The 72,089-nt window shown below is 37.1% G+C and overlaps 1 long non-coding RNA gene across 3 annotated transcripts; it reads right to left on the reverse strand.

Moving 5' to 3' along the window:
* Positions 1–25,849: 25,849 nt before the first annotated feature.
* LOC140632384 (uncharacterized) lies at positions 25,850–49,035 on the reverse strand. Of its 3 annotated transcripts, XR_012029941.1 has the most exons (4): positions 48,722–49,031; positions 29,832–29,911; positions 28,030–28,148; positions 25,850–25,961 (listed from the first exon to the last, which is right to left on the reverse strand). It is a non-coding gene; the product is annotated as an uncharacterized lncRNA (long non-coding RNA). The 3 variants fall into 3 exon arrangements; XR_012029942.1 differs by lacking the exon at positions 25,850–25,961 and having other exon boundaries at positions 27,463–28,148; positions 48,722–49,024; XR_012029940.1 differs by lacking the exons at positions 25,850–25,961; positions 28,030–28,148; positions 29,832–29,911 and adding an exon at positions 38,051–38,812 and having other exon boundaries at positions 48,722–49,035.
* Positions 49,036–72,089: the final 23,054 nt, after the last annotated feature.

Genomic DNA, 72,089 nt, shown 5'->3' on the forward strand with positions numbered 1-72,089 from the left:
AGGCACTACATCTTTCCTTATCATTTCTACAACATCATTTATAACAAAAATGAATGAGAAACCATGTCCACGACCATGGTGTTTTCTTCGCAGAACTGTGCCTTATGTCGTTGCCTGTGCCAGTCAGTCAGTGGTGGTTCCAAATTTCCTGTAAAGGAGGGGCCTAGAGGACAAAGACAAATGCTGTGAGATTTGTCTTAAGACTGGATTTGCTTAGCAAGTTTGTTGTTTTTACTTAGAATCATGTTTATTTGAGATGGCTCCTGGTAGAGAGACTGCTGATGAATATCACAGGGAGATAAAAACCCTGTGAGTCCCTTCTTTGTGCACTGTCCCCAGCCCGTGGCTATTGCAGGGAATCAAATAAATGTGTGCTGCTCTGCCTCTTCAGACCAGAAGACATAAACTAGTAGAATTCTGGGGTGGCCATCCATTCTGGTTGGCCTGGGACTGGGTGATTTTTCAAGATGAAAAACAAGAACAGTGCCAGGCAAACTAAGACAGCTGATACCCAGCATATAGCCCTCAGACATATTCTATTTTGTCACTTGGTGTTTTAATTCCTTTTAAAATTTGAGTTAGAATCTTTAAAACTCGGGTTTCCTAAAGACAACCAGGTACATACTTCTTTTAACAATTCAGAAGATCTGGGCATTGGAACTATGTTGCTGCAGGGTGGCAAATAATCAGGGCCAAGTGGTGGCAGCTCTCTCCGGAATACAGACACGTGCCTTCCATGTCTTCACAGTTGCCACTCAGCTATTTTCATTCATTTATACTACCTACCTGGCCATGAGGCTGCACATTAGAAATATCTGAGTGGCCTATACAATCCCAACATTTAGTTGCACCTCATACCAATTACATAAGAATTTCTGAGGGCAAGACCCTGTCATCTATATACATACATCTTAATATATGTACATCTTACATAATTGTGCATCTTAAATGTACAATTCAGTGACATTACACACATTCACACTGTTGTGCAATCATCATCAGCCTCTATATGCAGAACTTTTTCATCATTATAAACATAAACTACTATACCCATTAAATAATAACTCCTCATTCTTCCTCCCTACCCGGCCTTTGGTAACCACCATCCTAGTTTCTTTCTTTCTCTAAATTTGTCTATTCTAGGTAGCTCATATTAAGTGAAATCATAAAATAATTGTCCTTTTGTGTTTGGCTCATTTCACTTCACTGAATGTTTTTCATAATCATCCATGGTGTAACATATACCAGAATTTCCTTTCTTTTTAAGACTGAATATTATTTCATTGTATGTATATACCATATTTTATTTATCCATTCATCCATGGGTAGACATTTGGATTGTTTACATATTTGGACTATTGTGAATAATGCCACTCTGGACATTGCTATGTGAGTGTCTGTTTGAGTCCCTGCGTTCAATTATTTTGGATATGTACCAAGGAGTAGAATTGTTGGATCATATGATAATTCTACTCTTAATAGTATCTGTATTTTTAAGTCCTATAGGTGATTCCAGTGTAAAGACAAGGTTGTAAACTTCTGCATTAGAGCTTGTAACCTCTCAAGAATCCTTACCCTCTCATTCCAATATGGGGATGGGGGTGGCAGGCAAGGATCAAGTGGGCAGCTTAGTTGATTTAGCCACAAGACAATTAAAACTAAAAACAGCTTTGAGTACACAGAACCTTTCTGTCTTCTCAAAACTCAAGCCTCTGAAAACAATTCTCTGCAGCCCTTTATTGGACATTTCTATCAGCCTTAGAGGAGAGCTATCTTCAAAGAATATTTTAAATTTCATTATATATACAGCTTTAAAATATTAATTCAATCTGTAGAATTTTATAAAAATGTACTGGATTGGAAAATGACACAAAAATAATATCCACTGGTTTTCTTTTATAATATCATCCAACTAAAGTGACACATTTTGGAGCAGCATAGTTATTAAAATGCAGCCTTATGCTGGTATGAATGTCACTTATTTTTAAAAGGAAAGTAATTTTACATGATTTTCTCTCTTATTTTTTGTCCTGATGATACTGAGAGATCTGTGATTCAGGGACTCCATCAAATGGTCTTGTTCTTTCTACCATGCTACTTTAAATGAAGACTGAAAGCTTTTAGAATCTTTCTTCCCAGGGGAATTTATGAAATGTCAAAACGGTCACATCAGCCACTTGGACTAGCCTGGGAATGAAGATTTAATTTGGTCATGGGAATAGCAGATAAATATTTCCTTGAAGTTCTTTCACCCTCCTGGTCTTTCTCCTCTGAAAACATTCCATCATGCTGTATCATTGTCCAAAATGGAACACTCACTGAACTGAACTCAATTTATCAGGGATATCATTTAGGGCTCTTAGTGTCCCAAGTGGAAGAAAACCAAACTTAAGAGACTTAACACGGAAGAGAGGTATGAGTTTGTATTATCTAAAAGAAATTGGATGGGCTTCAGATGAAGCTTGATCCAGAAGTTCAGACAATGCTATCAAGTTTTCAATTCCCCTTTGTCTCTCTGTACTATATCCAGTGTTAGTTTCATCCTCAGGTGGCCATCCAGGTCTGGAGTCTCCAGTTATGCTATCAAAAGACCTGTACAGTTCTGTATTTCTCATGTTTATACCACATTGTCTGGAGTGAGCCATGAGGCTCCAGTAAAGCTAATAAGGGCCCATTTGTAAAGTTAGTAGAGGTACCAATCCCACTCAAATCATATGGCTGAGAATGGGAAAGAGCTATTTTCCTATAGAAAATTCAGCATTCTGTTTCTGGGACAAGGGAGTGAATCCATTATGAGCAGCAAAAAAACACGTGTCGATTATTCCAGGTGTCTTCTGATCAATGCAGAGCAACTATGCCTCTTACCTCCCTTGTTCTAGAACAGTGCTATCTAACAGAACTTTCTGCAATGATGGAAATGTTCTATATCAATGTTTATACAGTAGCCACCTAACCACACATGACTATTGAATACCTGAAATGTGGTTAATGTGACTGAGACATTGAGTTTCTTATATTATTTAAATTAAACTTAATTTAATTTAAATAGCCATGCCTGGCTAGGGGCTGCTCTATTGTGCAGTGCAATTCTAGAGACTTTTATTTCCATTAAAGTAACTGAAGATCACATTTGTATTTTTGGCAGGCACATAGTATTATTTATAGTACATAATGGAGCTTATTATCAACAAAATTCCATAGCTTTTTTTCTATTTATGAGTCCACTGAGTCATGTCTTTGTCATTCTGTACATTTGCAATTAATAATTTAGACATAAATGAAAGATTTTATATTTATGCCAGATTGAATTATGGATGGGCATCCCCACCCTTAAATGTTTTATCTCGATTTTTTTTCCATGATATTATTTGGTCTACTAACCTCATGATGATCTCTGTCATAAAGGGAATCTACCCTATGGTAGGGCTTTTTTTATTTTTTAATCTGAGGATTATAAATGGCTTTCAAGAGTCTGCGACACTTCTGAAATTACATGTAGATTTTTGTGTGCTGCCACTGTTGCTTCTGCTGCTGCTGCTTCTTTTTCTTTTTTGTTATTTAAAGAAAGAGTTTAATGCATTCTTTAAAGTTTCAAAGTTTAAAATCAATAATCAAGAATTTGCATGTTTACACAAATTATTAAACCAAGGCAATTATTTGTGGCCTACTGTTAAAAATGGCTTTTCAGATTAATACCAGTGTTTTCCCCAGACTCTGTCTCTAGTTCCTTAGGTCAGAAAAATAGTGAGGGTTGTTTTGGGTGGGGGGGGCGGGGGGGTGGCTAGCTTTAGTTGCCCTGCTCTGTGCCAAAGCTGCTGCCTGCTATAAGGCAAAACCAAAAACTCAGAAACTTTAAGTTTTAACTCCAAAACTGACTTCCAAAATCTGCCAATTATTGTTCACTCTTCATAGAACTTAGGTGGGTGATTTTGTATTTTGTCCATAGTTTATAGTGATTTATGTTAGAGGGTATTTCTTATAAATCATTATATATTATTCATTATCTTATTATGTCATTCTCAATACATGGTATATAATTAACCAGACCTATATATACATTTAGAATTTTACCAGTTTTTTTTTGGCAGTGCAATCATCGCTATAGTGAACATCCTTATTTGTGCCTGAGAACATATTCAAGTAGATAATTAGAAGTAGAGTTTAGGTTATAGAGTAGGTACATTTAGATTGTAATACATGGTGGCTGGAAGTCCGGAAACATAAATAATATTTTATTATAAATAATATCATCATATCAATAAAACATTTGACATATATTAATATGCATAGTAAACATCCAAAATGTATCACATGCATCCAAAGTACCTAAATGTTTCCAGACAATGGTGGCCACCCAGTAGATACTACCAAAATGCTTTTTAAAATGTCTATGAGTGCTAAATACAGTGCCCTGGTATAAAGTAACTAAGGAAACCCTGACTTTTCTTTCTAGAAGATTCAAAGAAAGGCATTTCTATCTGTAGTATGTTAAAGATGGCCATCAAAAGCCATGATGCCAAAGCAACTGGAAACACATGGATAATGTCAGGCACTTGGCTTCTTTGGTGCTACAGCTCTCATCTTAAAATGGGCTCAGAAAGTTAGGGTTGGCATCTCAGTTTTGCCTTGTCTCATGCTGTGAAGACTTTGGGGAAACATTGTATTTGCACAACCCTGGAGCAAGGAAGTTTGCATAAATGAACAGTACACGAGCAAGGTGATGAAAAGGAGTCTGATCTCAGCTCTCCACCCCCTAATGTATGCCAGCTCTGCTCTCAACAAATAGCAGACTTCCCAAAGAGCAAACGTTAAGGATTATTAAACCTTCATTTCTTAATTTCCATTTTGATTCAAAAATCACAGGAGGCTATGATCTTACTTTATGATTCCTTTTTTCCCATGCAGCTGGAATGGGGAATCTGACATTTATTAGCTGGTAAAAGTAGGGTTTTTCTTTATGGCATTAAATATTCTTTTTCATGATGGTGTTTTACTTTACAAATGGCAAATAGATTATGATGTGACCTGCGTAGAAATGTTTTCAAAGCAGGTTTGAGAATTCTGAAAAATTCTCCTTATTATGTAATGAGTTGAAATCCCACTATCTTATTTGACACACTCTGCTGGCATCACCCATCATATTGGCAAGAGAAAGTTAACTGAACGTGGGAAAAAACTTGGTGATTCTACTTCATATTTAGCAAAGTTGTTTTTCTAATGAATTCTAAGAACATACCAAAGATCCATGGCTATAAAACTTTTCCATATTTCTTTGCAATCAGGTGTTCATTTATGAAATACCTACTAAACATCCATGTCGTACTAATCATCAGTCCAAACTCTATGAGGAATACTAAAACATGAAATATCCTTAGACCAGGTGACAGCAGGGTCCTAACTTAGTTTCTTGCCCAGTATGTGTTCAGATATCAGGCTTTTTGTGTAGGTCCAACTGATGGTATTAGCATATATTTTTTAAAAAATACAGTTTCTACACTCACAGAGTTTACAGTCTAGGAGAGAAGGTAAATGTTAAATAAAAAATTACAAGTGTGTAAATTCACAGTGAAGTAAAAGTTCTAACCTTGCTTTATAACTTAAAACCAGTTGGGGATCCCTGGGTGGCGCAGCGGTTTGGCGCCTGCCTTTGGCCCAGGGCGCGATCCTGGAGACCCGGGATCGAATCCCACATCGGGCTCCCGGTGCATGGAGCCTGCTTCTCCCTCTGCCTGTGTCTCTGCCTCTCTCTCTCTCTCTCTATGTGACTATCATAAATAAATAAAATTAAAAAAAAAAAAAAAACCAGTTGAACTCTTGTCCCCCTCCCCGCCATCAGACAGCCAGCATCTAGTTAGAATGAGTTCTTTGCTTTTCATTTCCCCCCTCTTTGTTTCATTCTTTCTCCTACTTATCTCAACGTCCTTTACATGTACTATTTATTTCCTATGCATCCAGCATTTTGTTACAGCAGGAAATGTCAATGGAAGCAAGATACAAAGTGAGAGAACTATGTCCACTGGTGCCCCCAACACTCCCCCCAAAGCACCTGATGGTCCAAGGGCAAGCTTTCCCTTCAGAGCTCCTGCATGGTGAGTATGCCTTTTCCTTCTCCGACTGATCAGATTCCTAAGAATGCCCAGGCTCATAAATCAGAGGGTTGTCCCATGGCAAACAATTTACTGGGACTTAGGGATAGCTGGACAGTATTTCCCAGGAATGAAGGTTGGCTAAATGGCCAGAGTTTATTAAGGCTCTCTGTACGCTGCTTAAGACAGAATTCAGTCAACTGCCTCGGGTGGCTTTCACTCAATCTTAACTTCCAAGAACCACAGAGATGAAGTAAATGAGCCACAGGAATAGGGATTTCTTCCAGGCTGGAGATATTACAATCCTTCTCTGAATATAAGAGTTCGCTTAAAAGGGCAGCATTCACTATTGAGGGGATAACTCCGAAGAGGTCCTGTGGTTATAATGGTTTTATGATTATTTTGGATCTCTGCAAAGACTCCTGTGTTTGGGTAACTGATTCCATGTTGGAGAGATCACACAAACATTCCTTAACATTAGTCTGTGGCTTTGTTAGACAGAATTAAAAGAGCTCTGTGTCCATTCTAGTCCCCAGTCATACCCCAAAGCTGTCATTCAGATGACTGTGGATTCTTTCAGAATTAAACTCTGGGTCTTCTGTATTTTTTTAAACTCATTTATGTAAAAAGTTTGAGGGGAGTCTACACTATATTGGAAAAAGAAGGCATTTAAATCAGATTGCTATCCTCCAAAACCCTCTATATAAAGAAGTGATATTTGTTAGTTAAAATGCACACACACACATATATAAATACATACAATCATACACATATACAAACAAACAAAGAAATAAATTGGAAAAATACCCACCCCTTTTTTACTACTGTCAATTGATCAGGAAATATTGCCCAAGCATCCATCCTTTATAGGTGAAGTCTATCTTGTATGTTGAAAATAAAAGCTTTTTAAGTCAGGTCACAGTCTTCTAAAAGCCTTTGGATGAAGAGAGGAGATCTGTTAATTAAAATACCTAATACAGGGATCCCTGGGTGGTGCAGCGGTTTAGCGCCTGCCTTTGACCCAGGGCGCGATCCTGGAGACCCGGGATCGAATCCCACGTCAGGCTCCCGGTGCATGGAGCCTGCTTCTCCCTCTGCCTGTGTTTCTGCCTCTCTCTCTCTCTCTCTGTGACTATCATAAATAAAATAAAAATATATATATAAAAAATAAAATAAAATAAAATACCTAATACATACATATGTACATACACATAACATACAAACAGGTTAGAAAAATATCAAGGATGATAAAAAGGAAAATATTCAACAAATATTTATGAAATAATAGGAGTACTAGTGCCAATATAGAGCTTTTTTGTAGTGAGGTAGACAGATAATAAGCAAGGAAATATATAATTTCAGGTAATAGAAAATTCTATAAAGAAAAAATAAAGCAGGATAGGTAAGGTAAAATTACGGAAGTAGTGTCATATATATGATGAATGTTGTCAGGAAAAAGGTGATATTTGATATTAGACCATGTGAAAATAAGTACAGGAAGTAGCCATGAATCCAGATCATTCAGTGACCTGCAGATGACAGAAAAGACAGATTTTCATTCTAAGTGGGATAGAGGAGACATTTGGAGAGCCTTGGCCCTAGGACTGACATGATCTAAGATAAGAACAAACTGCAAAGGGGTTAAGGGCTGAATCAGGAAACAAGATAGAAGGCTAATGGTGGTAAGCATGGCATGAATGATGGCTTGGACTTGAGGTGGCAATGGAGATGATAAGAAGTGAACAAATGATAAAGTCATTTTGAAGCCAGAATTAATAGAAATTGTCAAAAGATCAGAAGTGAGGTGTGAGATAAGGAAAGAGGTTAAGGGTGACACTAGGGTTTCTGGGCTGAGCAATTAGAAGAATCACTAGATGAAATAATTACAGAAAGTTTAGCTTGTTAAGAGGATGTTTTAATCTTAATGCAAAACCATATTTTTCCACTAGAATGGATAAAATTCAAGACTGACAACATCAAATATTTGGGAGGGTGTAAAGCAATTAGATTATTATGCATTGCTGATGGGAGTGTAGAATGGTATAATCACTTTGGAAATCACTCTAGTACTTTCTTATAAAGTTAAACTTACACCTACTCTGACCCAGAAATTTATTCATAGGTATATAACCAGAAGAAACAAAAACTTAAGCTTCAAAAAGATGCATATAAGAATGTTCATAGCAGCTTTCCCTATAATAGTCTTAGAATAGAAACAACCCAAATTTCCATTAATAGGAGAATAGAAACAGTATGTTATAATTATAAAATGTAGTATCATTCAGCAATTTAAAGGAATGAACCACTGCTACACATAGCAACATGGATAAATCTCCAAAACATTTTTCTGAGCAAAAGAATTTAAATACAAAATAATATATATTGGTTGGTTCCATTTAAATTAAGGTCTAGAGCAGGAAAAGCTAATTTATGATGATAACTAAAAAGAACATGTGCTTCTGGGCTTGTGAGATGGCAGGAGGTTTTTCTGAAATACAGCTTTCTGGAATGATAGAAATATTCTATATCCTGATAGGGATATGGTTTATATCAGTGAATGTATTTGTTAAAACTGGTCAAACAGTACAACTAGGTATACACTTCATTTCACTAAATGATTGTTATACCTCAACTAAAAAATGTTTACATAAAAAGAAAAAAACTTTAAATAAATAATAAAATATTAAAAAATATATACCCAATAATATATGCTACTTATGTATAAAAAAACGTAAAACTTCATATATTTCTATCAATACAAATATGTATATGTATACAATTAAAAGTAGCATTTTTACATTAAAAAGAATCTGACTTAGTAGCTTTTCCTGATAATAAGCAACAATTGCATTATCTTGTTAAAATTTTATGACAGCCTTATGAAGTGATTTGCTTTATTTTCCCCACTTTGCACATAAAGCAACTATTAGAAAGTAACATGAGTTGGCCCACAGATATATTGACCAGTTGAGTTGGAACTTGAAGCCATGTTCATAATTTCTCCAGTTTGTACCTTCAAATACTGAATTACATTTTCCTCCACAGCTAGGGCACAGGTACTCTCTAAGGAATCCTTGGTTTTCTCTAGAACCTCAAACAATCTCTCCACTTACTCCATCCTTGTTCTGTTCTGGGGCATCCAGTTTCCATCCTATCACCTTATACCTGGCTTCAACCTTCCTTCCCAGCTCCTACAGGTGGATGTTTCATTTACAATGTCTACTTGCTCTTTGATTTTATGTTTAGATATTGTCTTTTGGCTCTCATTTGGACAAACACTCTGAGGCCTTCAGGTTATTCCTGCTCCTTCAGTGCAAAATACCACGCTCCCAGAACCCTCATCTAAATCCAGATTTTCCAGTCTGGGTCTTTGGATAATTCTTCTAACCTTGTAACTAAAACCTACTCCCATCCAATGTGGAAATGTTGAACAAGACTTCTTGCTGAATTTGTTTGATGAGCCTGGACATCTACCTCCTTTCCACCAAGAAACTCTAAATTATTTTTTTGATCCATAGAATGGAGATAATTTTACTATTCACAAATAGAAAATTCAAATGTATTGGATATGAGGACAATCTTTATCTACCAGTGTTTTAAAAGTCTGACTCAAAGATTCTGAAAATTCAACTACTTTATGTCTTCCAAAATTCAAAAATGATTTCAAAAGTTAAGGCTAGATCAGGCAAGACAGCAAGAGAAATAAGTAATAGGTTAGAAAGTAAAACAAACAACCTTTCAGCAAACTATGCCTTTTAACCCAGGGAAATCCTCTGACGCCTCAGAGAACACAGGTCAATGTATCGGTCTTCCATTTTATTAAATTATTAGTATTAAAAAATAATTCTGAGCAAGCAACAAAACGTAGCACAGTGCTTTCTACAAATAAAACTTAATTTGCTATCTCAAGAGCTTCTGGCTTTTATCACCAAAGGTTGGAGTGTGATGTGTTCAGAAAGAAACTTTTTTTTATCTAGAGGAAACATGGCCAACATTAGTTCCAAATATTTTATTTCAAACATAAAGCATAAAACCAATACTAATAAACAACAGGCTCTTATGCCAACATTGGTGCATGTTTTTGTTATTGCATTATATTCTATGAGAGTTATTTTGCATAATTAAATAGAAAAAAAAAACCTTGAACTTGGAATTATAAAACCGTCACCACAAACCAACAATTCCACTTGATGTGTATTAAGTCATTAAATTTATTGTAAAAAAAAAAAATAGAAAAAACAGAGAAAAAATCTTTTCCTTGTAAATCATTAAAAATTCATGAGGGTTGAAAGCAGAGCAAACAGCCCATACATTTGCTTAGGGAACTACTGCAGAAGAAGGCACTGCAATTCAGAACTGAAAATGAGCTTTTCTTGAAATCAAAATGGCCTGTTATCAAAATGACTACCACGTGGGCTATCAGGAAGAAAGGACTTATAAATTCTGAGAATGTAAATGTTGGTCCCGCTATCCAGATAAAGAATGCTTGGGATGGGGATGGAGGATGGGCCGATCATTGTCTAAGGAGTCTCACAGTTGAACAGTTCAAAAGAATGAACTATCATGGGATTTGTGAAGGAAGGAGATCCAGAAAATACAGGCTGAGTTAGGACCTGGCTTCTGGACAAGAGTCAATCCAGTCTGCATCACATTCTCCAATAGCTGAGACAATGGTTTTGCAGCCAGTTATTTAGACATCAGAAATGATATCAGTTTATTCATTTGGAGGGTTACCACAACTCTTGTTACAATCTAGTCTGTCCAGCATTATGAATTTGCTCTAAAAAGCTTTTTCTTAAAGTGTTGTAACTGGGAGGCATTCATGAAATGGGCAGAAGTAGAGAGAAAGGGATCCAAGTTGCCAGGAACAGATACCCATTCAAACTGGCTCAGATAAAAGTATATCTCTACTGAAGGGAAAGTCAAAGTTACCCAAAGATTGGAAACTGAGTTCAGTTAGACCACTTGGGATCTATATTAGAAAGTGGAGCATAGTAGCTCCTCACTCTGCCTCTCATGGAGTCACATTGAACCTTTTGGGAGAAGAAGCTAGAAGTACCTTTCTATTTACTTACCTGTTTTCTCTGGTGCTCACCGGATATCTGGTCTGTTTTTCTTAATCTGTGCCAACTTTCCAGTTAACTGATGGCTTTCTTCCCCCTTACTAATTTGTTTGTGGTGTTAGATGCCATGGCCTAATGGTGGCCCCAACTTTACATGACCTCCCATCTCACTGACTGCCTCTTTCACTTTTGATTCTTTTTTTTTTTTTTTTTTTTTTTAAGGGAAGTTACTGATCTAGTTCAGGTTGCATATTTATTCCTGGTCTTATCAGTAATGGTCAGAGAAATTGGTCAGCTTCCCAACCATCAGGGTGGGAACAGATTCTCTGAAAAAGGGATGAGGACACAGCAAGCAAATTGACTAGAGCATCCACAATCATACAAGCTATAAGATTAGCCCTTAAATAGGTAGGAATTGAACCTACAGAACAGGGTTGTGGATATCACTTAAATAATTGCCATAGTTCTCCAATTCTAAAATGAATATATTTTTCACATTTTAACTTTTTTTTTCAAATTGAGATGTAGATTGCAATCAATCTGTACATTTAATGCAGTATAATAGCTGCTATTAAATTGATGATGTATCATAAGTTCAAGTTTCTTCAAGAATTGAGGAAACATAGAAAGCATGATTCTACTGGCTCTTATTTTTTTCAAAAGCTAAAAATCAAATCTTTTCATATAAAATTACTATTAAGCACTGTCTCCCTAATTGTTCTGTATTTGTCTCATTTTCACTTGAAAGATGACAATCTCATCATTTCAACAGGTAATTCTCCAAGCCCATCATGTTATCCTGTCCTCTGATATTATGCCTAAATCATCTCTCTTTGGATTAACTCATTATTTCAATTAAAGTCCTTGATATACATCAAAGACGTGCCCTTATTTGTGACAGAGCCATAAAAAATGTGTTGCTTTAATTCCTTCTATAAATCATTTTCTCTACTCCATTCCCTTAATTATGTGCTGTTTTTCTCTGGAATTTTTCCAATGTCCAGGATCTTTTTTTTTAACCTAGAAGTGTTTCCAAAATTTAAGTAAGGAATGCCAATATAGTCTAACAAGACTCCCCTTCCTCTTTTGTGATGTTGCCTTACAAGCAGTTCCTTTCCCCCTGCCAGATGATTCAATGTAGAAATAATTACTCTCTAGATTCATCCAGCATGCTTACTTGTAGGGCATTTGCCCACCAGTAAAGACTAGTCATTTTGGGTTATTTTTACACAGAAAACTAATCTCTTACTTTCTTTTCCAATGGAATCCACCCCCCTTTTTTTTAAACACTTGAGTTATTTAGCCTGGGAGTTAGCAACAGTTGCTGCAAACTGGTGTCATCAGGTAGTGGAATGATATGACACAAACACCACTCCCCTCTAATGTAAGTTTTAGTTCAGGTTGTGACATGGACAATAACCCATGGCTTTAGAAAAGGAGCTAATATCACTGGTCTAGTAAATGGTTTAAAAGACCAGCGGGGGGTCAGCCCAGGTGGCTCAGCGGCTTAACACTGCCTTCAGCCCAGGGCGTGATCCCGGAGACCCAGGCTCAAGTCCCACATCAGGCTCCCTACGTGGAGCCTGCTTCTCCCTCTACCTGTGTCTCTGCCTTTCTCTGTCTCTGTGTCTCTCATAAATAAATAAATAAATAAATAAATAAATAAATAAATAAATAAAATCTTAAAAAAAAAGAAGAAGAAAAGCAGGGTTAGGCAATTCCTAATCATCCTTTAGCTCCAACATTATCATTTCTTAATGGCCTGGTTAATATTTTTCTGAGTGCTCATAGGCTCAAGATCACACTGAATCCTAGACCTATACCTGTAATACCACACCAACCCTGCATTCATTCCCATATTCTACATCTCTTCCTAAAGAGACTATCCAGGCTCTATCAAAGTCCCATTCCCCACCAAATATGCATCAGACTCACCTACACACATACACATTTTGCTTTGAAAGTAAAACTTTATGGAATCCAGTCCTGTTCTGGAGATCAGCTCTTTATCATTTTTTTCCCTGATGGATACACACACCAAAAAAGAAACGATGTCCTCATTTTTCACTTGATAAGAAGATTGCACACTGCCTTCCCTTCTGATAACCTAAAGAATGAACTATTTGTCTGGAATGATTCATGCTATATTCCAATAATCTGGTTATAAAGCTGGTTAATATACCATAAACTTACCTTAATAGACCATGGCCTGCCCTTTGAATTCCTTTTTTTGTGTTTTTGTTTGAGTACATCCTTCCTTCAGGCCTAACCTCCTTAAAATGCAAAAGCCATACCTGGACTGAATAGTCATTAATATGTGACCTTCTCCTGGTTTTGATGTCTATAACCCCATTTATCTGGATTCTGGGGTCATTTTAGATCACAGTTCTGCTTGCTAAATAAGAAATCATTGCCAAAAATCGAGTAGGCATGATACCAACTCTAATCTCCTAGGAGACATACTCTCTTGACCTGCTGATTCATACAGTGTGTGTTAAGCTCAAATTACACGAGAAATCCCTTGCTGCCTTTTGTCAATAGTTATTTTTGCAAGGTCCTCATTACTTTCTAATTGACCAAATTTGTTTTCTTGATTTCTCTCATTAAAGACAGTTTTAGAAGTAATTTCAATTGTGTAGCTTTTCCAAAGACTTTCTTCCTCCAGGCCTGCCCTCATTCCTAAATAGGCCTTTATTTTACCTTTGGTATCTCTCTCTCTCTCTCTCTCTCTCTCTCCTCTCTCTCTATTTCTCTATCTATGTCTAATGGATTTTGAAAAGTGACTAGTAGCTGGATGTGAATAACATTTATAACCCTGGGTATGACCAACATTCTATCCTCTCCCCCACCCTAAGTAGAGAATCCCTACCCCCAAGAATAATATGCATGGAATAACTTGTCTGGGTTAGCAGAAACCCAGCATCTCCATTTCTTGATTATTCTAAGATGAGGTTATGCTTGGTCTTTCTTGCCCAGTCAAAGCAGAACTCTGATGTGCCTTCCTGATTCTAGACAACTCTCCTGCTCCTGCAAAGTGCTGGTTGTTCAAGAATGAACTATACTCTGTGGGGCTTCGGGTGCTCTATCCTTGCAAGTGCAAATTTCTACTGAAGATCCAATAGGGCTTCAATGGTACACTTGGTTTGTTCCATGGTAAAACTTCCCTGGGCTCCCAAATTAGTTTATATGTTTGTATGTGTGTGTGTAGGTGTGCTTTAATTTGCTGAAAAAGCTGCTTCCCAAGCAACAATGTTGAACCCAGAAGATCTGAATCAGAGCACATTCCAATTCACTGCTGTTGAGCCCAGAAGATCCATCTCCGTTATTATTATAACAAGGGTCTAAAGTCTAGATCAGAGTATTTCAACCCTCGAAGTTATGTATTTCAGGAGTCTCAAGTCCTCTCACCAAGTGAGTCTGACAAAGCTACTCAGATTATTCCAACAGATTCAGGCAGCCTAGAATTTTTTTTTAAAAAGGAGGAGAGGCTCAGTTCTGACTCTAATAGAAGGTCCCCAGGCTCCTATGCAAATGACTCCTCTCTTCTTTGCGCTTGCTTAGCCATAGTTTCTTTGGCCAGATACCTTGGTACACACTCTAAATGTTCTCCACAGACATTAAAGCATTTTGCTAATGGCTTCTTTCAGTGTCTCCCTCTGAGATTCTATCCACACCTGGTTGACTATTTTAACTGTCTGCTTGGCTAGCCAGCTTGGCCCAACAACCACAATGTGGGTGTGGGTGTTTTTCATTTAATAAACTGCTTTTACTGTTTTTACTGGCTTGATCAGTCAAGCAGATTAAAATAAGTTACATGTGCTTTTAAAAAAATTAAACCATTTTTGGCACTTTGATCAATGGTTTGATGAAATTTGATTTCTACTTGAGTTTGACACAAGTTAAAGCTCAAAATTTCTTTCACCTATGGGTTTCTATGCAAAACTCACTGGACTACTCAACCCAGCATTGGTTCTCACTCAGTTCATCAGTTTTCTCTTCTGTTACTTGAGCATAAAATCCAATGATCCCCAGTCACTGCTTAAGATAAAGGTGGTTGAACATAGTGGAATCCCCAGGTGTCCTTATCCTGCTTTGCTCCTCACTAGCTACATGATCTTGGGCAAATTACTTCACCTTCTTCGTGCCCTAACCCTCAACTGTGAAATAATAGCATTAATAGAACTTCCTGGGGATCCCTGGGTGGCTCAGCGGTTTTGCACTGTCTTTGGCCCAGGGCCTGATCCTGGAGTAACAGGATTGAGTCCCGCACTGGGCTCCTTGGATGGATCCTGCTTCTTCCTCTGCCTGTGTCTCTGCCTCTCTCTCTGTGTCTCTCATGAATAAATAAATAAATTATTTTTTAAAAACTTGCCTGATAGGGCTGTTATGAGGAATAAATTAGATAATGCATGAAATATCACAGTCAACAATAAACAGTAACAATGGCTAACATTTATAGAGCATTTCCTGGAATCAAACCCTAAACTAACAGCCTCTTAGATGATCATGTTTAATGGCATCTATTATTATGATTTGTTCAAGTTATTTAAATTTCACAAATATTTGGTCATTACTCAGTGATTAGGGCTTTTTTGGATATAAAGATTACCAAGATAACATCTCACAATTAGCTTATATTCTAAAGGAAGGACTAACACAAAGACATACACAAAAAACATGTTGAATGGTGAGTCCATGAGAGATCTGCAAAGTGTTATGGTGACATAAACAAGGAAAGATGACTTCCCCAGTGGTTTGGGTGTTATCAGGAGGCCTTCTTAAAGCAGGTGATATTTAAATGATGGGTTTGTTTAAACAAGCAACAGTAAAAACAAGAATAAGAAATCAGCAGTAATAATGGCAGCTAACACTTGTAGAGTGCCTCTTGCATTCTAGATGCTATGAGAAACAACTGATTTACATTATTTCATTTAATCAAACCCATGAATTAGGTATTATTAATCATTAATTCACTCCTTGGATTAGGTATTATTATCATCCCTCATATTTTTCTCAAGGCTAAGAGAAAGAAAATAATTTTCCCAAAGACATATATCCTGTAAGGTCAAGTCAGGATTTGAATCCAGAGCCTGTGGTCCTAACTACCATGAAAAGACTACTTCCAGGTACTTGGGAAGGGAGTGGCAGTAAAACTGGCAAGACCAGTTTATACAAGAAAAGGGTTGCTCAAGGGCACTGGGTAGTTACATTTAGCTGCTGGAGGGGATGAGGGAAAAGCAGGGGTAAGAGAGAAGGACAAGCACATCAGCTAAAGTCCCCCACACAGAGAGGGCCTTCAGGAAAGCTGCAAGCAGAGGAAATCGAAGTCACAGATGTACTTGAGGAAGACTAATTTGTAAACAGGATTCACTAAAGCTGAACTGACAAGACTTAGTGACTGGCTGGATTCAGGGAGATGAAGATTAAGGCAGAGTTGATGATTCCCAAATTTTCATCAGGACATAATATGGGGGAAACATGTTGATAATTAGCCTGTGTCAATCACGGTAAGATTTTCCATTTCTCTCATGCTCTTCTCAGGTTGCATAAAAACATTGGGGTCACTATCTTTTTCTCTCATTAAAGAAGGTTAAGATTCTTCCAGAGAATCTCCCTATGGAACTAGGGAAGAGGGAAAGCTTCCCAATATCTTTTCTGGAAATCCTATGTCTATGCAGTTTCCCTAACCATAAGCATAGCACACATTATGGTGACTGGATTATCCAGTTACCTTTTGCATCCTTGCTATCCTTTACCTTGAAGGTAAAATAGAAATGCATGGCACAGGGGGCCAGAATTTGGAAGTTATCCTTGTCACTTCCAATTTACATCAGTTTGGGGCAAGTCACTGATTTCTGTGCACCAAATTATCTCACTTAATCGTAACCAATCCTTGAGACAAGCATGGTTAATCCCATTTTGCAGAGTAGTAGACTGAGGTTCAGAGACATTAAGCAATTTGCCAGGAGTGAAGCTTCAGTTTGAACTCACATCTATCGGGATCCCTGGGTGGCGCAGCGGTTTGTCGCCTGCCTTTGGCCTAGGGCGTGATCCTGGAGACCCGGGATCGAATCCCACGTCGGGCTCCCGGTGCATGGAGCCTGCTTCTCCCTCTGCCTATGTCTCTGCCTCTCTCTCTCTCTGTGTGACTATCATAAATAAATAAAAATTTAAAAAAATAAATAAATAAAAAGAACTCACATCTATCAAGTTCAGAAGTATGGGGTTATCACTTCAGTGAAGTCTCAAAAAAAAAAAAGGCATTAATTTCTTTGTAATAATGAAGAGTCTCTATTTTAAGTTTTCTAAGGTATTATGTGCATCTTCTCAGGTAACCTTCCAGTTCTACCTAATCTTTTAACATGGAAGTTTCCAGAGCAATTTTCCCAAACATCTTAGGTTTGCCAAAAGGGGCTCTTGCATAATTCCAACCCCTGCCCAAACTCTTAATGATGTTATTTTATACCATATGCATTGAAGTTGACCTGAGTCAGCCATTTTTCTCACTTTTGTTTTTTTGTTTTTTTTTTCCCCTCCTCTTGCCCCCTTCTTTTCAAGTCAATATTCGTTTTAAATGCAAGAAGTCAGCCTCCTTTTTTTAGCTGACAAGGCTAGTTGTTCACACACCTTTCGGGTGCATAACTGACAAGTGTCCACTTATTTGTGGGGCTGACTGTAAACAATCTTTCTAGATATTCAAAGAAAAAACAGGCAGGAGAAACTAACAATTTGCTGAGCAAAGGATGTGGTGATTTTTAGAGCCAAAATGATCCCCAAATGTCCTCTGGATTAGGAAGGGTGGGATTGGCAGCCTCCAGGCATCCCAATTCCAACCCTGTGTCCTCTTTCTTGGTTGTTTTCTGCAGTGAAAATAATCTGCACATTTAGGACAGAAAGAACCCCTCTTCCAGATACAATGCTTTATCTAACCCAAATACTACTGCTGTTTCCCTCCTGGTTCATTTACTAATTCTCTCTGAGAAAAATGCATTCCCTGTGACATTTTGATTCTGAATCACTAGGGAGCTTTAAAAAATGCCAGTACATTAGCCCTACTCAAGACTAGTTAAGTTAGTGTCTGTGGAGGTAGGTCCAGGGCATTCATGCTTTGGGCAATGTGCAAGTTGAGAACTTTGTATAATATCCTTCAGTTTGGACTTGTCTGATGTTTTTCTCATGGTTGGACTGCTGTTAGGGGTTTGAAGAGGAAGACCACAGAAGCAAATGCCCTTCTCATGATAGGGTATTGCTGTTCTCATCACAACTTTGGGCTCTGCTATAATAGAACTATGCTAAAATGGCAGTTCTGGAGTCAGATGGTGTGACCTCATACCCTGGCCCCACTACCCACACACACATGACCTCAGGCAAGTCTATTTTTCTTTCCAAGTCTCAGATGCTTTATCTGTAGACTGGCGTAACAATCCTTATGCATTTATAGCATTTATAATCATGGCTGGCACATGACAAATGATAATCATTATTATTGTTAATTACTATTAATCATTATCTTGGACAAAGTTCTGCCATGTTTCCCTAGATATGGAGCTGAACTAGATGATATTTAAGGTACCTATAAGTTATAATCTTGGATTCTGGATGTATCTATTCAGATGGTTTGTAAATGAAAAGAAGATAGACTCATCAATGCATGCTGCTTTATAACTCCACATCCTAATTCTCTAAATACCCTTTGTAACTGAAAGCTGAATTAGCAGTTCTATCAATATAGGTGAAGTTCCTCTGTATCTCAGAAGCAGCTACAATATATAGGAAAACACTAGATATTGAATTAGAAAATGAGTCCAATTAAGGATGGAAGTTGACATTATTAGTTAAGATGGAGTCTGCTAGTTAACTTGGGTTGAAGTTGTGTTTCCGTGGTAGAGATGGTTTACCTTGACCCAGCCATGCAACCTTGAATGGACCCCATGGGGACAATTATGGTAGATGGAGGGCTGAGTGAGGGGTAAGAGTTGGGATGATGGAGATGAGCAGAGTGGGGCAGAGCAGAGTAGGGAAAAGAATCACCTTTAGCAGCCCTTGGCAATTCCATTCTAGCAGATAGAAATTGACTAGCATAGCTCCGGGGTTCTCCCTAATATGTGGTTAGCAGTTCAATTGCAGGATTAACCCCAGATTTCTCACCTGTAAAGTGAGGATAATAATTCCCAACTCCTGTAATTACTGAGCAAATTTAACAAGACCATACATTTTAAAAAGCTTTATAAATAAAAAAATGCTATTCAGATGTATTGTTATTTATGAATATCTAAAATGGAAAACAGTGAGTAGTAAGTGGAGGTGGGGTTATCATGTTTATACAAAACATATACAAAGGTCAATGATGTGGTCCAATGCATGAGTGTGGCAGAAGAGAACCTTGCTTTCTACCATGTTTAGGAAATCTTGGGACCACTGGGACAAACCCTTTACTAACTCAGGAAATAGAAGATGAATAGGGGTCTAGATTCAGCAAGGCTGGTAACTAATCACAAACTTGCTTCTCTCAGATAAGAGCCTCTGTTAATTAACATTTTAAATTTTAATGTGTCAATAATTTAGGATCCAGTTGCTTGGGTTATGATTTTGTTTCTTTCTCCAATGAAGAATAATTTTGCAAGGGTAAAATCACTGGGCAGGACATTCCTGTAAAGTTCATTAGGAAGGAAAGTTGAGGTTAATTTGTCTCAGATGTCCATTGTTTTGTTGCAAAGGCTGGATTCTGATTTTTATTTTAATACTAGTGCTATATGATTCAGGGTGATGAATCTGATCCTCAAATTGCTTGAAATTGGTACTATCTCTGAAAACAGTAAAATGCAAATAAGAGGTTTCGCTGTTCAATTATTGCCCAGGTTAGTGCATTTAGATTGCACCTAAAATTAACCAGTGTAGTCATTTGGAAGGTGACAATATCAATGAGCTCTTTGTTTCATCTAGGTCGGTTAACTATAGCTCGTGAGCCAAATCCAGCCCTCTGCCTGTCTATAAATAAAAGTTTTATTGGAACAGATTTATGCCCTTTGTTTACTTGTTGTCTAAGGCTGCTTTTGCACTACAACAGCAAAGTTGAGTAATTGTGGCAAGACTGCACGACTCTCAAGCCCTAAAATATTTGCGGTCTGACCCTTTACAGAAAAAGTTTACCAACAGAAAACTTTAGATAATTTCAGGTGTTTTAAAGCAGTTTTATTTTTCGTAGTTATAGGTTTATCTTAATATATACTAGAAAAAAAGAGAAAACTGCCAAATATGTATTTTGGCATATTTTGTTGTTTTGGACAAACTAAAGAATAGAGAGAGAAAAAACTTCAAGTTAATATAAGGAAAAATACTAAATTAATAATACAATTAAAAAATTATGGTTATAGGTAAAATTCTGATATTTGAAAAACACAGACACAATAAGCACTAAAATTTTTTATTTGATTTTTATATTTCCCTGATTCTAAAAATTTGGCCTAAGAGAGATTTTTAACAAATACATTTTTAACATATACTGTACTTTAGTCTTAAAATAATTGGGGGCAGTAATTAAACAGGTAATAATAACGACTTTATACATATGAAGATGAGACATAGATGAACTCTTCATTTGTAATCACACAGTCATAAGCAAATCTCTTTTGGAGGGAAGAGACAGAATAGAGTTTTCTGGGGAAAAAAACCTTAATTCTATACTTCAGCTCATCAGAAAATGATCTTGACTTACTGGAAAGATCCATAAGGCCTGATATCAGAGAGTTCTTTAGCTCTGTCATGTGACCATGGACACAAGATTCAAACTGATCTGGCCTCGCCACCTATGGTCAGATACAAAGGCTCAAATAAAAACCACAATGAGATCTCACCTCACACATGTCAGAATAGCTAAAATCAAAAACATAAGAAATAACAAGCATTGACAAGGATGTGGAGAAAAAGGTATGCTCATGCTCTGTTGGTAGAAATGCAAACTGGTGCAGGCACTGCCGAAAATAGTATGGAAGTTCCTCAAAAATTACAAATGGAATTACCACATCATCCAGTAATTCCACTACGGGTGTTTACCAAAAGAATATAAAAACACTAATTAGAAAACATATATGTACCCTTATGTTTATTGCAGCATTATTTGCAACGGCCAAAATATAGAAGCAACCCAAGCATCCATCAATACATATATGTGTGTGTGTGTATATATATATATGTATATATAAATTATGTATAATGGAATATTACTCAGTCATAAAAAGAATGAGATCTTGCCATTTGCAACTACATGGATGGATCTAGAGAGTATAGTGCTAAACAAAATAAGCCAGTCAGAGAAAGACAAATATCTTTCAATTTTCACTCATATGTGGAATTTAGAATTTGTAGAGAACAAACTGGTGGTTTCCAGAGGGGAGGAGGGAAGGAAAATGAGTGAAATGGGTGAAGGGGACTGAGAGTACACTCATGAGGTGCCTGGGTGGCTCAGTTATATGTCTACCTTAGGCTTAGGTAGTGATCTCAGGGTCCTGGGATTGAGCCATGCATCAGACTTCCTGCTCAGGTGGGAGTCTGCTTCTCTCTCCACCCCTCCCCACTGCTTGTGCACTCTCTCTCCCTCTCTCTCTCTCAAATAAATAAATACAATCTTTAAAAAAAAGAGTATATTTATGGTGATGAGCCCTGAGTAATGTATAGAAGTGTTGAATCATTGTATTGTACACCTAAAAGTAATATAACACTGTATGTTAATTATACTGAAATTAAAAATAATAACACATTAATATTTCAATGTATACACTAGTATATATTTGTAGGGTTTGATTTTTTTAGTAATTTGGTGACCAAATAATCTTAAGAAAGAAAACTGATTTCAACAGATTTGAACCTGTTCAAATTTACTGCAGGATTTTTCAAGATCTGCATAGAAATGGAGGACACAACTTTGCTCAAACCTACCAGACCAAACAACTCTTTTCCCATGGAGTATTTTGAAAAATACCACTTTTAAGGATCTAGACAAAGGTGGTCATAATCAGAATGGACATCAATATGATTCAGAGTCTAGAATTTATTTCATTTTCATATTTTTTTGGAATTCCTCCCTTTTGGGTATATCAATTTAATGGAGACAAGTTTCATGATAGTGGCTGGTACAACTTAAAACCATGGAAGAACTTGTGTGAAAGAATATTTTGGAACTTTGGGATGCTCAGATGGCTCAGAGGTTCAGATGCCTTCCAACCAGGGCATGATCCTGGAGTCCTGGGATCGAGTCCCACGTTGGGCTCCCTGCATGGAGCCTGCTTCTCTCTCTGCCTATGTCTCTGCCTCTCTCTCTTTCTCTGTGTCTCTCATGAATAAATAAATTAAAATTTTTAAAAAAGAATCTTTTGGAACTTTGAAAAACAGTCTGTGCTAAAACTTATAGGAGGCTGATTAAAAATAAATACCAACATTCTTTAAAATGTACATTATCTTTTTGTAAGAAATTCTATTTTTACAAATTTATCCTTTGGAAAAATCAGAGATATGTGCATAAGGAATTTACTGAGAATGATTTATAATACTAAAAAATTGGAAACAATTTAAATGTTCAATAATAGAAGATTGTTAGGAGGGCTTAAATATATTGGAATATTAAGCAATAAAAATTATATTACAAAAGAGTACTTATTGACATAGTAAATTGTTCATGATATATATCTGAGAGTAAAATACTATTAAATAGTATTCACAGTATCCTACTTTTATCTTTTATAAAATTATATAAATGAATATACATAAAGAACATTAAAAACACAGGAAGTATAAATAGTGGGATTATTTTGGGTGATGGAATTCTAGAAGAAGCTTTCCTTCTTTGTGCTGAAATGTTTCCCAACTTCCCTGCACTGAGCTTATATAGGGGGAAAAAAGACTCAATTATAGCAGAAAATCCTATAGAAAACAGACAGCTTTCTCCTTATATAACTTTTTCCGAAAGAATTTATGACATGACACATTTTGCAAATACACTAAACCATGTATTGCTAGAAGCAGATAGGATTTTTTCCCAGGTGCAAGTTTGGTTAAGTATGATACCAGAACCCTGGAGACTTCAAGCACTCTTTTTATTTCATTCTGTTCAGAAACATGTCAATGTGAGGAATGGCTGTGCCAGCATCGCAAGAAATGACCTGTGGTTTATAATCCAGGTGAACAATTTCCCTGCAGCACATCAAAGCCTTGACTCAGCTTACCCTGTATATCTGTTCCACTTATATATAGTCAAGATCTCCATGGTCTTGTCACTTTCTTCCCCATCCCTGTTCCTTCTAACCCAATAATGCCAAAAGTAAAGTATCTGAGTCAGAGCTGATGGGGTAGGGAGTTCCTTAAACTGGAGAGTGTTCCAACCAGGACAGTTGCTTCTACATAAGGTAGTTAGCTCTTTCTTCACCTTCTTGAAAAGAATTAAACCAACATGCACAAATCTCTGTCCATGGAATCTTTAAAAATTCTCCCAGTGTCACGTATTATATAAATTTGTGTTCCTGCTGCATGCCACTGTCCCAAGGTACTCTGCCATGAATTCACTGTGTGAACTTGGGTGGAAGTCTCCCAATTCTGGATCTCAATTCCCTTACCTATTTAATAAAGTGACCTTACTTACTCAACAAACATTTACTGCGTTTTCTACTCTGGGGTTAAAATCCATAAGCCAGATAGAGCCCTACTCTTCATGGAGCCTACAATTCGGTAAAATGGGCACGTTTATACATGCGTATGTCCCTTATACATATGTGGGATTTTTTCTAGCAAATCCAAAGGAATGTGGAAAGTATTTCAGAGGAGAAAGTATAGAGATTCTTCTGGATCCACAGAAGGGGTATCTAAGCCGGACTCATAAAGCTAAGGACAACTTCCTAGAGCTAGTGACATCTAAGAAAAGAGATCCAGAAGACATACCGAAATATGAGTAAGAGTTAGTGAAAGAGAAATAATGGAAGGAAGGAAGCCCACCCAAATCTCAACAACTAAAGGGTGAGTGAGTAATTCAAGAAATTAAAGGAAATTCATATGGCAAAAATGAGGGTGCAAGATGGAAAAAGAGCAAGATGGAGCAAGCCATGTTCAAGAATTTAGATCAGCACTGTCCAAGATACATAATGTTAGTTGTGAGCTGCCTATGTAATTTTAAATCTTTTAGTAGCTGCATTTTAAAAAGTAAAAAAGAGCTGAAGTTAAATTTAACAATATATTTTAGTTAACCCAATATATCTCAAATATTATTTCAATATGTAATCAATACAAAATTATTAATATAATATTTTATATCCTTTTTCCCTACTAAATCATTGTTGGTTTTTTAAAAGATTTTATTTATTTATTCATGGGAGACACAGAGAAAGTCATAGAGACATAGGCAGAGGGAAACGTAGGCTCCCTGCAGGGAGCCCAATCCAGGACTTGATCCTGGAACTCTGGGATCAAGACCTGAGACAAAGGCAGATGCTCAACTACTGAGCTACCCAGGTGCCCCACCTACTAAATCTTTGAAATATGACGTTTACATTTATAGCTCATTTCAATTCAAATTCATCACATCTCAACTGCTCAATAGACACGTGTGGCTGGTGACTATTATAATGGATTACACAGGTGTAGACTTTATCTTTATGCAAAGCCACCATGAAGCTATAATGAGGGATGGGATATGAAATCACCCAGGCTGTTCTGTGGATAATGGGAAAAAATGGAAAGTAGGGAAACCAGAAAGGAGGATATCATAGAATCTATAGGAGACATTAGGGTAATGGCAGGGAGAATAAATAGACCTCAGTGGAGTCATTTAGGAGATAAACTTAACCATTTGGACATACACATTAGCTTATGGAGCACATCTACTCAAGAGATACTTCACAAGGCATCAAGATGTATTCACTTTTTCTTCTCTGACCTCTTCAAGGTGGAAGCCCCAGACCTGTGTGAAAAGTCACGAAAGCCAAATGGGTTTCCTAGGAGTCATGCAAGGAATGGTTTGGGTGAATAGTTTGTACGCTGTTTCGACCCTTCTCTGTTCAGAGTGAGATAGAAGAATCATCTAGAAAGCTTGAGTGTCTTGAGTGTTGTTGCTCCCCCCCACCCCCATTGCCACTGTTGCTGACACACTAAATCTAGAGACAGAGGAGGAGAGGAAGAGACAGATGGAGAAAACTGCTTTTTAAGGATGATTATAGTCAGAAAAGGGCTTGAAAAGACATTCTTGGGCCCCATATTTCTTTTGCCACCAGTAACTTCCAAATCAAATGAGCTCAAGCTGCAGATCAAAATGAGATTTTTCTTATTGACTTCCCTGAAAGCTTAGCAGGCTCTGCAAATCGAGTCATGTGTATCCTGCATCATCATCAACCATTGCCGATTGCAGGGATGTCGGAACTGGGCTGATGTTGGCAAATATGTCACTGATGCATGAGGCCAGGGAAAATCCAGCTCTTATTGGCCTGGCAGTGCTGACCTGGTTTGTCCATAAATGAAGAGCAAATGCAATTTGCAAAACACATAGAACTGATAAGGGGTTACAACAAGGTGGGGCTGAAGTCACATTTCTAAGAACAGGCATGCTTGAAAAGAAGACAAAGGATTTCAAGCTCAAAATTGGACAGGCAGTGTTTCTTAAAGTCTGTTCTGTATACCACCTTTCTTATAATCACCCGAGGAGTTTGTTAAAAATACACATACCTGGGTCTAACTCCAGGCCTGCTGAAAGAGAGTGTCTGGGGGCTGGGCCTGGGGCACTCCATGTTTAACAAGCTCCTGGAACATTCTTATTCTTGTTAAAGATTAAGAATTCCTTGAGGAAAGAAAATAGGACAAGAGTATTTCTATTTGTTTTTTGGAAAAAGCACTGAACTTAGAATCAGTCTACCTGGTCCCTCAACCAGACTCTGCTGCCAACTGGCTGGATGACATCATGGTAAGGGGAAAGAACACAGGATGTGAAATCAAAAGGGACACAAGCCTACCTCCTTTGCAAGAACTGTGTTATGATGGTTAATAGCTGAGCTAAGCCTCGCTGTCACCACTGGAAAATATAGACATGGGCTCAGGTGACCCTGAAAAATCAAGCTATGACATTCTAGCTCTGACATTCTATTTCTTTAAATCATCTAACCTCAATTTCTTCGTCTGTAAAATGGGCTCCATTAGGCTATGCTATTTTGGGAATCCAGTGAAACTCTGTTTATATGTACATATTTTTTAAATTTCAAAAAGTTGACACAAATATGAACTGGTAGTATGAACCCTTAATAGAATTATCGCTACTGAGAATTTTATTTGTCTTTAGATTATTTCTATACTGAAAACGTCCCCTTAAAAGCACAGTATTTTATTATTTTAACAAAGCATGAAACAAAGTACAAAAGGATAATTTTGCTTATTTTTAAAAAGATTTTATTTATTTATTTATTTATTCATGAGAGACACAAGGAGAGAGAGAGGCAGAGACACAGGCAGAGGGAGAAGCAGGCCCCATGCAGGGAGCCAGATGCAGGACCTGATCCCAGGATCCCAGGATCACGCCCTGAGCCAATGGCAGGCGCTAAACCACTAAGCCACCCAGGGATCCCCTAATTTTGCTTATTTATTATGAATTACACTAATATGAAATGGGCCAAATTAACCTCTGCTGATTGTCTCTTTAACACTACCACTAGCCTTGCAGAGGACAAAGGGACTCACCCCAAGATAGTTGAGGTTTTCTATGTATACAAAAAACACCCTCATTAATGGCTGTTCCTTAACTTGGCATTCAAGTTTACAAATAATTTGGCCACTATCTCTTTATATGTAGCCAACACTAGCAAAATTTGATTATTTGATGAAATGTCTTGTGCTTTTCTACTTTACAACTTTGCATTTATTTCATTCCATATCCCTGGATTAAAATGTCTCACTTCTCACCAAACATCCTCCTGTCAGACTCCTACCTATAAAAATATCATGGTTTTATGCAAATATTTAACTTAAGATGTTGAGTTTGAGGCTGCGTATAAAAGTAAAACAAGGGCAGCCCCGGTGGTGCAGCGGTTTGGTGCCTCCTGCAGCCTGGGGTGTGATCCTGGAGACCCGGGATTGAGTCCCACATCGGGCTTCCTGCATGGTGTCTGCTTCTGTCTCTGCCTGTGTCTCTGCCTTTCTCTCTCTCTGAGTAGATAAATAAATCTTTAAAAAAAAAAAAACCATAAAAGTAGAACAAATACACAAAAACACAGTTGATGACCAAAATATCCAATGGTGAGGGATTGATTAAATAATAGAGTTATACTATAGGATACTATACACCAGTCATATACTGTTGTAAAAAATATTTAATTGCATTGAAGGATGGTCATGATATACGGTTAAGTGAAAGTACTATTTAAAAAACCATCAGTAGGTACAATATAGAACATATAAAGAGGACACACTGTGTTGGTCAGTCTCTAATTTTTTATCATATTATAGGAAATTTATTGTATAGCACATAAAGAAGAAAGGAAGAGCAAGAAAAATCTCAGCATTGACACAGCCAGACTTCATAGGGAACTGAACCCCCTACTGACTGTTTCAAAACTGTGATAATGTTCTGAAAGAGGTAGTCAGATAGTCCAGGGATTGATATAATGAATGCAGCTTCTCTCAGCCTCTGCTGATCTCTCAGTGTCTTTCTACTGTCATTTGTGTGTCTCAAATTCAAAACATGAATGGGAGGGTCTGACTCACTCACTTAGTCATCACCCAATATGGAGCCCCTGCACTGGGAAGAGCTATCAGGTGAGGCCATTTCATGGCTAGTGGTCTGCTCAGCCAATAGACAGGTGCCTGTAGCCTTGATCCAATTATTCATGTGCAGGGTGGCATGATCACATAACACAAACCTGGAATGTACATGCCAGGTGCTGCTATGGCTGCGGTTCTCAGAAGCTTCTGAAAGCATGGAAGGCACTCAAAGACTCATGTCTCCCCTCCAGTACATCCATCAAATAATACTGGTTGCCTGAATAGTGAGGGAGAAATGAATCTGTTAGGATTAGATCTGGCTCCCTGTGACAGAAAACCAAAAATTACAATAATTTAAACATGTAGGGGTGCATTCATTCAAGTGGAAGAAATCAGGATTGGTATAATTCTCAAAGTCATTAGGAATTCAGGAGCATTCCAACTTTTCTACTCCTTATCTTAGCACATAGTACAGAAGTCATTATTTTTAGTTACTAATAGCCTTTTCTTCTATCATTTCAAGCACATGGTAGGATTGCACTTCCCTCCTCCTTTGAATTTTGGAGAGACACATAACTTGCTTTACAAATGAACTGTGAGGAGAAGTGGCATGTATTCCTTGCATGCAGAAGCTTTAAGGGCTAGTGCACAATTCTTTACATATGCCCTTCCACATACTGTTGTGATTTTTTAAAAGCACAAGTCAAGAGGAGGCTTCCTCCACCAGCCAGTGACAGCCCACTGTCAGCCCTTCAGTCTTTGCTGAAGTCTATTAGACATTTATGTGTGGAAGAAGTATAAAGCCACTGAGATTTGGGGATTGTTCTTATTGTAGCATAAACGAGTCTATTCTGACTAATATATATGAAAGTCCTCAAAGTGAATTCCTGGTCTACCTTGACTGCTGGAGATTTAACCATCACTTTTATATTCCAGGTGTCAAGAAAGAAAAATGGGTCAGGGCAAGAAGGCCTAATCTCCCAGTGAAGTCATTTCTCTTAAGGATCCTTCCTGGAGGTTCCACACCTTTTCACTTATATCTCATTGGCCAGAATTTAATTTCATGGATAATATGTCTGTCACAATTATTTCTGGGTAGTATAGTCTTTTTGGGGGGATACATTGCCACCTTGAATGTAATCAAGGCTATGTAATTAGAAGGAGAGAAAAGATATTGGGGTAATTGCATCTAACACAAAACATGACTCACTTTCTTCTTCTTTTATGATTTTATTTACTTATTTGAGAGAGAGAGATAAGGAGAAAGAGAGAGAGCAAGGGGAAGGAGTAGAGAGTGAGGGACAGGGAAGGGGAAAGAATCTCTGGTAGACTCTGCACTGAGCACAGAGCCCAACGTGGGGCTCGATCTCACAATCCTGAGATCATGACCTGAGTCAAAACTAAGAGTCAGATGCTCAACAAAATGAGCCACACAGGCATATATATCTCACTTTCCTCTTTTATTTACATTTCCCTATTTTTTTTCTATAAGACCTGTGGTAATTTCGTATGAGAAAAAAAAAATATTGGCAACCTCTCATTTATCCATTAGTACAGCTCAAAAACCACCTGCTTCATGAAGGCATCCTTTATCAACCCAGTAGAAGCCCAGTCTCCCTCCCATGAGTTCTCCCTAAATCTAAATCTTGCTTGTGCTATCCCTCTTTTTTTCACATTTGCCTTCGTCTTCTTTTCTTTTAAGATTGTATTTTAATTGTTAGAGAGAGAGAGAGAGAGAGAGAGAGAACCAGTGAGCACAAGCAGGTGGAGTGGCAGGCAGAGGGAGAGGAAGAAGCAGACTTTCCACTGAGCAGGGAGCCTGATGTAAGGCTCCATCCCAGGACCCTGGGATCATGACGTGAGCCAAAGGCAAATGCCCACTTGACTGAGCTACCCAGGCATCTCTCACATTTGCCTTTGTATCATAGCTACCATCATGAGTGCATGCCAAATTCCCTACCTGATCATAGTTTCCTTGAGGGCGGGGTCCAGTTCTTATTCTCTTCCATCTTCCAAGATGTTTCATGGATGGTAGGTGTTCTATATTGGAAAACGTGGAAAAAAAGAAGGAAAGAAGGCTTGTCAAATACTATTTATTTTCTTTTAAATCCCAAATTGGAACAGAAATGAGCTAATCCTTTCTCCAGAGTAGCCTCATTAAGGAAGTACCTCAGTGCAAATCACCAAGTTCAAGTCAAAAAGAATTTAGACAGGAAGTGAACTCCACAGACATGCAAGAAGGAAAATGAACTGGTTGAATTTAGGTATGATCAAACTTAGGAAGCACATGGGTAGGTTGTGTTGACAGCTAAATGTCATACAGTATAGTACATGAATGTCCTCTAGAGGATCCTGTAGTTTCCCTCCACACTGCCCATGCCTCCTGGTCACTTTGCATGTGAAACCTTTTTATAATTAAGTGCATGGTATTTGTCAGTGACTAAAGACTCTGATATTTTACCTAAGTAAATGTTCATACAAAACTCTAATATACAACAAAGAGTACTGTGGGAAGAAGCTGATGTACTGGCATTATCATCTGGGCAAAAATGTTTTAAGGGATGCTCACAGATTAGAAGAAAAAATATTGTTAAAATGTCTATACTACCCAAAGCAATCCTCATATTTAATACAATTCCTATCAACATACCACTAGGAGGAATGCCTGGGTGGTTCAGTGGTTGAGCATCTACCTTCAGCTCAGGGCGTGATTCCAAAGTTACAGAATCAAGCCCTGCTTCAGACTCTCCACAGGGAGCCTGCTTCTCCCTCTGCCTTTGTCTCTGCCTCTCTCTTTCTGTATCTCTCAGGAATAAATAAATTAAAAAAGAATTCCACCAGCATTTTTCGCAAAGCTAGAACAAACAATCCTAAAATTCGTATGGAACCACAAAAGACCTCAAATAGCCAAAGCCATATTAAAAAAGAAAAGCAAAGCTGAAGGCACAATTCCAGACTTCAAGCTATTCCACAAAACTGTAGTCATCAAGACAGTATGGTTCTGGCACAAAAAAAGACACATAAATCAGTGGAACAGAACAGAGAACCCAGAAATAGACCCACAACTATATGGTCAACTAATCTTCGACAAAGCAGGAAAGAATATCCAATGGAAAAAAGACAGTCTCTTCAACAAATGGTGTTGGGAAAATCGAACAGTAACATAAAAAGAATGAAACTGGACCACTTTCTCATACCATGCACAAAATAAATTAAAATGGATGAAAGACATAAATGTGAGACAGGAAACCATCAAAATCCTAGAGGAGAACTTAGGCAGCAACCTCTTTGACCTCAGCTGTAGCAATTTCTTACTAGACATGTCTCCAGAGGCAAGGAAAACAAAAGCAAATATTAATTATTGGAACTTCATCAAGATAAAAGGCTTTGACACAGTGAAGGAAACAAGCAACAAAACTAAAAGGTAACTTTTGGAATAGGAGAAGATATTTGTGAATGACATATTTGATAAAGAGTTTCCAAAATCTCTAAAGAACTAATCAAACTCAACAGCCCCAAAATAAATAACTCAGTTAAGAAATGAGCAAAAGAATGAAAGGACATTTTTCCAATGAAGACATACAGATAGACAACAGACACATGAAAAGATGCTCAACATCACTCATCATTAGGGAAATACAAATCAAAACCATAAGACACCACCTCACACCTGTCAGAATGGCTAAAATTAACAACACAGGGAACTAGAATTGTTGGCCAGGATGTGGATAAAAGGGAACCCTCTTACATTGTTGGAATGCAAACTGGTACAGCCACTCTGGAAAACAGATGGACATTCCTCAGAAAGTTAAAAATAGCACTACCCTATGACCCAACAATTGCACTACTAGGTACTTACCCAAAGGATACAAAAATACTGATTCGAAGGAGCACGTGTACCCTGATGTTATAGTAGCAGCATCAACAATACCCAAATTATGGAAAGCGCCCAAATATCCATCAACTGATAAATAGATAAATAAGTTGGGTATATATATACAAGGGAATGTTATTTAGGCATAAAAAAAAATTCTTGCCATTTGCAATGATGTGTATGAAACTAGAGGGTATTATGTTAAGTGAAATTACTTGGTAAATATTCAAAGTTTCTCAAGATCTCCAGTGTCCAAGTCCAAAGTTCTAAGTTTGGTTTTTTTTTATCTTTTTTTTAAGATTTTTATTTATTTATTCATGAGAGACACACAGAGAGAGAGAGAGAGAGAGAGGCAGAGACATAGGAAGAGGGAGAAGCAGGTTCCCTGCAGAGAACCTGAGGTGGGACTCCATCCCAGATCTCCAGGATCATGCCCTGGGAGGAAGGTGGCGCTAAACTGCTAAGCCACCCCGGCTGCCCTCTAAGTTCAGTTCTGAGGTTTCAATGAACAAGTCCAGGTCTCTGGACCCTGGTCTTCTTTATCATTTTTTTTCTCCAAATTTTTATTTAAATTCCAAATAGTTAACATACAGTATAATATTAGTTGGGAAATCAGAAACTTCTTTCCTGAGGACATGATACCTGAGTTGAGGCATGAACAATAAGGAGACCAAGAATTCTGTAGTGAGCAGTGAGCATAAGCAAAAGCATAAATGCAAGAAGCAGCAGGGTGTACAGGAGAACAAGGGGGTGGCTAGAGAACACAGGGAGGAAAACAGAGGAGCTAGAGATAAGCCTGGAAAGGCAAGTCAGGGAGATTATGGGAAGGGCCTAGAGACCATGCTGAGTCTGCCTGTGATGTGGAATCAGGAAGTGCTTAAGCAGAGATGTACAATTGTTTGGCCTTTGCCATCTCATGACTGGCACTAGTTAGTTGCTTAGGCCAAAAATCTGAGTCAACCTTATACTTTTCATTATTCATCATTGCTTGTATATCACATCCATTAAACAATCCTATAGATTCTACCTCTAATATCTGGCCACTTGTCTTCCCCATGCCTGCCTCCACCCTCCTCATAGTTCCCACCACCTGTCACCTGAGATGGTCTCCTAACAGCTCCCTGCTTCCAGTCTTACATATCATCTCTTCTCCCCACTGCAGAGCCATCTTTCCTAAACAAGAATCAAAATCTATCTCTTCTCTACTTCCAACTTTTTGAAACAATCCAAGCTCCTCATCATGCCCTACAATAATCTATGTGATCTGGCCTCTGCATACCCTTTGAGCTTATTTCCTCATACTTTCTCCCGTGCCCACCTCAGCCTATCCATGCTAGAGGCCTTGCTGCTCTCTCAACAAGGAAAGCTTATGACTATCCCACCACTTTTGCCCTTGAGCTTTTCTCTCAGATTTTCCCATGATCCTCTCTCTTTCATTCAGATTTTCCTCAGATGACTCCCCCTCATAGAGTCTTTATCTAAAAGACCACTTTTCCCATTCCTCCTCCACACAACTAATCTCTGTCTTCTTGTCTTGCATCACTCTTTTTTAAAATACTTATCAAAATCTTGTTTCTGTGTTACTCTCATTCTCTATCTCTTCTTCTAGAATCTTACATTTATTTGTTACTCCCTCATTCTCTATCTACCTTTCTAGAATACTCTATTCAAAAGAGAGCAACAAATATGTCTGTCTAGTTCACTCTATCCCTATATCCTAGAACCACAATCTGAGCTCATAAGAGGTGTTAAAAAAATATTTGTGAAGCTAGAGGATACAGAAAATGAGCATGTTTGAGGCAAGATTATTTTGTAGACTGGTTGAGGTATCTAAGAATTGGTTTCCATAGCTGGATTCAATCTTTCCTTAATCTTCTGCACCCATGTTTCTCCCTCATCCCCATGTTTCCTCCCAGATCCTGAGACCACTTTCTAAGGTCTTTAAAAAGAAGAGCTTTACCTGTATGAATCCCACCTACAAAATAGGAGTATTGAGACTCCCTTAAAAATTAGTTGAAAAGATCAAATAAGAGAATGTAAGTGAAAACTACTACCTAGAACTTGATGACAAATTTAGACTCCAGGGAATAGATTATTACAAGAAGCTTGAATTCAATGCATACACAAATACTATTATATAATATTCTGATATGTAATATTTATTTAATTTCATGTTTAAAATTTTCCTGCTAGACTATAGAGACCAATTTCTATTCTTTCTTGTACTTCCCTAGACCCCCCACCCCAATGCCTAACACAGTATCTGCTGTCCATTGATTTCACAGAAAACAAACAGCTTTTGCTCCAGAATTAGGCACATCTGGAATTCTCTGCTTGCTAGAACAATGAACTACCAGGATACACTGATTCCCTAACTGAATGACCTCTAAGATCTGATTACTCCTCCCTATCTTGCTGGTCTTCTTTTCCCAGGCATCCCTTCTTGTGACTATAATAATTTTTTAAATCTTTCATCTTGTCTACTACTTTCTAGAATATATGATTGTAGGGGTATGCATGTCTAGCTATCCATACCCATGTTGACGCTTTCCTAGGCTGAAGTCAAATTCATGTACACTCTTATTTTCCAATGTACACACGTACATGAACCCTTTTTAAAAAGTTAGAACAAAATATCTGCATACAACGTGTGAATTGTTGATTTTTTAACTTCATAGAGCACATAAATTATTTTTTATCATGACTTATATACAGAAGACAATTTTTTCATAGTATGCTACCCCTGAATTTACTTAATAGGCCTTCTACCAATGTATTTTGGTTATTTCTAGATTCACTATTCAAAGATCAGGAGACTACATGTGTGTGGACATGACTGTTGAGTGACTTTGTACACAAAGACTGGCAAATGTATGCTACAAATTTTTATTTATGTTATCCAAAGTTGCACCAGTTTATATTCCAAGCAATTGCATATGCATATCTGTTTCCCTGGTGTTATCAAGTTTTTTATCTTCATGAATCTGTCAAGTGAAAAATGAAATCTAATTTTTGAAAATTTGTACTTCTTTAATTGTAAGGCTAAGCATTTTCTTAAATGCTAAAGACATTTATGTTTCTCTTTCTTTGAACCTATTGTTAATATTTTTGGTTCATTTTTCTTTTGATTGATGATTTTGTTTCTTTATTTGCAAACACTGAAGAATTAAGGAGATATAGTATAGTATTTTTTTCCATGTTGAATTTTAAACACTTTATGTGGTCAAATTTGTCAGTCTTTGTGTGTGTGTGTGTGTGTGTATGGTTTTGTGGATTTATTTCTTCTTTAGAAGTATCGTTTGCACTTCAAGATTACAAAAGCATTCCACTACATTTTCTTTTAGTTATTTGTATGTTTTATTTCTTTCCTTTTTATAATTAATCCATTAGTCCATATGGAACTGTGTTAGTTTTCCATTGCTGGATAACAAATTACCACAAACTTAGCAGCTTAAAACAACACACATTTATTATCTTACAGCTTCTGTGGATCAGGAGTTGGGCATTATTTAACTGGATTATTTGTTTAGAGTTTATAGCCTCTGATGAAGGTTTTGGCCAGAAACCAAAACCTGTGTTCTGTGTTCTCATCAGAAGCTCAACTGGGGAAAGATTCACTTGCAAGCCCCCTCAGACTATTGTCCAAATTCATTTCCTGATGCTATAGGATTCATGGCATCCTCTCTCATCAAAGTAAAAAAGAGAGAGACTCTAGCAAGAGGAGCATTACATCATTATGTAATTACACATTCGTGATCACATACAATCCATCTTTATCACATTCCAATGGTTAGAAGAAAGCCACTGATCCTTCCAAAGGGATTACCCAAAGGTATGAGTACCAAGAGACAAGGATCTTAAGGACCATTCCAATCTCTGTGCTCCACAAATTTATTTTGGTGAAAGGAGTGAGATAGGGATATACATTTCTTTACATGGTTACCCAAGGTCTTAATATCACTTATTAAATTATCTAACTTTCCCTTAACTAATTAGAAGTTTTACTTATTTCTGTTTTCCTCAACAGATAAAGTTTATATATCTCAAACTAGGTCATTTCTCCTTTTCTCATCTTATGTGCAGCATCTGCCATATAGGAAATACAGTTTGTCAATTCCACAATTAGTTTATTGAGCATAAAAAGAGCACATTTCAGGTTCTCTCCCCAAAGGCAGTCATCATTGTCAGTTTCTATGATGTTCTTTCATGTGTATGTAAAACTATATCTTTATTCATATTTATTTCCATATCCATGTCTATCTAGCTATATATAAAGATTAAAATAATAAAATGAAGAAAGTCCATTCATCATCCTCACAAGAGGTGCTTATTTGCAACAGAGCCCAGACAACCTCAAGCAAATCCAAGTATATGCTAGGAAACACTAAATCAGTTAGTAAAGCCAATAGCTGACACTAATCATGCTCATAAATGAGCCAAACTCAGGATCATGACAAGGAAGTGGGCATGACTGGGACATTTCTGAGGATATAAGCATATCCCAAAGAAGACTACATAGATAACAAAGAAGGAGAGAATGGTAGGAAAACCCAGCTGCTAGCAAGTTCCATGCACTTGAATTGCCATTGTGTCCACTTGGTGCTTTGTGGATAAGATCCTATTGAGTTTGATAATAAAAATTAATAATTTCTGTGACTATGTTCTGTTTCATACTAAAATCTGTGACCATCCATTGAAGCCAACATAATTGTCCATCAGAAGCATGTGGTGGAAAGATGATGAAGCACCTACTAGCTACGGCATTTCCTAAAAATTGTCCACCCTCTTTACTATTATGACAACTCATTCCTACCCTACTACTACCTTTTTGGAAGAGGCAATTTCCTATGAATTAGAATTTGTTGTTGTTGTTGTTGTTGGTTTTGGGTTTTCTTAGATTTTATTATTTATTTATTTATTTATTTATTTATTTATTTATTTATTTATTTTTATTCATGAGAGAGAGAGAGAGGCAGAGACACAGGCAGAGGGAGAAATAGGCTTCAAGCAGGGACCCCAAGTTGGACTCGATCCCAGGTCTCCAGGATCATGCCCTGGACGGAAGACCCCACCAAACCACTGAGCCAGCGGGGCTGCCCAAGATTTTATTTATTTACCCATGAGAAACAGAGAGAGAGAGAGAGGCAGAGACACAGGTGGAGGGAGAAGCAGGCTCCATGCAGGGAGCCAGACATGGGACTCGATCCAGGGTCTCCAGGATCATGCCCTGGCCCGAAGGTGGCACTAAACTTCTGAGCCACCCAAGCTGCCCAGTTGTTTTTTTAGAATTGCATTTATTTTGAATGGAAAATATATACATGTGGTAAAAAATTCAAATGTTACCAAATACACATGAAAGAAAAAGTACATTTCCCCCATTTCTGTCCTTAGTTCTCCAGGCTCCAGCTTCTTCCAAGAGAGAGTTGCCAATGTTAATTTTTCATTTCACATTCTTCCAGAGATTGTATCTTACATATCATTATATATTTTATTTAAATAGGGCATAATTTATATATCATATGTATTTATATGGTATGTATAGTATGTATATATCATGCTTTAAAAAATAAAACAGCAGCATGCTTTACACAATTTTCTGCACTCTTTTTTTTTACTTAATGATGTATTTTAGCATGTGTTTCATGTTAGTACTGTAGATAGAGTTCCCTCATTTTTAATAGCTACATAGTATTGTTTGGCTGTAATATAATTTATGTAGCCATCTCTTATTAGTAAATATCTAGTCTCCCATCTTTTGTTTTTAGAATAATTCTTTAATAAATAACTTCATACTTTATAATACCATTTTAATTCACAGTCCTTTTGAAGATCAGTAAGAGATTATTTATAACATAATTTACATTGTTTCTACCGTTGATCTCCATCTATCAAAAAGTTGTACTATAGTAGTTGTCAAACAGAGGTCTCTATTGATAGCCACTGGCTAAAAGTAACATAAAGACATGTCGTGTTTTTGTCCAGATGATAATTTTTCATAATGGAATGAATTTTCAGCACTAAAATTGTCAGAACTGGGATGTGATTTTGAGAAAAAACACCAAAATTGAGATTTAGGGTGCTTTTAAATAACTAAATATTTACGAAGCTGCCCTCACATTCTTGACCAACAATAGCTGGTCAGAGCTAAATAAAAGCTATTCAATTCAGTTGTGGCATGGACTTCTTCAGTCTACCATATAACCAAGATCAGAACCAAGATTGCTCCACATCTCTGAGGTTGCGCTAATTGTCATTTATCATCATACATTCTTTATTTTCCCTTCCAGAACAGAGTTAAGAAAAAAGTGAAACACTTTTTTATTCAAATGTCTTCTCATAGTTGTAAAAAAATAGACCCATAGTCACCCCTATTCCCTATTGCCTCACACCCAGATGCTCCCTCACTCATTTACATAACTACCATGGCCTCTCCAAAATATCTGAGTTTGCAATCCCGTGTTTAAAATAAACAGACTTTCCCCAGGGTCAAACATATTTTCAGAAACAGTCCAATAAAGATCTATTATCTATCTCTTCTTTTTATTTAAACCCTCCTTCCATTTGTCAACTTTTTGGACAGGTTTGACCTAGAAAGGATTATTTATTTTTTAATACCATTTCTTTAAAAAAAAAAAAAAAACTCAGACTGTCCAATGGACTTTGCAGCTACAGTGGCCAATCCATTAATTCTGGAGGAAGAAGAGCAGCTGGCAAAACTAATCAGTGTTGGACATTTGCATTTTTTCCCTTTTTAATGGTCTCCCCTGGTGCTGGGAGATTGGTTTTCTGTGTTGGAAGAAGAGCATAGAGAGCAGCTGCTGCCTCCCAGTCTACTGCGTAGTAAAGGAAAGAGCGTGGTGCAGAATTCATCTACCAAATATCCCAACAGGTTAACCAGTTCTGGAGCGAGGAAGTCACAGCTTGCTTTTGAAGGTTCTTTGTATTGAGTATAAAAGATTTTATGTTTAAGGGAATAAGATGTCTCTCTTCAAATTCTCTCTCTGTATATATACTCTAGGCAGTAAGATGATGCTTCTAAGGCTTGAGAATCTTCTATTGATGAGAGGCTGCCAAAAAAAAAAATTAAATACAAGTAGGAACTTGAAAAAATAAGCATAAGCATGTTCCTAAAATCAGGCAGAAATGTGACGCTCACTGTAAATTATTGAGTGCTTCCTATTGAGTGCTTCCAGGCATTATCAATGCTGTACATGCATTATCTCATTTAATTTTCTCAATACTCAAAGACATGTGCTATTGTTAACCCTGTTTTATAGTTGGAGAAACTAAAAATCAAAAAAGCATAGGGGTTTTTACAAGGGCTCTAAACTTGTAAAAGGCAGACTTGATATTCATCTAGGTCTTTCTGACTTGTACCCTTAGCTAAACCCTTATTTGCTTCCTCCACAGAACAAGCAGTCTATAAGGCGGTTGGTGGAGTATTTTCAGTGAGGACCACCGAGTATATTCCCTTTGGAATCTATAATGCTGCTCTGGATAATCACTCAAGGAAGAACATTTTCATTCTACTCTTTATGGGATTTTTTTCCTTCCCTATCTTCTTCATAAGAATCAATCTGTCATTGGCCCCTTTCTCGTCAAACAATTCACAACTGAAGTAGCTACACTATGACCTCACTTCTATTCTGAAAGATTATTTCTTTTATTGGCCACTTCTCTTCCTGGCATTCCTAAGTGCTCCTTGATGCCCTAAAAAGTTAAATCACTATTTACTAGCTCTTGTTACTGACAGCAAACCACTCACTGCAACTACTTGGTCAAGCCATACCTAACCAAGGTCAGCTGTCCCCTAACCCATGAAACTTCAAGCTTCATACCCTGTTTCTCTCTAAATAGATCTGTAGTGATACTATTTTTTTCAAATAGTTACTTACAATTTGCATGCAATAAAATACACTCTTTGTGGTATATAGTACTATGTGTTTTAATAAAGCCATATAGGTGTATACCCACTACAACAATCAAGATAAAAGCACTTCCATCCTCCCCCCACAAATTCTCTCATGCCAACCCATTGTTGTCACCCACTCCTAACTCCTAAATTCTGACACAGATCATTCTCTGTTCCTATTAATTTACCTTTTTCTATAATGTCATATAAAATGCAATCATATCATGTGTATTCCTTCAAGTCTTCTTTCACTTAGCATAATGCATTTGAAATTCATCCATGTTTTTGTGTGTCTCACTAATACATTCTTTTTTTTCTGATGAATAATATTCTGTTGTAGAGATGTTCTACAGTTTGTTAATCCATTTACCAGCTGAGGGGCATTTGGATTGTTTCCAGTTTTTGATGACTATGAATAAAACTGCTATCAACCTTTGTGTACAGTACTTTTGTGAATACGGATTTTTATTTCAGTTATGTAAATACCTAGGAATAGAATTGCTGGGTCATACAGTAAATTTAATTTTATGAGAAACTGCCAAACTATTTTCCAATGTGACTGTAACATGTGCATTTTTGCTAGCAACATATGATAGTTCCAGCTATTCCACATCCTTGTCAGCACTTGATATTGTCCAGGTTTTTTGTTTGTTTTTAGCTATTCCAACAGGAGTGTAGCAGTGTGTACAAGGCAAGAATTGTGTATCTCATCATGGTTCTAATGTAATTCTCTGATGATTAATGTTGAATATCTTTTCATATGCTGAGTTGCCATCCAAATATCATCTCTGGTGAGATGTCTCTCAAAACTTCTATACATTTTAAAAATTAGGTTGTGTGGTTTTTGGTGATATTTTCATAACATAAAGATTAACTCATTTTATATTGATCTTCCTTTAAAACTTAAATATCCCAGAAAGGTAATACATTAAGTTTCTACAGATCACTGATACCTTAGTATAGATTAGTTCCATCCATTCACTCAAAGACATAAGCACTTACTTACAGGTCTTTATACTAGATACTGTGAATACAAAAATAAGCAAACTTAGTCAGCTTTCAAGGAGAATTGTTTAACCAGATTGCTATCCATGCAGCCAAATAAAACCAGCCTTGAGGTAAAGGGAATTTTATGGCATACAGTTGAAATTAGCATGGCAATTTTAGAGCAGGGGCTCTTGCAGTAATATCCCTATATCAACAGCATTAAAATTACCTGGAAATTTGTTAGAAATCTACTGAATCAGAAAGTCTGGGGAGGGACTTAATAATAAATGTATTAAAAGCACTCTAGGTTATTTTGATGTACATTCAAATTTGAGAGCAAGGAGAATTGCTGAAGATACGTAGAGGAGGAGATGGGTGGTGAAAATTTTTCTTCATGCTCATTTTATATCCATGTACTTTTGAGTAGTTTTGTCTTCTATTATACTATAGTGTTTAGACTTGAAAATTTGGTGGGTAAAAAATCCCCCATATACTTCAGAGTTAGCATCATACTCATCAGAGAGTTACTTCATCCTGTGTGTTAATTCTGAATGTACTCAGTTGGTCACTCTTAGAATGGTGAGCTCTCTCCTCACCATCTCTGTCATTTCTAGCTCTGGTCAACAGCAGCAAGAGGAAAAAAAAAAGCAGTGCATCCTGAGTGAACAAATACATAGCAGTAGGTCCAACCCAGTTTTAACAGATCAATCATTTTGCCACAACATTTCTCTCCTGATTCCAAGAAATTTTCCCTCTCTCTTTTTGTTGTTGACATTGCTTCTCTTTTAGAAAATTTTGAGCACGAGGAAGTTCTTCAAGGAGTTACTAATTCTTGCCTTGTACACACTGCTACAGAAAGGTTTCAAGGGAATAAACTCTTTTCAGAAGAAAAAAGTAAGTCAAAGGCAGGTTATCTTTTTGAAACACATAACCTAATTCCAGTTTTACTTATTCTCTACTATATAAATTTGCTATTTTCCCAAATGATAGCTATTCACTCAACCTGTGCTGTATGAAAAACTTCCAAAATATGTCAACCAAAATCTTGTATATACGTATTCATGGAAGCATTATACAAATAGTCAAAAAGTGAAATCACCAAGTGATAGATGAATAAAACCAAGTAGTGTAACTATTTAATGAAATATTTGGCCTGGAAAATGGGTAACGTACTGACACATGCTACAATGTGGATGAATCTTAAAAACTTACTAAGCAAAAGAAGTCAGATACAAAAAGCCACAGACTGTATGATTCCGTCTATGTAAATGTCCAGAATAGGCACATTTTTAGAAGCAGAGAGCAGATTAGTGGTTGCCAGGAGTCAGAGGGAGAGGGGAACAAGGAGGTATTGGAGTTTCTTTTCATAGTAATAAAAATGAAAATGTTCTTTAGATAGTGATGATGGCTGCATGACTCTATGAATGTACTTAAAACCACAAAAGTATATACTCTAAAAGGGTGACATTTTTGGTTTTTGAATTATACCTCAATAACACTGTAATTTTTTTAACAAAAGAAAAAAGTTGAGAGATTGAGTCTCTTCTTATAGAACAATTTCTCAGGTTGGGTAAGTTCTGTGCAGTAGAGTGGGAGATCATGACGGATCTTGAATGATCGTATAGAGAGAACTAAACAACTACAGGATTAGACCTGCATTTATGATTTATTCTAGAGGTAGGAAGACTTATGTAGAAACTAGTTTACAGGTTGCAGTATGTTAGAAGACCACTAAAGACATTATGCAGCCTTTAGTGTTTTAAATTAAGACATTCTTAAAATGTCCACATTCTGTGAGAATCTTAAAAAGTAACCTCCTTTTTACCATCCTCTGACAAAGTATAAATAAAATTCTACCACAGAGTAGAATTTTTAGCCAATCTCTCTATCCTCACTTACCATCTTACTTGCTTTTGGTTTTTTAACTGAATTGATCAATAGCTTTGATATTATTAGAAATGGATACACTTTTATTTTATTTTATTTAAAGATTTCGTTTATTTATTCATGAGAGACACACAGAGAGAGAGGCAGAGACATAGGCAGAGGGAGAGGCAGGCTCCTCAGGGAGCCTGATATAGGACTCCATCCCAGGATCCCGGCATCACTCCCTGAGCTGAAGGCAGGCACTCAATCACTGAGCCACCCAGGCATCCCAGATATGGATACATTTTAAATAGAAGTTTGCTTTCTAAATTATTCCTCTGGTAAAGGGACCAAGCTGCATATATGTACTTCATAAGAGACAACACAGAGGGAAAATTTGGTGAAGAGGTCATAGGGATAAAATATTAAAGAAAAACATTAGAAGAAGATCAGCTAAAAATTTCACCCCAGATTAAAAGTAAAGCATATTTAGGGATGCCTGGGTGGCTCAGCAGTTGAGCATCTGCCTTCAGCTCAGGGTGTGATCCCAGGGTTCTGGGATCAAGTCCTGCATCGGGCTCCCTGAGGGGCCTGCCTCTCCCTCTGCTTATGTTTCTGCTTCTGCCTCTCTCTGTGTATCTTTCATGAATAAATAAATAAAATCTTTAAAATAAATAAATAAAAGTATAGCATATTTAAATTACGATTTAGAGTAAAAGCACAACCTGAAAGTTCAAAAACAGGACAATGGTTTTAAAAATTATGGTATATTCATGTGGAGATTATAAAGATATTAAAAATAAAACTTCATATTTAATAACATAAATGACTATAATCCCAAAGAAGTTCAATTATTAATATAATGTGATCCTAAGTATGTATATGTATATGCATATATATAAAATCTTCTTATATAATTTTCATATACACATCTGTATTAAACATATAGTTTTTGACATAAAATACAGATATACATATATAAACATATTTTCTATTATATATGAAATAAAGTTTTACACATTTATGTTTATAAAATATACTTAAAATAATAATTTTATATATATATCATTAAAATGTTAATAGGGATAAGATTATGGGTCATTTTTATTCTTTTTATTATAAGTCCTGAGGAGCTAGCATGATGGATATGCCAATAGCTTGGAAATTCGAGCAACAAAACTGCCCTCTGATGTAGTCACTTTGGAAAATATGTTGGATGCTTCTTAAGAAGTTAAATGTAAATTTACCATATAACCCAGCAATTCCACTCATTGGTATCTGCCCAAGAGAAATGGCAACATGTGGCCACACAAAGACCTACCATAAATGTTCACAGCAGCATTATTCATAATAGCTAAAAAATGGAAACAACTCAAATATCCATCAACAAAATATGGCATATCCATACAATAGAACATATAAAAAGGAATGCATAATGATACATGCTACAAAATGGATAGATCTCCAAAACATTATTGTAACCTCTAAAAGAAGCCAGACAAAAAAGACCATAATACTATAGGATTTTATTTATTTGAAATGGGGATGGGAACAGAGATTATGTAAACAGGCATTATGGACCTTATTGAGCTGATGAATGTGTTATGACAAGCACAACCTCGTAAACTTCCTAAAATTCTCTCACCTGTACACTTAAAATGAGTAAGTTTTATGATATGTAAAGTATACATCAATAATTTTTTTAAAAAATAGAGCCCTTTGAAAGATGAGCTTTAAGTGAGCAGTTAGCAGACCTGGGCAGAGATCTACAAAACCACCTTTAGAAGATAGAATGGCTCCCAATCCAACACGACTTGACTATAACCTAACAGTGTAGTAAGAAATCTACATAAGGATGTGTCATGAAATGGAGGGTAGGAAGTAATGGGACTATTGATAAAGGGGAGAGATGGCCTTGGCTTAGTGTATCAGTGTATTAGGGTTTCCATTACTCTTATAATGAGGGATGTAGAGAGGAGAGGAAAGGGGTAGTACTGAAAAGATAGCTCAGTTAGTTAAATGAGTTCCCCTGCACTGATTCCAGGCACCTAGTCCAAGAAAACAGTTGTTGGTTAGCTTGTCCTGCAGCCTTACTACAAGGTAAGAATGAACTGAAAGGTGAGTACAACTCCTTCTAGACTGTGGCCTTGCTCTTGTAAGCTAACAATCTTAATATCCTGGGTACCATAGCAGTTACTACAAATCCAATTAATGTTAATTCATTCCTATAAAAACAGGCCTCTGAGCGTATAAAGCAGAGAGCCTGAGTTTGGAGGGTAGTGAGTTTTCCAGAATAAATGTCTCCCAGGAGAACTGGTCTGAGTGACTGGAGACCTCCTGAGTTGGTAGCCTCTATCTTGATGTATATGCCTAGCCCAAGTGCCTAGCACTTGAGACAGCCCAGCGCAAGACAGTAGAGCATATGATAAGAACATAGACTTTGGAATCAGACTGCCTTGGTTCAAAGTCTGTGCTAACTCCTTAGCAGACTTTGGAAAAGCTACTTAACTTAAATCTTTCAATTTTCTCATCTACAAAACACAGATAACAACAGTATCTTCTTAACATGATTGTTAAAATGAATAAATGCAATCATATACATAGAGCATTTAGCACAGAGCTTGTCACCTGGTAAACACTCAAACGTTATTACTCCTTAGTTGGCATACTTTTTACATTTTTCTGTTTTTAATCATTTTCTTAAATGAATATATGTCATTTCAGTTCATAATCAGAAAATGATGTTATTCAAAAACTTGAAATGAATGTAATTTCTGTTCAACCAGAAAAAAAGAAAAAAGAAAAAAAGAAGAGTAAAGAACAGAGATGGAGGAAGGAAGAAGAAAAGAAAGAAACATCCAGAAATGCTAATGAGGGACATTTTAGAAGGACATAATACTGAAATCCAGGCCTTTCTGTCTAATACAAGCCATCTGGTAACTGCATCTGACTAAGCCTTACCAAGATTTTTCTTATGAGAATTCATTTGCCACTGTTTATTCCACACTTGATCTCTGAGGGCAAATAGGTAGATTTACTCCTCACAGAGCAGGGATAAACAGTGGAAGGAGATAAGAAGGAACAACGCAGTGACAAAAGTAAGGAGTGATTAAAGGTGAGAGGCAGCAAAGACCCCTTCCCCACATTCCTCTCAATTCTCTCAGAGTTAGAATCTAAGTCTGTGGTTTTAGACAAAGCTCACACACAATTTAAACCACAGATGTAGTTCCCTTCCCTAGTCCCAAAGGCTCCCAATCAGCCCTCGGCCTTGTGTAGGGAGCTGCTAAACTCCTACCCACTACTTAATTAATTTTCTGAAAAAATGATTGGCTGACATGACAGCAATAAACATCAAATTCCATTAATTAATACTGAGACATCAGTGTCTGTGTTGTTTCTCAATTACACATTCAGAGGCAGCCCCCTTTGTGCTGGTACTATTTAGTCATGAAGCCCCAGAAAAGTCCATTACAATGGAAGGGCGACCAAAGGTGTGTGGGAGATGGCATCCACATACACCAAAATAATCAATTTGGAGGAATTCATACTCCAAAGTGCACTCGCCAGAGAAAGGTTTTTGGGACCGGATGAAAGGATTTAAATGTGGTTAGGTGAGGCATTTTCATTTTGCTGATGGCCTGGAAGGGAACTATCAGCTTGATGAACACAGAGCTTCCCCTGGGTTCTAAGACACACTCTTTACACTGGCTTTCCCAGTCTTCTTCCCTGGCTCCTTTCCTCATTGTTCTCTCTCTCATTCCTTTTTTTTTTTTCCCCTAACTACAGTCATCTTCAATTTCATGTTAATTCAGAAGAGAGTCAAAGGGGAACAAAAAGCAATCTTTGCTTCTTCTACTCAAGTCAAAGCCCTAAAGGGACCATGGCTCCCATTGAGGCACATGCCTTAGGGCCTGGAGACAAAGCAAACTGTTCTCATGAACACTCAGAGGTTAGATCCTGGAGATAAAGCAATGTGATTAAATCTTGATAGATTTTTGTTTTAAGAACAGAAGAAGGAGGGGGGAGCTCTTGTTTGCCTGGTTACAAAGAGTGCCGTTGGCAATCCCTGCTTAATCAGGATCTTGATGAGCATATTTTCCCTCCCAGGACTGAGACACCAAGGAAGAGTCTATTTGAAGCAGCCTCCGGCCCATTCCCATGTGGTTGCTCCATCCCTGCCACTTCACTGGACCCTTCCCTGAGAAACAGCTGTTTCATTATTCTAGCAATCTTATGAAAATTGTTTGTGACTTCAGTTTGAAGATTATGAAAATAAAGCCTGAGCCCCACCCAGCCCCGGAGGGCAACATGCAAAGTTGATCATTGCTAAATGTCTTCCATACCTTTATAGGAAAGTATTATTCCCTTATTAATAAATTAATAATCTTTAATAATCTTTCCACTTTAAGAATAGAGAAACAAAAACCCAAAAAGTGAAGACATCTGCCCAAGATCACTCCCCAAATGGGTTACAGGTCCCTAACATATACACAGTGTTCAGAACTGGGAGATAATGGCATGGGATTGGCTAAAGGGACAGCATCCTTGCTGGATGCTTGGTATGGGCCTCAAGAGTCCAGATTTTGAGGTTGGTAATGTTAAGATAGGGAGGATTTATTATTATTATTTATCTCATGTAACCATATTTCAAAAGGTTGGAAAGAAGGTGAGTGCTCAGGACTAAAAAGTACAGAGGTGCACAGACAGAAATTAAATAGTAGAGATCACAATGGCATGATTTCAGGGGTGCCTGGGTGGCTCAATCAGCTAAAACATTCAACTCCTGTTCAGCTCAGTTCATGATCCCAGGGTTGTGAGATCAAGCCCTGCATTGGGCTCTGAGCTCAGTGGGAAGTCTGCTTAAGATTCTCTCTCTCCTTCTGCCCCTCCCCACCCCTTTAAAACAAAAGCCAAAACAAAAACAATGGTATGATTTCAGGTTCAGATGTACTCTAGATACAAAAAAGAAAAAGAAAAGAAAAGCTTTTAATCTGATATAAAAGATTGGAATTAATGCTGAGGAAGGAGTCAAAATATTTAATTCTATTCCCAGGTCCCATCATCACCTTGCACAGTAATCTTGATGGTTTCATTTAACCTGTCTGGTCCGTATTTCTTTCATTCATTTTAAGTGCTTGGTTATACCTGCTCTACTGTCAGGGTTGGCATGATTAGGAACGAAATAGCATTTGTCTAGCAGAAGGTTCCAAACAAACTTCAAATGGACCCAGATATGTGGTAGCAGCTGGATGCCTACCAGAGAATAATGGCTAACCTTAATAAGCTTTTTTAAAGATTTTATTCATTTACTTATTTGAGAAAGAGAGAGAGAGTGAGCACAAGTCAGGGGGAGGGAGAGAAAGAGAAGCAGACTCCCCACTGAGCAAGAGGCTCTATCCCAGAACCCTGGGGTCATGACCTGAGCTAAAGGCAGATACTTAACTGACTAAAGCACCCAGGCACCCCTAAAGCTAATAAGTTTTTAGTACATCTCAGGCACTAGATTACCTTGCAAACTATCCCCATTCAATTTTCAAATACTGTGTGAATTAAATACTAGCATTGCTCTAGTTTAAAAGATGATGAAGCTAAGGCTCAGAGATGTTAAGATACTTGCCTGAGGGCCACACAATTAGTAGATGGCAAAGCCAAGATTCAAAGCTAAATTTGTCTAATTTCAGAGCTTGAGCATTCACATGCTCAGCAATTAATTCTATATGGCAAAAGTACTTTAGTATAATTCAGAAAAGCTGTAGCATACCTCCATCGAACACAACATAAAAAACATGAAGTTGGAACACATTCATGCAAAAGGAATAGAATTTCTAGTCCTGAAAACCCCTATCAGAATGGGCTCAGTGGCAGATGGAAAGGCTTGTCCAACAAGGCAGGACTTGGGGTAGACACAGTCCTGAAACAGCCTTCCTGCTCCACAAATCAGTAGTGGCTCCCTCCACTTAAGTTCATTCCAAACAAATCCATTAAAAGCTTCATATTAATGAATATTTTATACAGTTATGACATAGCGAGTCCCATTCAGAAGAGGCTCTTACTAAAGGCTGACACGATGAACAACTAAAATAGCCAACTAATCATCAAGGCCAACGGAAATCTGGTCAAGGGACACAATAATTTTATACAAAGAAAAAAATAAAAGTCGTATAGTCCCTTCTTGCTGATTTAAGAAGACTTTTTGAGAAATTCTACTTACCATGTTCAAATATCGCCATCCATCAGCAAAAGACATCTATTTGGATAATTAATTTGTTTTTCTTCATAGTTTCTGAGGAAAGCCAATGTAGTATTTGTTTGTTTCTTTTAAATTAGGTCTCTTTCTGGATCCTTAGCAAACATACAAGCAAACATATATACATGCACACACACAAAAATACATGAATAAGTCTTAAACTACTTCCTTTAGAGATAGAAAGTGAAGAGAATCCTAAGTGAAAAACTCAGTGGCTTCTCATGTTACTATGCACTCCTCCAAGTCTTGCACCTCTCTCAGGAAAACACTGCTCAAAGATTTTGGAGGAAAAAGAGCAGAACCTATAACAGAGAAAGCAAACCAGTGGCCTGTGTGTACAATACAACTTGCAGATGTGTTCTCTTTGCTTTGCCAGTATTGGCTTGCCTACTGTTTTTAAGAAATCTGAATTCATTGTGAACATTTAAAAATCTGGATATTTCACAAGTGTTTCTGAGTTTCTGACTTCTCTTGAACAATTAGGAGATCTGGCATGATAGGACCTACATTCCTGTACAGTGACAGCCAGCTGGAGCTGAGTTGTAACTCATAGAGGGGCCAGTCACTCCAGTTCCCAGAATCCATCATGTTTCCATGTCAGAAAGACAAGTATTTTGCCATTTGTTATTATCCTTGTGGATTTTTTCCCCTTAGATTTGACCAGAACAACAGAAGGCACATAGACCAGTGGAACAGAAGACAGAGTCCAGATATAACCCATGCATATGTGTTCAACTGATTATTGACAAGGGCATCAAAAACACACAATGTGGGGGGCACCTGGGTGGCTCAGTAGTTGAGTGTCTGCCTTTGGCTCAGGTCATGATTCCAGAGTCCTGGGATAGAGTCCCTGCAGGGAGCCTGCTTCTTCCTTTGCCTATGTCTCTGCCTCTCTCTATGCATCTCTCATGAATAAATAAATAAACTTTTTTTAAAAAAAGAACACACAATGGGGAAAGGACAGTCTCTTCAATAAATGGTGTTGTGAAAACCAGATATCCATACACAAAATAAGGAACTGGACCACTATCTTTTACCACTCACAAAAATTACTTGAAATTGGTAAAAGACTGAACTGTGAGACCTGAAACTATAAGACTCCAAGAAGAAAACATAGGGGAAAAGATTATTGACATTGGTATTGTCAATGATTTCTTAGATAAGACACCAAACTAAAATAAACAAGTGAGATTACATTAAACTAAAGGGCTTCTGCACAGCAAAGGACAATTAATAAATTGAAATGGCAACCTATGGAATGAGAGGAAATATTCACAGACCAAATATCTGATATAGGTTTCATATCCAAAATATACAAAGAAGTAGTACAATTCAATAGCAAAAAAGTTAATAATACAATTTAAAAATAGGCAAAGGACCTAAATAGGCATTTTACCAAAGAAGACATACAAATGGCCAATAGATATATGAAAAGATGTTCAACATCACTAATCAGAGAAATGTAAATCAAAATCACAATATCACCTCACATCTGTTAGAGTGACAACTATCAAAGACAAGAGAGAACAAATGTTGGCAAGGATATAGACAAAAGGGAACCCTTATACAATGTTGTGGGAATGTAAAATGGTAGAAGCATTATAGAAGACAGTATGGCACTACCTCAAAAAATTACAAATTGAACTACCATATGATCCAACAATCTTACTTCCTGGTACATATCTGAAGGAACTGAAATCAATATCCTAAAGAAATATCTATACACCCATGTTCATTATAGTGTTATTCACATTTACAAGATAATGAAAATGACCTAAGTATCTGTCAACAGATAAATTGATAAAAAAGATGCAGTAAATATAAATAAATAAATATATATATACACAAATATATATATATATATATATATATATATATATACACAAAATGGAACAATACTCCTTGAGAAAGAAGGACGTTCCTCCATTTGCAACAACATGGATAGACTTTGAGGGTATTTTGCTAAGTAAGACAGAGAAAGACAAATACTATATGTTATCACTTACATGTGGATCTTATAAAATATAAAATATATATAAAAATATAAAAATAAAACATATGTCAAACTTGTAAAAACAAAGTAGAATGGTGTTTAGGTGTTGGGGGTAGGAAAACTTGGGAGACGTTGCTTAAGAATAGAAACTTGCATCTAGTAGATAAATAAATTCTATAGATTTAATATACAGCATAGTGATTATAGTCAACAATGCTGTATAATAAACTCCAAACTTGCTAAGAGCCTAGATCTTAATTGTTCCCACCACAAAAAAGAAATAATTATGTGATGTGATAGAGGTGTTAGCTAACACTAATGCTAGTGTAATTATGCTGCAGTATGCAAATATATCAAACCAATATGCTGCTTACCTTATACCTTTACAATGTTATGTGTCAATTACATCTTAATTAAAAATTCAATTAGTTAATTTAAAAATAAAAGGAAGTCATACCCATATCTCTGTCTAAAGTAGGAAAATGAATGGCAGACTGAGATAGCTGCATATTGGAAGAAAAATGGAAGAAAACTTAAAGCCTAGCTCTTTGTAGGAGTGAAGGCTATGCATTTTTTGATACACAAAAAACAGGCTGGTTTAACTGAGGGTTCTTACTGGCTCCTGTAGTCATTTGAGCTTGACATCATTGCTGAAAGTCACTGAAGATCTCTGGAAATAGGTCTTTCCCCTGGTTATTTTCATTCCCATAGCTCCAGCTGCCTTCCTTAGTAGTTGGCACAGTGCCAGGCATTTTGTAGGTGCCGAAAAATAAAATGTACTATGAACTAAAATTACATTGCATTCTTTTCCCCTTTCCTATTAGTTTTCTGTGTACCAACTCCCCCACACCACCACCACCATCCTCTCTTCTTGCTGATTTAAGAATCCTTTTAGAGCCCTCTTTGCTCTAAAACTTTATTTCAGGACCAATCATACCAAAGGACCTGGTAATGGAATCTCATAGAGACTTTAGTGATTATTTGATAAAGTATTCACTTGGGGACCAGCCAAACTTAGATTCAAACTCCACCTTTACCACTTACCGCCTTAGCTTGGGTTTTCCAATAGCAGAGCTTGAACTGAAGATGTATGTGTAGATAATTTATTGGAGAATGTGACCCCCTAAATGAGAGGCAGAGAAGTCAACAGGGAAGGAGGGAAAACCAATACAAGAAACCATTAACTGCCGTAGGCAAGTGCTTACTTCAAGCAGGACCTTCGGAGGAATTTTATGGAATGTGCATCAAAACTGTCAGACAGAGACAAAGGCCTTTATTCATTGACTCCTGCCCCCATTAGTGGAGGGTTGCCCCATGATGTGTTAATATCCCCAAGCCACCAAAGGAAGTCAGGGAGAAGTGTATGAGGTAAAGTGGTAGCCTTGGTTGGTATCAGTGGCAAAGCCAAGAAGATGTAAGATGGTGTATAGAGGGTATCCTATATAATGACTGTGGTCAACTACCTCATTTCTGGAAACTTCAGTTTCCCCTTCTATAAAGTAGGCCAACATTAGTGCTTCCCTTTTAGGAATGTAGAGGAAGTATAATGAAATAATCCCTGTAAAGCTCATAGCAAAATGTCCAGCATGTACATGCTAATGAATGGCCATTTCTAATATAAATTATTACCTCCAGAACTGTGCAGCATGGAAGACCTTTATCTGACAGCTCTGTAGCAACAATCAATGAAACCAAACAATGATAGTTGCAATCTCAGTATTCACTTAGTGAGGGACTAAAATTGGTTGCTGCTCAGCCAATTCCATCCCATAAACATGTATTCTTTTGCCCTCTACCTTACCCACATGACAAATATATATTTACATTTATATTCAACAGAAATGGAGACCCACATTTAAAAATCAGAAAAATTCATATAAAATTCAGATTTCCAGCTCACTCTTGAAAAATAGAAAAATCTGACCCTACTGAGTGGGCAGCATTGTCACTGTCAGCTGAAGCTGAGTAGTGATGACCCTTTCAAATGGGTCATGTTTTCTCCAATTTGCCACTATCCTCTCCAAGTCCATTTCACTTTTCACAACCTGCTACCCCTGTGGACATTTGCATTTGAAACTCCTGGACTGATACTTAACCTAGAAAGGTGGGGTTCCTGGAAACCCTGCTAGGACCCAAGGATGAAAAGTGCCAGAAATGACAAGGCCTTTGTTTTTCAGTGAGACAGCTGAGGAGCCACCCCCGAGGTTGTAGAACTCCATGTCTCTGTGATGGAGAGCTAAGTGAATCCTGCTGAGGTGAGAGTGTGTGGTTGCAGTGAGTCTGGCTATTACCAACCTGAGGCTGAGGTCACCCCAGCTGCTCCCAGCGCCTGCAACTCTGTTTATTTCATTCTGGTTCATACCAGAGATTTATTTTTATGAACAGTGAACATTTTTTGCAACATTCCCTCATTTAACCTTCATTATCAAAGTCTCTGCCCAAAGCCCATATAAGCACCATTATTGCCCATATAACATTTTCCAACATAAACCATTTAAGGCATTTTTTTCCCATTTTTATTTATTTCTCTTCCGTTACATTTCATTTGAAATGTGCATGGAGGAGAATGTGTCTTGTTTTTATGTTGTCTCATATAGACCATAAGCCCTAATGGTGGGGGCTGCCTATTTTGGAGGTTAATAAGCAATGGGGACATTCATCATATGGAACAAACAACCAGGATATGCTGGCCTCTTAAAAAAGTACTAGAAAGGAGTTTTGTGTGACTGAGGAAATTGAAAGGAAAATAAGCCAGCTTCTTTGTCTTTTCTGAAAGTCAAGAAAAGAAGAAACATGATGGCTCCAAAAAAGGAAGCCAAGAAGATTAAAAGAACAGTGTTATTATATTACTCTTCAAATCACCCATTAATATGCAAATTCTATGTGGAGAGTGATAGTATGTGTATCCTTGAGTCTCCAGTACTGGCCAGGGTCTGGTTCAAAGTGGGTAATTTAGCAAAAGTTTGCACTTGATTCTAAGAAACTCAACTGACTTAAGCAAAAATGGTAATATATTAACTTATAGAGTTGAAAACTTCAAGATCTGTAGACACGTTTGCATCCAAAGACTAAGCATCTTTAGGATTCAGCTCCTACCACCCACCCACCTCCCATCCTCTCTAAACACTCAATCTACCTCCCCTCTATTGATTTTACCATAAGCAGGCTCTCTTCTGTTGATAGTCTGCTGTTCACCGGAAACTTTAGGCCTAATTAAACTTATAAGCTCTGTAACTCTGGTAATAAGAAAAAGAGAGAGAGAGAGAAGAAAGAAAGAAGGAAGGAAAGAGGGAAAGAAGGAAAAGTAGGAAGGAAGTGAAGAAGAGGGAGGGAAGGAAAAGATAGAGAGGGAAAGAAGGCAAAGAAGAAAAGAGAAAACAAAGTAAGGAGAATGAAAAAACAAGCCTCTCTTCCCCAGAAGTTCCATCAGTTTGGATCTCTGAGCAAATCACTATGGTCAGAGGTAAGAATTACCTAGATCAGAGGTCCTATCCTTGAGGACTGAGATTGGCCAAGGTAGCATGCATGCTGGGTGAGCATAAACAGTAAATGTCCACCACAGAAGGCATGGGTGATGTTGCAATGGAGAGAACCACAGGAGTCAGGAGCCCTGGCCACTTCCTTCCAGCTCTGGAATAACCAGTGGGGAAGTCTTGCATTTGCAATTTAATTCATAGCCATGAACCTATACTGCATTTTACTACCTGTGGAGACTATGCTAAAGCATGAGAAAGCAAAGTTGAAAAGCTATTGGCAATCATCAACAATCTACTAACTGGTGGGACCTACAGCTACAAAAACAAATCATTAGGAAACCTTGTGTTAGAAAAAAAGAAGTAGAAGTATGTGCAAAGTGGAGAGGTTTATCTTTGAATTCCCCTGGAAGCAGAACCTGAGATTAGGATCTCAGTGCAAATGACGGACATTTGGAAGGCAATCTAGAAAGCCAGGGTAGAGTGATGGGGAAGTGATCTGATAAAGAAAATATGCCAGTATAGGGGGGATTATTATACTATATTATATATAATATCACCTATAATAAATATGTATAATATCACCTATAATAAATAATACATTAGAGTTACCACCTATTATATAATAATATATATTATATGTATAGGTGGTAACTTGGAGGGTTACCACATCCATTGTGAGCAAGTGGAACATAATTAGCTGGAAACCCTGAAGGTGAGTATAGGTATGAACACATACCTCAGAATTATTTAATAAGCAAGGTGGGAGCTGATGGTGAAGAAACTAGGGTACTTATTTATGAAAGCCTGTCTACTACAGGCAAAGATTGCTGGAGTATGGGGCAGTAATTCCCCCAGGCATTTCTGGCCTGTCGTATGAGTGGACAGAGTGAGCTTCGAAGGCCAGGGAAAGCCCTCAGGTAAAGGAGTGCATCCTGGGTTGGCAGTTAGGTCAACAGCACTGAGATGGTGGGACTGGAGGCTACAGGTGTAGCAGGGGCAATATCCCATCTTTGGGTAGAAGTCATTTTGCTGCTCTTTCCTAAAATAAGGAAATTGAACCAGAAAATCTCCGAGGGCCTAATCAGCTCTAAAATCCTAAGATACAAGAGTTAGTCTAACAATCTTCTATTTTGTACTTCTATGTCAGCATATCTTAGGCTGGTTTTAGGCTTTTTTTTTTTTTTGTAATATTTCATTTATTTATTCATGAGAGACACACACAGAGAAAGAGAAAGGCAGAGATACAGGCAGAGGGAGAAGCAGGCTCCAAGCAGGGAGCCCAATGTGAGACTTGATCCCAGGACTCCAGGATCAAGCCCTGGGCCAAAGCCAGGCTCTAAACAGCTAAGCCACCCAGGGATCCGCTCAGGCTGGTTTTAAAACAATTTAAAAATGGGGAAAATTAACAAGGCAGGAAACAACAAATGTTGGAGAGGATGCGGAGAAAAGGGAACCCTCTTACACTGTTGGTGGGAATGTGAACTGGTGCAGCCACTCTGGAAAACTGTGTGGAGGTTCCTCAAAGAGTTAAAAATAGACCTGCCCTACGACCCAGCAATTGCACTGCTGGGGATTTATCCCAAAGATTCAGATGCAATGAAACGCCGGGACACCTGCACCCCGATGTTTCTAGCAGCAATGTCCACAATAGCCAAACTGTGGAAGGAGCCTCGGTGTCCATCGAAAGATGAGTGGATAAAGAAGATGTGGTTTATGTATACAATGGAATATTACTCAGCCATTAGAAACGACAAATACCCACCATTTGCTTCAACGTGGATGGAACTGGAGGGTATTATGCTGAGTGAAGTAAGTCAGTCGGAGAAGGACAAACATTATATGTTCTCATTCATTTGGGGAATATAAATAATAGTGAAAGGGAATATAAGGGAAGGGAGAAGAAATGTGAGGGAAATATCAGAAAGGGAGACAGAACATAAAGACTCCTAACTCTGGGAAACGAACTAGGGGTGATGGAAGGGGAAGAGGGCGGGGAGGGTGGGAGTAAATGGGTGACGGGCACTGAGGGGGGACTTGATGGGATGAGCACTGGGTGTTATTCTGTATGTTGGTAAATTGAACACCAATAAAAAATAAATTTATTATTAAAAAAATAATTTAAAAAATGTATGGGAAATGGGTGGGTTGGTAGGAGGTGGAGGAACCTGGGAGAGTGATAAAGTTAATAATCTCATTGTCAAAAAGTCTAGGACTTCACACAAGAATGTAGTCCTCAAAATAGCTTAACTTGCTTAGAGAAGATTTGCTTACATTGAACGCTGCGATCTTGCCCCTGTACTTTCAAGGTAGGATCACAGATTGCAGGCCATCTTAAGAGGACTCTCAAAGCTGTGGATTCATAGAGAAGATAAGTTGAGATCAAAGTGTGGTTATGAACTCCTGGTTCTTCAGGCTTGTAAGTGCTCTTCCCTCTGCATGGACAGAGACAAGAACCAAGAAGCAGATGTAGCAAACAAGGCTTTATAAAAGAAATGTTTTTTTTCTATGTCCAGAGTCTTAGATTGTATACCACATTCACATTTCCAAAGCTTGTTCCTAACCCAGGGAGATTGGTGATATTTGTTTATTATTTCTGGCATTTCTTGCCCTTGGAAGTGTTTTAGTGGCTGTTATGTCACAGAGCCCCCAAACACTTTTGCAATAGGTCCGTGGCTCTGTGGCTCTCCGTTCTAACAAAACCGTTTCCCAGAAATCTGTCTGTAAAACCCAAACCCCTGTGAACCTACACTGGGCCCTGTATTGGAGCATGCGAGTTCCAAGACACAGGTTTATCTTCGCATTTCTTAAGATGTGCTCTGGTAAATTAGATCCCTTCTCCATTTTTTCCCTCCTTTTCTTTTTCCATTCCATAGAACACCACTATTGTTGCTTTTAAATGAAGCTTAAGAATTGCATTTGATTGCGAAGGATGGAGCATTTAAAGTGGTAAGTGTGGGGATGGAAAAAATGAAAATCACATAATCCAATAAACCACGACAATGGAGGGGAAACTCTTCCTGAAGCACTCTTGACAATAAATGTTTCTAAATGCCTATGTGATCAACTCAGAAAGAATCGCATTTCTCTCTTGGTCCTCAGTATGCACACAATAGTGGATAGCTCACAGTTGTTTTCCTCCCTCCATTTAGGTAATTTTCTTTGGAAAGGATTTAATTTAGCAGATTTGGGGAGTGACTTGAGCATTGCTGAGCACTGTATATTTTATTGGGAATAGAGAAAGGACACTCTTTTCTTATAGGGAAAATGCTATTAATATTCCTATTTTCCAGATTAGGAAACTGATCATATCTTCTTCTTTTCTTATATCCTAGGAAAGAAATACTAAAAACTGTGACCCTAATTACTACTTCCACTATTATTAATAATGACAAGTACTCATAACGCACCAGTTCACTTAATTTAATTTCACTAGTTAATAAGTATTATAAGTATTATTGAACATCCTAAGTTTAACATAGTGCTAGACATTACTGATAAAAATAAGAGAAACAAGAAATTACATTTAAATATACCCAAATAGTGTAAAGGCTCAAGATAAAACCTTGGGAGCAATTATATACAGTGAGTTTCCTTAAACAAAATACTATTGTTTCCCAACACGATATCTGGAAGGAAAAACAGAGAATAAACTCTATGGTATTCTTAACAGAGTTTTTACCCAATCTTGACATGCTTTTAAAACTAAAATGTTTGAATAAAATTCTTAATGGACTCAGAATAAAAGTAGCACATATGTATAAAACATCTGTTAATAGAGGTTCATAAGAAAGAGATGCTTTTTTAAAACCAAACGAATAAAAATAAAAAAAATTGAACAAAATTGAGCAAAAGAATTTTTTTCTTTGATTTCTTTTAATTAGGAATAAGTTCTAATTTGGTGATATTTCATGCTGATATTGCAAATAAACTTTATAAAATAAACATGCACACACATAGACACACAATTATTTTCCAGAACTTACAGACATATTGATGCTTTCCTGATTCATGTTTTAAATGATGTCATGATATTAATTTAGCTATATGAAATATAAAAATTTCTTCATGGAAAAGGCATTGTTTTTTTGACATGTAAAGAGTTTTCATAAACCACTAAGAACAAGCTTAATAAACAACACAACAAGAAGAACAATAAAGCAATCTAATATAAATAACACACAACCCAATAGAAAATGGGCAGGAGATAAAACAAAAAGTCCACAATAAAAGAAATACTTTGCACAACTTATACCAAACAATAAGACACCAATTTGGCCTCTCAGTTAAAATTTGGAAGACACTATCAAGGAATATATATTTCATTGGCCCCCAGATCACAATAAACATTGGAGGTAGTTCAAATGTTGGTCTCAATGCTCTTTATAAAGAGTGCAATTGTTTTTTCCCTTTATTCTTCTTTTATCCCCAGGCTGTGACTTTCTTTACTTTGTCCTCTTCATATTTTCCCTCCAGCAACAATTTTGGTTATGTCTGCACAGAATTCCTAATCCAAATAGTTGAATCAAAAATTGTTATAGAAAAAAAATTGTTTTAGATTGTGTATATAACAATAGAGAAGAAAAGTTCCATGCATCTAGATTCCTATGTAGAGAAAGTTACAACTGGCAGTCTCATAAGGGTATTCCTTATTAAGACCTTAGGTTTTTTGGTTTTTTTAAAGACTTATTTATTTGAAAGAGAGACAGCACACACGTGCAAGTGGGGGGAGGAACATAGGGAGAGAATCTTCAAGCAGATTTACTGCTGAGCCCAGAGCCCTGCACCAGTGGCTCCATCTCACAACCCATGAGATCATGACCCATAAGATCATTACCTTAACCCAAACCTAGAGTTAGATGCTCAAGGGACTGAGTCACCCAGGTGCCCCTAAACCTTAGGTTTTAAATACAGTATTTCCATAGTTATTGACATTCTTTGAAAAGAGCTGTCCAGAGGAGATTAAGAACACTATCTTTTCCTTCTAAACACCAGCCAATAGGGAACAAAAAGAGAAGAGGGAGGCTATTTAATGAATTTGATTTCCAACTTAGATAAATTTCAATTTTTTTATTTTGAAATAAAAAAGTGAGTTAGCTAATCTATGAAATTTTCAATACAATAACCTTTTTTAAAAATTTAATGTAAAATTTTTAAATATAAATAATAATTCTCTTTAATGATCCTTTACATAACTTATCGCATTTAATTCTCAGAATAATCCTATGACATAGTGCTATTACTATTTCCAGTGTACAGATGAAGAGGCTGATATTTAGAGATTAAAGAACTTGTCCAAAATCATATTAGGAGTAATGGCAGAGCTTTGATTCAAACCCAGGCAGTCTCTTTCTAAAATCTGGATTCTTTAACACTGTAATTTTTTAAGATTTTATTTATTTATTTATTCATGAGAGACACAGAGGGAGGGGCAAAGACATAGGCAGAGGGGGAAGCAGGTTTCCTGCAGGGAGCTTGATATGGGACTTGAACCCAGGACCCGCGGGATCACGACCTGAGCAAAGGCAGACCCTCAGCCACTGAACCACACAGTGGCTTAAACTCTGTCACTCTATCTATAAACTATTGCTGCATCTAGAAAATAATTTTGTTTGCCCTCAGGGTATGGATCAGAATACATTTCCATAAAGATGAATTTTTTTTTCTTAGACTCTACTGCTCCTTTGGGTGATCCTGGTATTCAGTTATGTTTTAGAGAGGGCAAAGGGCATCTGCTCTGTGCTTTCCTCACCTCTAAGTTCTCCCAGTAGATTAGCTCCAAATGCTTCTTTGGTTGGATGTGCTCCAAAATGTTCTCTTTCATCTCTGCTTTAGAATGCTAATCAGCCTGAATCATCAAGCAGAATTCCCTATTAAAACAAAACAAAATAAAACAACAACAAAAAAAAAAAAACACAAAAGTAGACTAAGTCCAGTGATACATCAGAGGTTTGGCTAAGACCACAAGGAAAGAACCAAAAGTCTACCATGTGCCATGATCTCTTCACAGATATTCTCTATCTAGCCTAAGAATATACAATAAAATCGGTGGGGAAATTTTTCAGAGAGAGTGATTTTAGCTTTATCTGGACTAAGCTTTTGACAATTGGAGTTCCCTCAGGAAGAAGTGAGAGCCCTTGTCACTGGACATATGCAGTAGAGGATGAATAATTAGTGAATAAAGTGTAAAGGGGAAGTGTAAAGGGCAGAAGTGTAAAGGGGTCTCAAAACTCAGATGAAGAATTAAACCAGTTCAGAAGTCTTCAACTTTGCATTCTCATACATTGCTAAGACCACAACTATGCATATGGTACATCACAGGTAATGTGCTACTACTAATATAGAAAAATATTTGTAATTTATTTTTTAAATACATAAATTAAAGTGTCTCTGTGTCTGTTTCTTGATAATAAGCAATCAAAACTATTAGACAGCTATAGAATAGCTAAGATATTGGAAAAAAGAATTGCACATACCCACAAACCAAATTATCTTTGTAGTGAGTAAACTTGATGGACCTACATCAATGGGAGATTCTTATCCTGTTCACATTGTTCTTCCCATTATTGTGACAGAATGGAAGTAGAAAATCATTATATGCTTGGCCTTTAATATTTCCTTCAAGCTTAGACACTATGATTCTGCGATTCTAAAGGACAAGGGAATAATAGCACAGAGCAGAACTTTTCTAGCCTCAGATCTAAATTGGGTTGTTAAAGGGCACAATTAACAGGTCATATTGCTAAGACTAAGTCTCTGCAACTTATGGCACTAGAATGGTAGGCTGGAACACTTGGTTCTCTCTGAGGTGTTGCATGGGGTAAGACAATAGAGGTATATCACTTCTCAAAGAAGTCAGGCCACCTGTATGAGACTCAAGCAGAAAAATACAGAGGGAGTGGGGGACGGGGGTTACTCTCCTAGCATTGATAGCTGGGGATGAAGTAAGGATCTATCTGAGGAAATTGTCTTAAACAACCACAAGGTTATGAGTATATATGTGTATTGGAGGAAGGAGTAGAGAGATCTAGATAAACTTGAAAAAATGAAGTGCCTGGCCATGAGGCTAGGGTCCTGGGCTCATGCAATTACTATGGCATCTGGGGCCTGGGGCACAGCACATTTACTGTAGCATTGGCACCAAAATCTGAGGTGTAGGCATGTGTAGATCACTCCCAAAACTAGGATCTGGGTCTCTGAGGCTCACCATGGTGACTTGAGGGTGGGGGAGACAGGATGCAGCAATGGGTATGTGCCCAGGGATGACAGGGAGTACTACTAGCCTGGGTCCAGGGAGTGTGTCACAGCAACAGCCTAACCCCCTGGGGATAGCAGGTCTAAGTCCCAGTTCAGGCCCCAGGGGACAGAGTGTAGAGCAGCAGCAGCCCAGCTCTTCTGACGGTGGGTCACATCTGTGACTTCGGACCCATGGGGCAGAGTTCAGAGCACCAGCTGCACAGCCTCAGTGGTGGAGGTCACTAGGCAGGGTGTAGAACAATGGCAACTCTAATTCTGTAGATGGCAGGCACTATGGTACCCCAGTCAAGAAGAGTAGACCGCAGCAACAACTTGTGCCATTTGGGGCAGGTGTCAGCACAGAAACACCTCCAGCCACAGGAAAGAAATGTAATGGCAGGGACTCCAAGCAGTTCTATCAGTTAAGTTCAGCATCAGTGAAGACTGCAGGGGTCCTTAGTAGCAAAGGATGCAGATGTTCAGGAAGGTGACAGGGATTTCTGGGATCCCCTTGTTTGCCTTTTCCTATGGGGTGAATTCCCTCTGAAGGGATCTTAACACTCAGCTGCTCTAGACTGGGAGTTGCCATAATGTAAGTAAGTACTTCCTATACCCCTCTATACCACAATGCTCAGTTTTCATATTTTCTAGAATTTCTGCTGTTTTTTCACTGTAGTCCAGAGCTCTCCCAGAGCTATTTTTGTCAGTTTCTAGTTATTTCTTATTTTAGTTGTATTCACGGGAGAGAATTTGAACCTTCCGGTCCACCACCTTGCTGACATCTCGCCTTGCAAAATTTCAAATGTATACAATTTTTAAATGTCAATTATATCTCACAGAGTTGAAGGAAAAAATATTTTCTTTAGGCAGAAAAGCATATCAGAGTACAACTTGGAATTACACAAAGAAATGATGAATATGGGAAATGGGATAAATGAAGGTAAAATTGAATTCATTTTTTCTTACTTTTAATTGTTCTAAAAGATAACTGATAAAGAAAAAATAGTAGCAGTACACTGTGCAATTATAGTGTACATAAAAGTAAAAGCACAAGTGATGGGAAGGAGAAATATTGGAATATATTGTTACAAAATTCTTACACTGGGACGCCTGAGTGGCTCAGTGGTTGAGCATCTGCCTTTGGCTCAGGGCATGATCCCAGGATACTGGGATCAAGTCCCATATCACGCTCCCCTCATGGAGCCTAATTCTCCCTCTGCCTATGTCTCTGCCTCTCTCGATCTGTCTCCCATGAATAAATAAATAAAATCTTTTTAAAAAATCCTTACACTACACATGAAGTGATATATTATTTGAAGCTAGACTCTAAGTAAATATGTATATTTTAAGCCAAAGAGCATCCACTAAAATTATTTTAAGAGGGAGGCATTATACACAAGTCAATAGAAAAGATAAAATGAAATAATTTTAAAATGTTTTATTAACAACAGAAAAGATATTAAGTGGGGAGGGACAAAGAACTAAAGAATAGAAAACAGGCTAACAAGATGATAGGTTTTAATGCAGTCTTACACATATCATCTAAACACAACAAGTAAAAGACAAGAATTGTCACACTGGGTAAAAAAAACAAAGGTCTTTTTTTATATAAGAAATTCTCTTTAAATATAAAGGCACAGAGGGGTGCCTGGGTGACTCCATTGGTTAAGAATCTGCCTTCTTGAGCCCTGCATCAGCAGAGGGAGAAGCAGGCTCCCTGCAGGGAGCCTGATGTGCGACTTGATCCCAGGACTCCAGGATCACTCCCTGAGCCAAAGATGCTCAACTGCTGAGCCACCCAGGCACCTCCTAAAATATTTTAAACTGTATCAAATACAAAACAACATATTAAAATTTGTGAGATGCAGCTAAATAGTGCCAATGGGCAATTAATAGTATTTAATGCTTTTTGAAGAAAAGAATCAAATCATTCAAGTCACTACCTTAAGAAACTAGAAAAAGAACAAACTTAAAGTAAACCAAAAGAAGGAACTAAATATAAGAGCAAAAATCAATGAAATCAAGTAGAGGAAAACAGTAGAAAAAAAATCAATAAAACCAAAAGGTGGTCTTTTCAAAAACTCAATAAAAATTCATACGTCTTTAGCCAAACTAACCTAAATAAAACACAAATTATCAATATCAGGAACAAAAGAGGGATTATCACAGTCTAACCTACAGACATAAAAAAGTAAAGAGATACTTGTGATGAGCATTGGGTGTTGCCTGTAAGTGCTAAATCACTAAATTCTACACCTGAAACTAATATTACACTGTATGTTAACTAAGTGGAATTTAAACAAAAACTTAATTTAAACCAAAAAGCAAGTTAATACTACAAACAATTCCATATCCATAAATTTCAAATGAATCTATTCCTTGAAAGATATAAATCATCAAAACAGAAAGAAAATGATAACCTGAAAAGTCCTATATCTATTCAAGAAATTGAATTCATAATTCTAATTCTTCCAAAAAAGAAAACTGGGCCCAGATCGTTGCACTGTCAACTTCTACCAAATACTTAAAGAAAAAATATAGAAAATATTAACTGACTAGAAAAAGAAAATATTGTTTCAATGTCAATTCTCCTCCAATTTTATCTTTAGATTCATTGCAATCCCTATAAAAATCCAAGCAGTTTTTTTTTCAGAAATACTTTTAAAATGATAGCTAATTCTAAAATCTAAGAATGTATATAACAAGCAATGAACTAAAACAAGCAAAATATTTTTAAGAAATAAGAATAAAGTTGGAGGACTCACATTACCCATTTCTGAAGTACAAATCTACTGTAAATCAAGATTATATAATATTGGTGGATGATAGAACAAAAATCAATGAACATAACAGAGAGCCCAGAAACAAACCCACAGATATAGAATCAAGTGACTTTTAATAAAGTTGCAAAGGCAGTTATAAAGTTAGGATAGTCTTTTCAACAAATGATTCTTAAATAATTGTATGTCCAAAAAAAAGTGAACTCTGACCTTTACATCATACCTTATACAAAAATTAACTCAAAATGTATCATGTTCCTAAATGTAAAATGTAAAACTTTGAAATTTCTATTAAAAAGTAGAAGAAAATATGTGTGATACTGGGGTAGGCAAAAGTGTTTAGGTATAACAACATAAGCATAATCCATAAAAGAAAAAAATAAGTTGAACTTTATTAAAATTTACTCTTGCTATGTGAAAGAAACTTAAGAGAATGAAAAAACAGGCCAAAGACTACACATGTCTGCAGCTCACATTTCTGACAAAGGACTTGGAACCAGAATATATAAAGAACTCCTAAGATTCAATAATAAGAAATAATCAATCTAATTTAAAATATGGGTGATAGATCTGAGCAGACACTTCAGTGCAGGAGATAGATGGTAAATAAGCACAGTAAAAATTGTCTGACATCACTAACTATTAAGGAAGTACAAACTAAAACCACAATGAGATTTAATAATTCAAATACTTAGTAGAATGGCTAAAACAAACAAGCAACAACAACAAATACAATACCAAGTTTAGGCAATGATGTGGAGCAACTAGAACTCTCATATATTGTTGGTGGGAATACAAAATGTAAAGGGCATTTGGGAAAGTTTCTTAAGTTTGGAGTTTTCTTACAAAGTTTGGAGGTTTCTTACAAAGGTAAACATAAAACTACCATACTTCATGTAAATGTAAAAGAAAAAAAAAAAAAAAACCCAGGATGTGGCAGGAAAGATGGAACTCAGTCTGTGGCAAATAAATTTAAATGGATTTCAAATGAATCACATAACCACACTGAAGTGTTTGGAGACAAATGTAGCTGGCCTAAGTAACTCTAGAAAACAACGTTTTAAGAAGGTAGTATTATTAGGCTAAAGACAGAAAGAATTATACACGAATACTATAATTTAGCCACAAATTTATATAGGACAGGAACAAAGGTAGAAATTCTGAATCGCTGTATTTGTGTATAAGGTTGAACAAATATATACATGGTGTAAGTAATGAGAGTCAAGTTTCTTACTGTCATAGAAAGTAGTTAAAAATAAGGAAAGAGGGAAGACATAGAATGAACCCTACAGGGCTGGATTAAAGTTGAAGATATCAATATGGAATAGATAGATAAATAACTATAGGTCTGTATGTACACATGAATTAGTACACATACATATATTTCCTAACTCCATCTACTGAGAGAACCTAGAAAGAGTGAGACTTCAGTAGCAATAATCATACCTAGCACCCAGGCCCTCTATACATTCTCCAATAAAAGGAACCAGGCTTCTTGGAGACCTGGTTGGTTTCTGGGCTGAAGTAGAGAAATACGCACCATAGACTTTGAGTATCTTATGGTGCCAGAAAGTAGGGAAGTGCCCAAGTGCTCAAAAACAAAACAAACAACAATAAAAATCCAAATGATAGCATATGGAAATAACACAGAAGCCAATCTGGAAATGCTGCCAATGACCAAAATTCAAACCATAAAGCAACAAAATAAATAATACTGGATTATAATCCAAGTAACAAAAATGTACACAAGCATATTAAATAAATAAATGCATGAAGGAGAAGTGAAAACTTTTCCTTACAGAAGAATTCCAACTGATGCATATAAAAGGAATGAGATATTTGAAATAGAAAATCACCATTGAAGGGATCCCTGGGTGGCGCAGCGGTTTGGCGCCTGCCTTTGGCCCAGGGCGCGATCCTGGAGACCCGGGATCGAATCCCACGTCGGGCTCCCGGTGCATGGACCCTGCTTCTCCCTCTGCCTGTATCTCTGCCTCATTCTCTCTCTCTCTCTGTGAGTATCACAAATAAATAAAAATTTTAAAAAAAGAAAAAAAAAAAAAAGAAAATCACCATTGAAGTATCACAGTAATAATTGCTGCAGGCAAGGTCCACCAATGGATGCTTATATCGGTGAGTAGAAATTTAGGCAGAAACAGAATATCTGTATAATCCCAAAGTATCTCTTCAAAAATATTTAGTAACTTCAAAAGGGAAAATATTAGGTTTACAGTGGAAAGTTCAGCCAGCCAGCCAGACAACAGATGTTAGCTAAGCACTCAAGGTTAACATCACCAATAACACACATTAATACCATGTATCCCTAATATGTGCCTGGAATAGGGCACATCACCTCTGCTGTATTCTTCCCAATAATATCTAATTTCAATATAATCAAGAGAAAACATTAGACAAATTCAAATTGTAGAATATTCTACAAAATAATTTGCAAGTACTCTTCAAATGTGTCAAGGTTATGAAAGTCTAGGAAAGATAGAGGAACAGTTACAGATTGGAAATGACTAAGGAAACCTAAAGCTAAATGCAGTGTGAAATCCTGGGACAGAAAAAGGACATTGGTGAAAAAACTAGTAAAATCTAAATAAGTTCCACACTTTGGTTAATAGTATTGTACCAAAATTAGTTTCTTGGTTACGTTAGCTGTTAGTGTAAGTGTACACTGCATGAAAGCTATAGGTACTATTCTTTGCAGCTCTTCTACAAATCTAAAATCATTTCAAATTAAAAATAATTTTCCAAAAGTAAACAAGTGTTTATTTATATGGTTACAAAACTAACTTTTATATCTAGAAGCAAAGCCCTGTTCTCTGCTTTCCAGGTTACTAGAAATTCACACCAAATTCATCTTTCACACCAAAAGCTTGTCATTAAAAGTGAAAAAAAAAAGTTGTCCCCTATAACAATTGTTTCCTATTCATTCTCTTTCACAGGTTGTTATGATTTTATCCTTGTTCATGAATCATAAGGACAAAAAATCAAGGGAGAAAGAAATCATTAAGAGGGTGAGGGTAAGTGAGGAAAATTCTGTTTGCTGGAAAAATTCCAAGCTGGTAAAGCCCTATTTTTAATGTTTGTTATTACTCACTTACATATGTATGTTTGTATGTACATACAGTCACCTGAGCCTGATGAGAGCCATGGATCACTGGATTAAATATTGCTTGCTCTCACTGCTTTTGGACTCTCTCTGATATCTGTGATCAATGCACTGCTGCACTTGGACCTTTTTCAAATTCCCACTCATTTTAACTGTTTCCCTGTGCCAAGGGAGGAAAATTTGAGGGAATAATGGAAATAACTTCACATGGTTTCCTCAATGGGTTTCAAGAACAGACCCAGCCCGAGCTTCCAAATGGAGAAGGCAGGCCAAGGCATGTTGAGCTCCATGGAATCAAACGATTTTTGGGAGCTATAGGGGCCCATATCAGGTCACCTATCTTCCTAAAGGGCTTGCCCTTCTATAAATTTTTCTCCTTGAACAGTATCAGTATCAACATCCCATCAATTAAATTTGGAGAAATAGCGTGTTTTGGAGGGTAAGGGAAGAGATGCTTTTTATCATCAGGTTGCCTTATAAAGTAGAATTTGGCAGTTACCTGGGAGGACATGATTCTGACACTGTTTCCTTGGCTACAAAAAGGGAGAGAAAGCTGCCCTCCTCCATATCTTAGACTTGTTGTAAGGAAACAATGGAATAACTAAAACTAAAATGACACGAAAAAAATGTAGACCAGTTTTCATTGAAATGTTGGGATTCTCTCTTTCCATTCTCATTGCCCTTAGGGTAAAATGAATATTCTTTGAAAGTGTTTAACAAAGCCCTTCATATCTAACTCCATCCCTCCCCATTTCTCTAGACTCTCCTCTCTTCATATTCCTTATCTAGTCACACAGGACAGAGCCCCATTCTCTTACCTACATTATTGCCTTTAACTTCTCCTCCTTCCTGGAATGGTTCTCTTTGTTCTTATCCATTCCTGACTCCACTTCTACTGAGTAATTATTACTTATCTTTCAGGTTTCAACTTAGATAGTTATTTCTTCCAGAAAGCCATTGCCCAAATCCCATTCTCCTCTCAAATACCCAGAACCTAGTCCAATTAGTCTGTTTTAATATATATATCCCCTACCAATACATAAATTCCTAGAATGAAAGAATTTTCCTTTTTTACTATTACATGTCTCCTAATAGGGTCTAGCACACGGTAGCTTCTCAATAAATGCCTGTTTAATGAATGGATGAATGAATGAATGAATAAATGAATAATTGACAAATAAATGCATGCTTTCAATACAAATTCTTTGACATAGGTCCTATTTGGGGGACTGAGATGTTGGGGAAAGCTTCCCAAAAACTAAACTAATGGAATAATTAATGAATATGTAAGAGAAAATTGTGTAGTGGAAATAGTCCTTTTAAACAAGGAAGACTCTAAAACTTAAATCTTGGGCTTACTATTATTATTGTTATTATTTTAGATATAATAGTATAGTAGCTTACATTTATTTACTCTAACCACATGCTCTGCAATTGGCTAAGTGCTTTGTACATATTACCATTTTTAATCTCCCCCATAATCGTATGAAGTCAATATAGGTTTTAGCCCCTTTTGCAGATAAGAAAACAAAATCAGAGAGGTTAGGTTGCTTATCCAAAGAGAGCAGAGTCAAAATTTATATCCAAGAATGCTGGAACCCAGAGCCTGAATTGTTAGAAGCTACATTCTCTCAACTCACCAAGTACCTGTCCTACCTCCCTCCCCAGACAACCAATCTCCAAGGTTTTTAGGTCCCCAAAGTACAGCAAAACTAGTTTAACTCCAATCCTGGCTGAATTCTTGAGTGGGGCTCGGCATTATTCCCCATCATCTTCTCACTTACTAATAAGTCTACCCTATCTAGTGGTTCTGATTGCAGTTTCTCTCTGCTCAAACCCGGGGCAACTATTTCTCTCACGGATCCCTATCTGAACTGCTAAGTTTATGCTCTAATACAATTATGTAGCTCTCACTCCCCTACAGATCCTCTTTTTTCTTCATTTGCTTCCAATAAAGAGACATTATTTGTTTGGGAGCTTTCCAGAGTAACATGAATCCATCTTTTGAAAACTAGGCCCTGCATCTGGAAAATCGAATGATGCTTTGGTGTTGGTTTAGCAAGAAAGTCGGTCTGTGGAAACAGCATTGTTATTTTATTATCTTTAATGCTTTTAAGCCATATTAAACAGATTTAATTTCCAAAGATGTCTTTTGTTGCCACCACCCCTTTTTTTAGACAAGTCAGTTTCTACTTTCAAACTGGTTGCTTTCAAATATGCTACTGAGCATTGATTTGGCCACTTAGCTGAATTAGCCAAATGGTCCATCTGTACCTTCCTGCCCTTCCCCAGCAAAACAGGTGTTGCCTTTAACATAATGAGAAGGATTTTTCTTATCAGACTACTTCTTATCATAAAATTAAATACAGGCACATCTCAGAAACTCAAATCCATCATATAAATAAAAAAGCATACTCCCTCTGTCCACAAACCGCAGTTCTCTTAAGAAAGAGATGTCTGACACCTCCTAATCCATGAACCAGAGAGATTTTGATCACCCTAGCCTTCCCAGTATGGTTCTTTATTCTTTGCATCAATACATGCTCTAACTGGAGAGGCTCACAGTGCCAGCATGTGATAGTTTCAGTAATTATTTCATCTGCAGACCAAGAGACTGCTCTGTTTCTTCACACCCCAGGTAAGATTCTGAATCTTGGAAAAGCTGAAAACAGCTGGTGGCTGGTTATTCACTTGTGTTTCCTATCCTTGAATAAATCAAATAAGAAAACACTGCAAAGATAAGACTTCTTTATTTTAAAGAAGAAAATTAAAAAGAATTTATTCTTATATTTAAAATTCATATACTAAGATACCAAATCAGACAGTGAAGGACATCACCATGATTATAGAGCTAAATAACAATGGAGTGAAGGGCAGACTAAAAAGACTGCCATGAATTTCCTCACCTCAATTGAATTTGTTAATCAAAAACTAAATTTGCTTGCAGAATGTGTCCTTTAGCATAAACATAAAGTTAATTGTTTAAAAAATAATCAACAAGGATTTATGGAACTGAGAGTAAACTCTGCCCATTCTATTAAGTTGATTGTAGATCATAAAAGGGGATTATAAGGACACCTGGGTGGCTCAGTCGGCTGGGCCTCCAACTCTTGGTTTCAGCTCAGGTCATGATTTTGGGGTCCTGGAATCAAGCCCTGTGAGGGGCTCCCCACTCAGTGGGAAGTCTTCTTGTCTCCCTCTCCCTCTGCCCTTCCCCCTGCTCACATGCTCCCTCTCTGAAATACATAAATAAATCTTTTTAAAAATTTTTAAAAAGAGGATTTTAAAATATAAAGAACCTAAGGTCTGATGCTAGAAATGATCCACTATTATTTCATGTCATTTGTCAACTAGCTGGAAGATGAGATCTGTCTTTTTCATTAAATTATACAAACGTCTGCAGTGGGATCTTAATATAGAAGAACTCCTCACCCAGTGCTGATGAGGATGATCTATAGGGTTAAAAGAAAGAGCTTCAGTTTTACTTTTTCTCTTTTTCTTCTATTATAATCCATTCTACTCAAGAATTCAATTGTTCAATCATTGCACACCAGCAAATGACAGTGTTAGATGTGCATAAAAGGACCCCAAGCAGCTTCAAATAACAAAGCTTTCCATTTATTTGTATGTTAACTAAACACATATTTATTACCAATAGCAAAAGCACCACACAGTTATTAAATCTACCATGTGTAAATATATTCAGGGAAAACTCTTTTTTTTTTTTTAATTTTTTCCTTCATACCTGATTATGTTTAACACTATTATTTCAGTATTTGCTCCTGGTTGGAGATTTGAGACATGGTCCCTGACTTTGAGAACCATCTAGCATCCCTACTTGGAAACTCCTGCAAATATCTAGCCAAGAAAAATCCAAATGGTTTAAGGACAAATAATAAAAAAGGAATAAGTACAGCATTGATGCAAGTATACTGTGGGGAAAAAAGTGAAGACGGGCAGCAAAATTCACCAATAGATAAAAACACTCACTGGAAAAGTGTTTTTAAAAAAACAGATTTTGTTTAAAGTGACTAGAGTTCATTTCATGAATTTAAAAACAATAATGAGGCAATCATGCCTACAAAGGAATACTACAAAGCAGAGACACAGAATGCCAGATGATGGGTGATAAGACTATAGAAGATGAAACATGAACTGGGAAAGTTCAATAAGAAATACAAAGAAAAGTTAGACTAAAATCCATCTACCATTGAACAAGCAAATGGGAGAAAAGACACTGCAGGATGTTCAGTAAGGGAAATAATAGATAGCAACAAGAAGGACACACAATATAGAATAGAGTTTAAAAGGATTAATGATTAAAGATAGATTTTAAAAAAGATAAGAAAATGCAGCAATCATGTAATTGGAGTCCATAGTCAATAAAACAAAAGCAATGGACCAGAACACATATGGAAAATAAGATCTAAGAAAACTTTATTTTTTAGAGGTGATTGAATTTACCCACTGAAAGATGGTAGCATGTACCAGAAAAAATTGATACGAGAAGATAAACAATGATAATATCTGAGAAATTCTTGAATTTTAAAGACAAAGAAAGAATCCTCTGGAGTCAGTAAAACACATTAAATCACTTATAAGGTGGAGAAAAATACTCTCAGATTTTTCTACTTCACTATTCAGTAGCAAGAGACAATGAGAAATACCTATATCATTGTTTGCAAACTTTACCTCAAAAAAAAAAAAAGGTAAACAAATATTGAACTCTGGT

The sequence above is a fragment of the Canis lupus genome, chromosome 4 (genome assembly GCF_048164855.1).
Source record: "Canis lupus baileyi chromosome 4, mCanLup2.hap1, whole genome shotgun sequence".
NCBI lineage: Eukaryota > Metazoa > Chordata > Mammalia > Carnivora > Canidae > Canis > Canis lupus.